The sequence below is a fragment of the Homo sapiens genome, chromosome 6, assembly GCF_000001405.40.
Source record: "Homo sapiens chromosome 6, GRCh38.p14 Primary Assembly".
Lineage (NCBI taxonomy): Eukaryota > Metazoa > Chordata > Mammalia > Primates > Hominidae > Homo > Homo sapiens.
This window is the reverse complement of record NC_000006.12, coordinates 98,141,752-98,213,840: the sequence shown is the minus strand read 5'-3', so window position 1 is coordinate 98,213,840 and position 72,089 is coordinate 98,141,752. Positions and strand designations below refer to the sequence as shown.

At 35.5% G+C, this 72,089-nt stretch overlaps 1 pseudogene; it reads left to right on the top strand.

The window, feature by feature from the left end:
- Positions 34,001-35,181, top strand: EIF4EBP2P3 (eukaryotic translation initiation factor 4E binding protein 2 pseudogene 3; annotated as a pseudogene).

Below are 72,089 nucleotides of genomic sequence, written 5' to 3'. Positions count from 1 at the left end.
CCCACCACCATGCCCAGCTAATTTTTTGTATTTTTAGTAGAGACGGGTTTCACAATGTTGTCCAGGCTTGTCTCGAACTCCTGACCTCAGGTGATCCACCTGCCTTGGCCTCCCAAAGTGCTGAGATTACATCCATGAGCCACCACGCCTGGCCCACTATCTGGCTTTTTATACAATAAGTGTGTTTACCACTTCTCTGAATAACATAAAATATATTTGACATTTCCAAAACTCAGATAATAAAAAGGAAAAAAAGGAAATAAATAGCATATCCTCAAGAATACTTGTGTTCCTATTTTATATTTCACTATGACATAAGTATAGCAAGCTACTCATTGATGTTTGTTGTTTGAATGAGTATAAATGTGTAATCTTAGCGTCAATGCTAGAAACAGAGATGGATTTCTATAAATCCTTGTTGAAGCAATAAAAAATTAAAAAAAAAATTAGAATTAGAAAGGGTGTATCTTGAAATAATCTTAATGATTTATTCTTGTAAATATTTACTTATAAATATTTTTTATTTTTTTATTTTTTACGTATTTATTTATTTTTGAGACAGAGTCTTGCCCTGTCACCCAGGCTGGAGTGCAGTGGCACCATCTCGGCTCACTCCAAGCTCCACCTCCCGGGTTCACGCCATTCTCTCACCTCAGCCTCCGGAGTAGCTGGGATTACAGGCATGCGCCACCACGCGCGGCTAATTTTTTGTAGTTTTAGTAGAGACGGGGTTTCACCGTGTTAGCCAGGATGGTCTCGATCTCCTGACCTCGTGATCCGCCCGCCTCGGCCTCCTAAAGTGCTGGGATTACAGGCGTGAGCCACCGCGCCCGGCCCTATTTTTTCGTTCTTAACATCAGTAATAAACTATGTGGATAGAAGAAAATATCAGGGTAAATTTTCTACATCTAGTTTTTGTAACTTTTTATTATGAAAAACTCACATGTAAACAAAACTAGACAGAGGAGTAAAATGAACCTTCGTGTACCCTTTTCTAGCTTTTAGCAATTTTCAACTCGTGACCAATGTCATTTTGTCTATACTGCAACTTCTGTCTCCTCCTATATTATTTTTAAAAACTCATATTATTTAATCTTTAAATGACAAAGATTGGTGAATATCTTAAATAAGTATATTTAAACATTGTGGACTTTTTATTTAACATAACTATGATGTCATTCTTATACCTAAAATTAACAATAATTCCTTAAGATTTTAATATATAGTGTGTTCCAATTTCAAATTGCCTCATAAGTTACAGTTTTTAAAAACAATTTATTGTTTAAATTAAGATGTAAAGTAAGGTTTACAGGCTTTTACACCCAGTTTGGGGATTCACAAGGTATGTCCTTATTTTGCTTTTTATGTAGATTATTTTTAACATATACTAATTACAGGGATAAAGAGGGGGGTGGGTAATATTAGTAAAGCACAAAAGCCCTCCAGAGGTGAAGACTAGGAAAGGGCAGTGTGGCATAACCAAAGGTCTTTAGCCATCCAGTCCTCTATTCTAAAGACTCATATCTACAAAGCGGCAGTCTAGGTGAATATACTCCTCCTAATGCTGCTACTTCGTAACAGCTTAAAGTCACCCTTCATTAGTGGCATTTGCTGGTGACCAGGCAACAAAGTGCAGTTATCAACAAATACTTTGTGGTATATTGGGTTCTGGTCCCTGGACTCATCCTCTCTCCTAAAATTTAAGTAGAAATTGCACTAAGTCCTTGGCCCTTCCTCAAAACACTCTCTGGAACAGGAACTCATAGACCAAAATAGCTACAAAACTGACCAGCTCAGACACCTCAAAAATAAAACAAGACAACAAAAGATATATAGCATGTGCGGCAGAATTATTAAAACAGGTAGACCGAAACTGTAAAAAAGAAGCATCTTTAATTTTTTTTAGGAATTTCCAGACTGTTTTCCATAGTAGCTGCATCATTTTGCATCACTACTAAACAGTGTACAAGGGTTCCAATTTCTTCATATCCTTGCCAACACGTGTTGTCTTTTTTAAAAATTATAAACATCCTAACAGGTGTGCGCTAATATCTCATTGTAGTTTTGATTTGCATTTCCCTGATGATTAGTGATGCTTAGCATCTTTTCATATACCTGCTGGCCATTTGTGTCTTCTTTGAATAAATGTCTATTCAAGTCCTTAGCCTACTTTCTAATCGGGTTATTCGTTTTCGAGCTATTGAGTTGCACTAATTCCTTATACATTTTGGAAATTAACCGTTTATCAGATACATGGTTTGCAAATGTTTTCCCCAATTCTGTAGGTTGTCTTTTCATTCTATCCATTGTTTCCTTTGTGAAGCTTTTTTTTTTGTTTGATATAGTTCCACTTGTCTGTTTTTGCTTTTGCTACCTGTGGTTTTTAGTGTTATATCCATAAAATCAAAATAAGGTTGACGCCATAAAGCTTTTCTCCTGTTTTCTTCAAGTTTTACAGTTTCAGGTCTTACATCGAAATCTTTAATCTGTTTTGGGTCAATTTTTGTGTATGGTGTGAGACAAGAGCACAGTTTCATTCCTTTGCATATGGACATCCAGTTTTCTCAACCTCATTTGTTGAAGAGCCTATTTTTTCCACATTATGGATTCTTGACAACTTTGTTGAAGATCAGTTGACTGTATATTTTTGTATTTATTTCTGGGCTCTTTATTCTATTCCACTGTTCTATTTATGTATGCTAGTGTCATATGTTTTAAATTATTGTAACTCTTTAATATATTTTGAAATAAGGAAGTGTAATGCTTCCAGATTTGTTCTTCTTTTTCCAGATTATTTTGACTATTTGGAGTATTTAGTGGTTCCATATATGTTTTAGAATTTTTTATGTGTATAAAAATGCCATTGGGATTTTGATAGGGATTTCATTGAATTTGTATACCACATTGTGTGGTATGGACATTTTAACAATATTAAGTCTTCCAACCCATGAACATGAGATATGTTTTCATATGTTGTGCCCTTTTTAATTTCTTTAATCAATGCTTTTTAAATTTTCAGTGTACAAGTTTTTCACTTCCTTAGTTACATTTATTCCTAAGTATTTTATTCTTTTGATGTTACAGTAAATGGGATTGTTTTTCTAATTTCCTTTTCAGATGGTTTGCTATTACCAGCAATGCCACTTCTGGGTATCTGTTCAAAAGAATTGAAAGCAGGATCTCAAGGAGCTACTTGTGTATCCATGTTCCTGGCAGCACTATTCACAATATCTAAGAGGTAGAAACAACCAAAATATCCATTGGCAGATGAGTGGATAAACAATATATAGTATATATGTTCAATGAAATGTTATTCAACCTTAAAAAAAGTAAATCCTGCAATGTGTGACAACATAGATGAACCTTGAGGACATTAAAATAAGTGAAATAAATCAATCACAGAATGACAAATATTGCATGATACCACTTATATATCTTAAATATTCAAATTCACAGAAGCAAATAATAGAATGGTGGTTGCCAGGAGCTGGAAAGAGAGAGAAATGGGGAGCCCTAATCAAGCGATATAAAATTTCAGTTAAAAAAGATGAATAGGTTCTAGAGGTCTGCTATACAATATTGTGCCTACAAATGATAATACTGCATTGTATACTTTTTAAGCTGTTAAGAGGGTAGGTTGCATATTAGGTGTTCTTACAATTTTTTCAAAAAAATTAACTCAATACAAAAAATAATGTAAAAGAAGCATAAAATATATCTAAGAAAATTAGGAAACATGAGTAATATAAGGTAAAACCAAGACATCATAAAAACAAAAAAAAAATTTAATGAACAGGGTAATAGGGATTAAAAAATAAAGAATGTAAAACAAATTTTTGAGTCCTAAGACCAGATTAGAGAACTCCGTCAGAACGTAGGAAGAAGGGGTAAAAATATAGAAACATAAAGGAAAACAGGTAAGAGAATAGGAGTAATCAGAGGATATTTGAAAAATTATCAAAACTATTTATTTCACAATAATACTAGATGGATGATCTTAAATACAATGGGCTCATAGATTGCTACAGGAGTGGTAAGGAAGCAAATACACATATGGACACATTCTATATTGAGAATATCAAAGAAAAATGAATAATTATAAAAGTTTCTACAGAGAAAAAGTAGATTGCCTACACAGGAATAATAATCAGAATGCTGTCAAATTTATTAAAGCAACACTGGATACAAAAAGAACAAGATATCATATTTTTAAAGTATTAATGGAAAATAAACTTTGAACTTAGAATTTTATATACAGCCAAAGGTTCAGAAAAGATTTTCTTTGGTAAAAAATAAGAAAGGCCTCATAGATTTAACATTAACTGAAAGTCTAATATCAAAAACACTAATGTGATATAGGCTTCAAGAAAAAAAAAACTCACGAGGGTACTTCCAAAGATACAGAGAGTAAGGATAATCAAATACCTTGTAACAATGTATTAATAACATGACTTTAAGTTCCAAGTTGGGGAAACTACCATGCTATGGACAGAACGTTTGTGTTCTCCCAAATTCATATACTGAAAGTCTAATCCCCAAGGTGATGATATTTGTAGGTGAGGTCTTTGGGAGGTGATTAGGTCATAAGGGTAGAGCCTTATAAAAAAGAGACACCAGAGAACTTGCTTTTTTCTCTCTTTCTGCACAATGCAATGTGAGGATACAAGAAGACAGCTATCTGAAAACCAGAAAACAGGTCCTCACCAGACACCAGATCTGCTTGTACCTTGATCTTAGACTTCCCAGCCTCCAGAACTTCGAGAATAAATTTTTGGTGTATATGCCACCTAGTCTGTGGTATTGATTGTATTTTAACAGCCTGAACTAAGACATGCCATAAGAGCAAATATAAATATATAACTTTAAAATAGTGAAATAAAACCCACACAGTGAATAATACACACACAAACGAAAGTTTACAAATGAAAATATATTTGAATGTTTGCCCATGAAAGGGAATGGGAATGGGAAATAGGGGTAAAAGGAGTAAATAAATGAATGAAGCAAGATAAAGCTTTGAATGAATCAATGTCAATTATGAACCATAGATAATTGTGATCAATTCTACCCTTTGCACCTGAAGTCCAAACAAAATACACATATGAATAAAAAGAATGGAAAGAATGATGATGCTTTTCTTTTCTTTAAAAATTAAGCCAGGTATTCCCTAAAACTCAGTTTCCAAATGTACTTCCATTGGGTTTTATTTGCAGCATATGAATACCTACAACAGTAAGCCCTCTGAATATAAATAAAATGGTTTGTGATTCTATGAAAGTTTGATGAGTGACTCCTAGGACAACAAAAAACAACACTGACCTGTTCTCTGCCTGAAAAAAAATGACCAAAGTGACTCTCAATGCTTTATGATGATGAATCGTGCTTAAAAACACAGCCAGTTTCTATGAGAGGGAGTTTTATTGCTTGAGCTAATGGGCACTGACATTTTGCTTCTATAAAATATTATATAGGGTTTTCCAAGAACCCGAGAGATTTTGTTTTCCTATTGCAAATCCATGGAAAGCAAACTGCTATAAGTAGATGTGGTGCCTCTGCAGGTGAATGATTTCTGAATATTGGTTTTTTAACTGGAAGGGGAATTCTAATCTTGGTGGTGCTGGGAAAATCATTTTAGATATTTATGTCTAGTGTTCCATTATTGGAAGACTAAGCATGTAAGAGTTATTTATATCCTACTGCTTAAGGTCTTCACCAAGGTCTGATCGCAAAAATTCAAAAAATTGCAACCTCTGGCATAAAGGCGTTAATTTTTTCCCCATTTTCCCATCTGCTAAGTCATTTTAACACTAGTGTTTGAAGTGAAACAAACTTATCTTCTTAGAATGAGTTGGTTTTGTTAAGGAAGGCTGCCACACAAGAATTCTGGTTTGTGAATCAGTGTAATATCCAATGTAAAACATGAACTGAGGGGTACAAACACTTCTTTACTGAGCAATGTCTCTTTTTTAAATCTTTATTATTATTATTATACTTTAAATTCTGGGATACATGTGCAGAACATGCAGGTTTGTCACACAGGTATACATTTGCCATGGCAGTCTGCTGCACCCATCAACCCATCATCTACATTAGACATTTCTCCCAATGCTATCCCTTCCCTAGCCCCCCACCCCCGACAGGCCCTGGTGGGTGATGTTCCCTTCCCTGTGTCCATGTGTTCTCATTGTTCAACTCCCACTTATGAGTGAGAAGTTGCAGGGTTTGGTTTTCTGTTCCTGTGTTAGTTTGCTGAGAATGATGATTTCCAGCTTCATCCATATCCCTGCAAAGGACATGAACTCATCCTTTTTAATGGTTGCATAGTATTCCATGGTGTATATGTGCCACATTTTCTTTATCCAGTGTATCACTGATGGGCATTTGGGTTGGTTCCAAGTCTTTGCTATTGTGAATAGAGCAATGTCTTTTTAAAAGTGTAATATGTGAAATCAGCAAAATGGGTGATTTGGGTGGCTGCCATTTGGATAAAGGCAGCTAGAGGGAAATCCTGGTGGAGATGGTAGAGAATGGAGGTTGCTTTGTGTCCACTTCCCTTCCACAGTTGGTAGGGCAGAGTAATCCAAACCAGACACTTTCAAACAAAAATTGTATTGTCTTTTTACATGCCTACTGCAGGTTCCAGAATCCTGACTCTATCACTCTGTGGCCATTCTGAACCTGTTTTCTCATCTCTAAAAGAAGGATAATAGCACCTACATGAAAAAGTTATTGTCAAAATTTTTTCAAAAGAAGAAAACAATTAGCATATAATAAGCATTATATTAATTACCTTTCCCGTCCCCTGCTTATGTGTTTTGCTTACCAAGACAAAAAGGTATACAAGCTTCCAGTCTAGATTTTCTTTTTCATCTTCTTGTAGAAATTGCAAGGTCTAGAAATAACTCCTTGAATTAATGTCAGAAGCCACTGTTTGCATTTCCTCTATACATAGAAAATGCGTACTTCCAACATGAACTGGTGGTTAGAAACAGTGCCTAAGGAATAATTACAGGTAGAGAAGGTCTGTGATGAAATCTTTACTTAAGTGTTTTGTATATTTGACTGGAGTCAAGCACATCTCTGTTCTGCTTACTTCTTGGACCTCTTTGACACCTTATATCCCACTCTCTTTGTTCTTGGTATAGAAGCTTATCATCTATGCTGTTCCTGTCCCTACCAGCACCTACCATTATCTCCTCAACCTGAGAAGCCCCTGTAACTTCTGTTTTGCAGAAGGCGATATTCCTAGAATTGACTCCTGTTTCTGAGTATACCAGATGTGTGAGCATGACAGGGACCCAGTCTCCTTTTGGACTTTATATTTGTCCACATTTCTTTAGATGACCTCCCAAAAGATGTACTTAAGGAAAAAAGATTTACCCTGGAGAAGAAAGATTTGGAGTTCAAGCTATCTTAGTAACTATTGTAAAAATAGCAAGCTATCAACAGGGGACAGTTATATTTTATTGGCCCAAGAGTTGCATTTTGCTTGCAAAAGCGTGTTGTGATTGTGCTCAATGACTTCATTTTTATAGTTTTAATAGGTCTAATTTATCCACTTGGCTTAATTTTTTAAAAATTAAGAGGCATTTGAAAAAAGTGAAGTTGCATGCTTAATCCATATCCACACAAATTTTGATATACATTAAAGAGCTACATATAAGATGATGAAAGTACAGTATTATTAGAACAAAATATATTAGCATAAGCTTACATTCTTGGGAAAGGGAGGCTTTTGAAGGCAAAACAAAGAATCAAGATGCCATAAATATGTCAATAAACCCAGTTATCCAACATACCAATGGCAATGCAGATATAATAAAAAGACAAGCATCTGAGAAATACTTTAAGGTATATAATAAAAAATTAATTTCCAAAATATAGAAATACCTCCTACAATTAAAACATTATAGAAATATCTAAAATTATGTAAACAGTAAATTCATAAAAAATGAATAAAAGTGATGACAAACATATAAAATTATCTTCACCCTCACTAGTACTCAGGAAAGTGTAAATGAATATCCTGAAATTAAATAGTGGTCAAATAGAATATCAAAACCTAAAAACACTGATAATAGCCAGTGATGAAAAAGATGCACAGAAAATGCATCATCTTATTTACTCTCAGTGGGAATAAAAATATATGCAGGTCTTTCAGGGGCTAATTTGGTAATATCTATTAAAATTTAAAATATATCTATTTATCCCCAAATTCTGTGTTTAGATATCTATTTTAGAGAAGTACTTGTGCACAAAAAGCCATGTACAAGAATATTGATCCATTTTTATAATTAAAAATACATATAAACATTCATCTATAGGCAATGAATTCTTAAATGTCATATGATACAGCATTAGTCTGGAAAACTATGCAACAGGTAAAAAGTTGAAGAGAATATATGTTTGCTCATGTGTCTTTTAAGTCAGAAAAACACAGCACACTCCAAAATATATACACAATGTATTTTAACATACAAAATTAAACACAAAAAATCAAAATTTTACCTTTATAAGTACATAGAAATACATTTATAAGCAGAAAAAATGGACTGAATGACCATATGAAATTGAAGGGAGTAGCAATGAAAATAATGTTTGAGAAAGAAGAATCAAGAACATTACTAATTAGAATTCATTTATGTGTTCTTTTGTAAATAAAAATAAGAAAAATATGTAAAAATGAATACATTAAAAAGAAGACAGGATACATATATCAAAAAAAAAAACCACGTATCAACCTCAAAAAATCCCACTTACAAAAGGTAAATGAGTCTCATAGCTGATTATAACTCTTGGAGTAAAACATCTAGACCTGATTCAAATCAATGGAGTGTGTAAGTGTTTCTCAGAGAAGGACAGGAGTGTGTTGGGATATAGAGGGTTTTCAGTGTGTTTTAAAGTTAAATGAGCATTATACAAAGAATATATAAATAAAAGATCCACATAAGAGGCAGAAAGTTGAAATATGAGAGAGAAATAATTTCTCTGATTTTTGTAACCATTAACATGTGGTTACCTTAAGACTTAATGAGATTTTAATTAAAACATAAGAACTATTTCAAAACATTTTATGTTGGCTTTAAATATCTGCTTCCATTTAATTCAATGTGAGGAATTAGGCTAGGTTTCATGGAGGAATAAAAAGATGAATCAGATGGAAGACATCAAGGAATTTATAATATAACAAAGAAATGACAGACATAGAAATAAGCAATAGACAATGCATGATTTATGATTTAATTGAAGCAAAAAGACTATGGACACAGATGTTCAATAGAAGTTTATCTGCATATTTTGTAGCAATAATGCATTTAAGCAACAAGCCTAGAACATAGGTCTTGGGATGGCAGTAAAACTTCTATCATTATTGGAGAGTAATGGAGGGAAAGATAAATTCTGATGGTAGAAGTAGAAAAAGGTTTTGGAAGTAGGCAAAGTTTGAGCTTGAGGATGATTTTCTACAGCTGAAGATGGGAAAGCAGTCTTTCCCAGCTGAGAGTAACCACCTAAACAAGGACAGTGAGACAAAAATATTTCATGCTTTTACAATTGAAGGGCAAAAGCCTAGTATTAGATTAATAGAAATGAGGAGTGGTAGATTCAGTTGGGAAGGTAGGTTAGGCCAGATCCTGCCGGTGTTTGAACCTACTTTATGTGCAATGGGGAGGGACTGAAGGTCTCAAACAGGGGAATGACTTTTAATGGAGCTGGATATTGCAAATATTAACGGGTCACAGGCAAAACAAAATTTTCTTTCTGACAAACTCACCAAAATATCTTACATACAATACATATTAGCCACATCATAAGTGAAAAATGAAAAAATGTTCTATCCCAAATTGATAGGAAATAGTATTGAAAAGTTAACACTTTGTTATTTAACGTAAATATTTGTTATATTAACATAATGTAAACATGACATGTTAACATATTTAACATAAATATCATGTTATTTATAAAAAACAATACAAATAGCAAGTTATACGGTGGTGTTTCTCAGGGATGAGCGAGCTCCAAAGCAGAAGCTATAAAATCAACCCCTGATAACCCTCTGAGCCTAAGTACCCATCTACAAAAAAATCATGATGGCTACCTCACAATAATGCTGTGAGGTTTAAATAATAAAATAATCTATGCAATGCCCTTAACATAGGGCTTTATGTGAGCTCTCACCACTGTTAGTGCAAGGCTTATCTGAGAGAACAAAATCTGGGAGCTCTCCTTGGTCCTGACTCAAATAGTTTCAAAAATTACCAACAGACTGAATTATGTGGTTAAGTTCAAAATATTTTTTCAAATTAGTTTGAGACACCCATTGATTCTAGGGGATCCTCTTCATCTGTACAAAAAGATTCATGGGACAGGGTTATATGAGAAAGTAGATGAATGACAATTTATTTCTTTTTAGGTAAGCATTTCCATTTTATTCTATCTAGATGTGTCTGGAATGTTGTCAGACGCTTACTGTTCCTGATAGCACCAACCCTCAGTAGCAGTGTCAGCAAGATGGCTGATGGCTTTGTATTTCTTGTGCCTTCTATTGCCTGAAATCTAACATGGAGTCCTAAGTATTTAACACGTGTGCATATGTTTGTGTATTTCTTCAAAGGACAATTTTAAAACATTAACTTGAAATGCTTGAATATAAAAGCTGAAGAAAGCAGTTTGACTACTTCAGTATTATAATACTGATAAAAATTAAACCTGCTTTTTTGGCAGGAAACAAAAATAGAAATTTAATCCTTTTCTAAGAGTACCATCAAATGGGAAGGAAAAGAGCTTTCACAGTTTAAGAATAAAGTGCTTACAAGTAAAGGAAATATTTGTTTTTACTAGATTTTTGAGCTTTACAAATATACATTTAAATAACCACTTTCTCTGGTATCCACTTTTTGAAATACTCATTTAAATAGCTTTTGTCTAAAACTACCTGGTTTTTTAAAGTGTTCTGCTTTCAATGTCAAATATTTGGGATCCATTTGCTACACTAAAAAAATGGTTGGGCAATGTTGTGTCTTTTGAGATACAGTAACATGACAGAAAGTGACAAATGGGGGAATGTGTCACAATGAAGCATGATATATTATAGCAGAGTGATATCCTGATAATCAAAAAATCTATAATATGCATCTTTCTTTTTATTTGCTGCTACAGCAGAGGAGATTATTCTTATAGATTAGGGACTACTGTCACATCTTAGGTAACAAAGTAAATATATTTCACTACATTAATATTTCTGTATAAGAATGTCATGTGCTTTTTCTTTACTTTCTTTATAATAATTTCAGATTACATTAGATGCATTTACAAATAGAATTCTGTTCTTTTGCCTCACCTGTCCAATGGTAACAGAATAGTGTGAGTCTGAATTCCAAGTCATTAATAAGGAAAAATATTAACGGCAACAATGGACATAGTATGACTGAATAAGAAGACTAGATTTAAGTACAATGGCATTTTGATGATCTCCACAGGATCCTTTATAGAAAAACACAAGAATGCATAAAAACTTCCTAGTTTTAAACTGGAAAAAAAAACCAGATCATTTAAAGACATTTTCAAACAAAAATTGTATTGTCTTTTTACACGCCTACTGCAGTTTTAATATATCTCATATGCTATTTATTCTAAATATTAGCAACTAGTACCATCCAAAATATTCAGTAAAGATGGTCTACCATCATCCTTTTAATCTACAACTAATATTCCCTTGGCTTTTTTTTTTTTCCCAGAGGGGTGTGCATACTTCTCTGTTTCTCAGAAAATTGCTGAGGTGTGTTTTGAAGCCAGAGTAAACTACAGCGTTTGTTATCAGGCATTAGTGGTCCTAATATATATTAACGCCAAAATAATATGCATGATGAATAGAAATGTAACATAGGTCCTAATTATAAGTTGAAAAAAAGCATTTTTATACTAAAACTTCTGTTAAGATGTTTTTTGTTCATTCCATTTTAATTGTGATTTATTTTCTTTATTTCCTCCATTCTTTTATTTGTCAGGAGAAAGGGAAACCTTTTGGCCAATTTGCACAGTACCATCTTATAACTACTAGATTGTGGCTTAACATCAAAAGTTTGTTCTATACATAAGAACAGGTTTTATAAGTGATTTAAATAATTATCCTGAAGGAATTAAATACTAAGCATGATTGTATACTATTTCTACAAGATACAGTGATTTAATATGATGTACTATGAAGTTGATTATTTTGTTCTCAGCAATTTATACTTAAATCTATATATACAAAGTTAGTTCATAAAAACAAAATGGTATATGACTCTTATTTTTACAAGCCAAAAATGCAAATAATCTATTTGTGAAGCAGTCACATGATTTATTCCATTTCTTCTTGCTAGTTAAAAACAATAACAAAAGAAGCATTAGCTCTTTTCTGTACAAACAGGTTACATGGATTCGTATTCATAATTAAAAATTTATAGTACTTTCTCTACAGCATAGGATCATCAGTTTAAATTAAAAATGCTCTGGTAATGTGAGCATCATTTTAGGCATGAAACTCAACTTCTTGCATGTAATAAAATAGATTTTTTAAAGTTTCAAATTAAAGGTTCACATTCAGTAAGGAGGATATTTGGTCATAGGAAATATTTTTTTTTTTAGAAGTGAAAAATTTCGTTCTATTCTAATTGAAGAATGTAAAAACATTAAACATATGGAATGGTATTTTTTACAGGAAAGGAAGGCATTTTATATATGCTCTCTTAGAGATGACATTTTTTCTATTAGAGGTCGATTGACCAGGTTTTTCCCTAATAGAAAACCAGAACCATTTCAGAATTATTAAAATCTTAGGAATAGATATACTTAGTAAGTAATGAAATATATATATCCTAGTATCAAATTATAAAAACAGAGTATCAAAATATTCTAACACAATAATTATCTTTCAGGATACTATTCTTATGTAAAATGTATAATTCTGTCTTAGAGAATGTTAATGTTTCTAGTACCCACAAGAAGGTAAAAATGGTCAGGTTTTAACTTTTAACAATAAATACATATATATTTTTAAAATTCAACAAGGCTTTTATTGTTTGGAAGAACAACATTTTATGAAGGTCATAAATATTTCCATTATCTGCACTATGTCTAAATAACTTCACATCAACAACAAATTTAGTCCATTAAAACCATATCTCTTCCCTAGAAAAAAATGTACCTTCTCACATGAAACAAACTGATTCTTCTGTAATGCCCATGGATAAAGAAAAAATATATAGATTTGTTCTAAGTACTTAAAATTCATCTTTAAGTTTGCTGTGTATATCCACTCTAGGTTAACTTAAACTAAAACTTATTAAACCAGTAGCATTCCAATAAAGGAATAGTATAAGCAGTATATAATGGATTATAGCCATGTCTAATTGCATTAAGTAGTATTATTGAGTATGTTAAGGACACGGCTTTGTGAACTGAAGATACCTCTTATTTTTAAAATCATAAACCTTATCACAGTCTCGTATTTCTGATCTTGCTTCATATCTAAATCTGTTACATAACTCAGTGTAAATAAAAGACCAAATACTGCTGACCTGGGGAAAAAAATAACCGGTACCACTATAACCATAAACAGGCCTTAAATAGGTTTATAGCACATCCAGTATTTCCAACAGAATAATATATTTTTAAATTCAAATAAATCAAAATTATAATAATCTCACATTTATTAAAATATTTAGGAATACTTAGAGAAACTACATGGAATTTTTGTTTCTCTTATTTCCATCCTTCATTTTAGTCCTACTATAATAGTAGATAAAAAGTATTTTGCATTTCAGTTTACAAAATTATACACATGTATGTGCTATTTTCTCAAGTTTGAGAGACTCTACCATAGCAGTCCAGACCTTCCTCTGTTATTGTTAGTAATCCTTTGACCTTACCCTTCTTTCCCACACAGAAGGTCTTGTCAGTTGGTTTCTTCACCATAGAATTTATAATCCATGGTGTGCTGGTAAATGTTTAATACCTGGCTCTCCAGAAGAAAAAAAAAAAAAAGCCTTATTCATAGTCTTTGCTGATTTCCATCATCCACATAGTCCTAGCATGGCCAGTTACAGCCACTAATGTAGAGTCATCAAATGAGCACTTGAGAAGAGATTCACAGTAGCAGACCATTACATAGTGTTTCTACCATCACAAATACTATGGTTGAAAATAAACTAAAGAGCATAGTAAAATGCAGTAAGACAGTTTGGAAGTAATAAGTTATATTTATTGCCTTAGATTTTAATATAGTCTCCTAATTATAGGCTTAAATAATTTAATTTTTAATAATGGTCATTTGAAATAACCAAAATTCCTGAAAATTTAGTAATTTACCCTCATTAGCTGATAAGAGCTCAGCAAACAACTGAGTTTACTCTATGAAATATTTCATAAATGGTCATTTAAAAAATTTGTGCTATTTTAAATGTCAAGTGTTAGATGTATAAATTTTTAAAAGCATAAAAATCAGCAGTCGTATAGTAATCCTACTGGTCATGGCTCTGTCAAATTTCAAGTAGCCAGCATTTCTATGTGTCTTATAAGAAAAAGAGAAATGGGTTTTTCTTTTTACAGTTTTTAAGCTAATAGAATTATCTCTTTTAGGTCCGATTCTTTGGCCATGCCATCATCCTTAGTGGATACATTGCTTATTATCTTTGCTAAATGATTTGTATCCTTGAGGATATTCCAGGAAACACTTTCTACTTACATTGGCTCACTCCCTGAGAAAGAAAGGGATTGATGGATAGACAATGGATACAGATCTCCTTTGAGAGTTTCACACTGATATGAGCAAAGGTGGCCCTGGAGGTAGAAGAAAGGCCCCTAATTGGTCTGGGGTGAATGTTTTGAATGAGATGTTAATGTATAAATCAGCCTTTATTTTTCTGGGTTACCATCACTGCTCCTTCTATGTGAAAAAATAAGGCAATGAATTCAGAGCATGTCTCTTCACTTTTCTAATTTAAAAACTACCTTACTGGCATACGACTACATTGCTGTCTCATCTGTTGCCTAAACTGGCCCTGAAGCAGCAGACAGGAAGACAGTAGGTTTGGTCAATGAAACATGAGACAAATGCATTACGGCATTAGAATTCCTAATGAATCAGTAGTTCCCTAATAACAGGACATTAAAGTTCTACCAGACGCTATCTTTCATGGCTCCGTGTAGAAAAAAGTCCTTTAAATCACTGGGAGATGGTGCTCTTTCTAGCTGAGTGTATTACCTATAATCTCCTAAAGATCAAATTTTAGAGAAGAAAAATATAGGGAACCTTTTTTTATGAGAGGTAGAGAATAAATTAAGATTTTGGGGGTCCACTTTTCATCATTAAGTCTTACTATAATTCTAAACTCATTTTGGATACAGAAATTTGATGTCTTTTGAAAAATATTGTTTTATGTAGCAATTTTTAAATTGCAAACTTCTTGCTTGAAATTTAAACTGGTAAAATTTCATTAACATTATTGATATTATGTACACGCATTATAATAACTTGTGGTTAGGACAGAAATCATTGATGATTATTAGGAGTATTTTATTTTAATATTTTTATTATGCCCACTTCTCTTTTTTATTGTAGGAATCTATTTTAGCTAAAATCCGAGATTCTGACCCTCATCTGTGTTAACCATCAGTGCAATTGGAATGAGTAATTTTTCTTCCACCCATCATTCCACATGAGAATGTGAAGTTTTCTCATATCATCTGGATCTAAGATGAATGAAACTTGACACATTTATTTAAAGGAGCTTCTTAACTATATCATTACTACATGAAACAATCTAAAGTTACTTTTGACATTTCACAGTATGTGAAATTCACTGAGAATTAAAGTAAAATAAAATAAGTAACTGAGAAGAGAAAACAGTTATTTGACTTATTTTTTCCTCTTTATATTTGTAACATAGTAGAGATAAAAATCATGAAGCCAGTATTCATCAATGTACCTTTGTTAACCCTTTAATAGCAATCCATATCTTACTGAATGCTGATGTAATTGGTTATAACATTAAGTAGAAATGTTGTAGAGTATTTCTTAATTGATAGCTCTTAATTAAATAATTGATTTAAATAGAAGATATTAATTTGAAATAGTCAGAGATATAGTTTTTCCCAGAATGAGTTTATTCTATTTTAAATGCAAACTCCTGGATGATAAAAGCAAAATAAATTAAAAGCCTACCTATTTTTGAAAATGTTTTCTCTCCTGAAAATAGAAAAACTGATGTTCTCATTGATGAAGAATTAACTGGGCAGTTAATTTCAGGTTGTTTTCATAGCAAATACAATGTTTTCAACCAAACTCTCCAAACTTTTCACCTTAGAATAAAACTACATTTAATAAAATAACCAAAACTATCAAGGCAATAGGTTTTTTAAACCACAACTTACTTCATATTATTACTTCATATTGCTTCATTTTTAATTATATATTTTAAGAACTGAATTTTCAATAGAATGTACCACATTAAAATTTCAAGTTCAAACTCAGTTTCTTACTTGCTTAATTGTTGCACTAATTGTGGATAAATATATGGCTTTTTGTAATTATCACAGATAAAAGCTATTGACAAGGTTACTTCAGAAACTTTGCAACAGATACTGAATGTAGAGCCTGAGTTTATGTTCATTTTATTTAATCCCTACTAGAGTGACATATTCAATCTCTGACCAGTTTGGAAGGCCAATGCTGACTACATAACCTATTATAAGTGTATTTTGCTTGCTTTGCTGATTTTAAAGTAAATGGTAAAATACTGCAGATTTGTCATACAGTATATTGATGAAAAGCACATTATATCTACCATGCTCAATAAGTAACCTATTTAAGGTTTGAAAACGAATGCATTATCAACTCATATATAAATCCCACTACATCTTAAATAAGCAAGGGCTTTTGAAAGATCAAATATAAAGCATCAATTTAACCTTTTCACCAGAATTTTGGTTCATGAATAGTCTGACCTCTGTATGGATCAGTGGAATAATCTTTTAGTTTGAGTAAGCCTCTGTCTCTCAATATAGCTTATTAAGTTATCAACATTTAATGTTACTGAACAATTTCCACCTGGTTTCCATTCTAAGATTTTAAGTATGTATTAATGTGTGTGTTCACAAGGGAGTGACCAGGGAATGCTGTTGTCACTGGAAAAATAAAGGAGTTCAAATAATAAATTCTTGAAACGGTACTGTATGAAGCATGTCCTTAAGTAAATTTAAGACATCAAAGAGTGTAACATAGAGAAAAAACTTAAGAGAGCCAGAAATATGGTGAGGAATACCAAATTATAAATGGGTTCATGTTTTTAAAACCTCCATATTTCAGGCTATGTGACCATGGTCTTATTTGTATATTCCAGAAACCAGTCTGGGTATAATGAAGTGTGAGAATCTGACTTTGGACTTGGGTTTACATTGCTGTTTGTATTAATTATGTAGAAGTCAAGGAGATTCAGTGTAGTTAGGAGAAAGCTATTTATCTTCTGAGGATTTTTGAGAATTTGAATTCTTTGGTGTGAGGTGGGGAGGTGGTTAGCTTATTTCTTTTTTTTTTTTTTTTTTGAGACGGAGTCTCGCTCTGTCGCCCAGGCTGGAGTGCAGTGGCAGGATCTCGGCTCACTGCAAGCTCCGCCTCCCGGGTTCACGCCATTCTCCTGCCTCAGCCTCCCAAGTAGCTGGGACTACAGGCGCCCGCCACTACGCCCGGCTAATTTTTTGTATTTTTAGTAGAGACGGGGTTTCACCGTTTTAGCCGGGATGGTCTCGATCTCCTGACCTCGTGATCCGCCCGCCTCGGCCTCCCAAAGTGCTGGGATTACAGGCGTGAGCCACCGCGCCCGGCCGCTTATTTCTTAATGACTATTAATTGAACTAACACACCAGGATAAATCTATCAGTTATTTTGGAATTTCTAGATAAAAGGCCTGAAAAAAATGGAGAAACAGCAATCTTTGTAATCACAAAGTATTAGAGCCCTTTCCATGAAACTACAGATTAATTTTTCTACAATGGAAAACTGATCATATGTTAGTCTCCTAAAATCCTAAACTGACCATTTATAATTTGGGGTTTCTTATGTTTCTTGCCTTCAGTGATCTTCAAAACTTTGAGAATAAAGTCTATGCTGCTTTTTCTGGAGTAAAGTTTAGGTCTGGGTTCTGTCTCCTGATTCTGATTCCTCATTCTTTCTATTTGTCATGCATATTAAAGGGTTTGAAGATACTTGAATATACTTTGCTCTCTCAACCATCATTGCCTTGCACACACTACCAGAAATACCCTTTCATTTCAAATTTCCCTTCAAACTTCTTTATCTTACCTGCTTTGGAACTTCTTACATGAGTCTTATTTCTACCTCAAGTTTCAGTTCAAATAGGCCTGACCAAGTTATCTTCCCCAATTTTCCTCAAGTTCCTCATTCCCCAGCTGTTTGAGGCATTCCTCCTATGTGCTCTGATAACTCTCCTCACATTTCTATCAAAGCATATAATGATATTGTACAATAGCTATTAATTTATTTGTTTTTACACTGCAATAAAATGCACATCCCAGGGCTATGACTTTTAACACCAAATCCCTTATTATTAGTTCTCAGCCCAGTGTCTGAAAGTAGTAAGTCTTGGAATAGTTTGTTAAATAAATACTTACATTGTCTTGAAATTAGAGGGTAGAACTGAAAACCATCAGCAAATTTGCCATTTTGGAAAGGTAGAATTGGGAAAAAGGCTATCAAAAACAAAAGCAATCACAGCTAAGAAGACCCAAGACTTTGGTCACAATCCTTGTCAGAATAGAATTTGTACTTGAAAACAGGCTTCAGGACTAGATTTATGTCCTTGGCTAAAACCACACTCTCGATTCCATAATGCTGCTACACGTGGTCCTGGAAATTATACCTGCTGCTAGGATTGTATCTGCCCCCAACCCCAGCCCATCCCCAGTCCATGTTTCTCAGGGATCTCCAATTAATTTATCTCTTTGAGTTTTTCCATAAGCTATCAAGAAGGATGCACCCCTTTCATATACAATAATGACTTTTAAAGAACATATACCTTAGATGGCCAATACCTATCCAGTTCCATAGAAAAGACCTCTCTGGTACTGACGTTGATAAGAGATACACAAGCTCTTTTTGAAGTTTTTTTTTTTTTTAATTTTAATTGTGGTTTAAAAAACCATATTACATGAAATTTACCATCTTAATCATTTTCAAGTATAAAGTTCAGTAGTGTTAAGTATATTCATATATTTACAGATCTCCAGAACTTTTTCATCTTGGGTACTAAAATTCTATACTCATTAAATGACTCCCCTTTTCTGTCTGTCCCTAGTCCCTGGATCACCATTACTTTCTATTTCTATGAATTTGACTACTTTAGATACTTCATGTAAGTGGGATCATATCGTATTTTCCCTTTTTGCGATTAACTTATTTAGCTAGCATAATGTCCTTGTGATTCATGCATGTTATGACGTGTCAGAATTTCCTTTCTTTTTAAGGATGATTAATATTCCATTGTATATTTGAATATCACATTTTGTTTATTCATTCATCTGCCAATGGACATTTGGATTATTTCAACTGCTAGGTTACTGTAAATAATACTTCTATGAAAACAAGTGTGCAAAGTATCTCTTTGAGACTTTGATTCTTATTATTTTGGACCTATAATGAGGTTGCTGGATCATATAGTAGTTCTAATTTCAATTTTTTGAGGAACGATTATACTGTTATCCATAGTGGTTGCACCATTTTACATTCCCGCTACCAGTGTACAAGAGTTCTCATTTTTCCACATCCCTGCCAACACTTGTTATTTTCTGTTTTTTGTTTGTTTTTATAGAAGCCATCTTAACAGGTGTGAGATAGTATCTTACTGTGGTTTCAATTTGCACTGAGATAGATATACTCTCCATTATGTTGTTAAGCGATTAAATCCAGCTAGGTTTGCATGAACTGTTAAGTTTTTATAATTTCATTAAGCTAGTTTGAGTTTCTTCACTTGCAATGAAAAGAATCCTGTCTAATGTATTTATCTGTCCTAATGTACCTCCACACTTCCCCACCTAGGTTTTACTGCTAGGTGCGATATGCCAACACAAATCTAACTGATGAAGTGTCTTCAACAGTTAATATAAATCCTTTTTAAAAATGCAAATGTACCTTCTAATGTTGAGAAAATTTTAATCAAACTTCGTACGAACAAGCCTTTATTATGTAGCTTTCTCCCAACATCTAGCTAATGGAAATCCCACTGAAGCCTTTGTAGCTACACTTACATCAGGAAAGAAGAAGAGTAGGAGAAAGAAAAGTGTGAGCACGAGGAGGGTTAGGAGGAGAGAAAGAGGATAAAGAGGAGGAGTAGAAAGAAGAGCGAAGAGGGAAAAATAGGAGAGGAAGGAAGAAATACAGAAAGAAACTTGAAATAGAGAAAGAATAGAAACTTGGTATTCTGGAGCACTTTGTGCCTTGGGGCCTCCTCTACCCTGCATTTTGCATCTAAGCTGAAGAAGTGCACCAAGGGGCCACTCAAGGGCAGTAAATGTTGGGAAATATTGGCTCTCCAAGATGGAGGCTGGGCTAGGAAAGAAGACAAGAGGATGTCAGATTTCCTATTTTATTAGAACAAATCTTTGAGTAGGAAAATAAGAGAATCCTCTTTTCTGAATTTCATGGTCTCCTACCCTAGATCTCAGCTTTCAAGTTTATCATAATGAAACACTGAATATTGATGTAACCACAGTTATGATGTAATTATAACAAAAAGGTGGAGGGATGGAGTTTAATCAGAGAGGTCCATGGTAAAACATTATTAGATAATACTAACCTGAAAACTCAAGAAAAAAATTAAGTGTTAGCAACTTATTTATAAATATGGTGGAACTATAAGAAACAGAGACGAATGTGGTATAGGAAGAAATAATTGCATTTTAAAAAGTAATTACAATGAATAAACTGGAATCTAAGGTTGGCAGGGGGTGCAGGGCTACTGTTTATAATTATAAACTTCATAAAATTTTCACTTAGAACCATATCTATGTATAACTGAGATAAAAATATAAATTAAGAATTTAAAAAAGAAACAACCCTTACAAGTAACTACCAAACAGTTAAGAGTATGCATACACACATACATGTGTGCACCTATGTATTTGTGGTATGTAGTGAGAAGTGTTCGTGTGTGTCTATGTGTTTGCCTTGTGAGTCTTTTTAACAAAATGAAATCCTATTAAACTCCTGCAATGTACTTTACCTTTTGAGAACATACCAGAGATATATTTCACCCTTTTTATGTGACATAATTATATACATGTATGTTCATTTAATTCCCCGTCCCTCTGATGATGGGTTTCATATGCTTTTTAGAAAGTATTTTTGTCCTCATTTGGGGGTGGGTATTTTGCAAATAATAAATATAAATGAATTTAGTATTGATTTGGTATCAGAGATTATTATTATTATTATTTATTATTATTATTATTATTATTATTTTGAGATGGAGTCATGCTCTGTCACACTCTGCACTCCCAGGCTGGAGTGCAGTGGCATGATCTGGGCTCACTGCAAGCCCTGCTTCCTGGGTTCAAGCGATTCTTCTGCCTCAGCTTCCCAAGTAGCTGGAACCACAGGCGCCCACCACCACAGCTGGCTAATTTTTTGTATTTTTAGTAGAGACAGGGTTTCACCATGTTAGCCAGGATGGTCTTGATCTCCTGAACTCGTGATCCGCCTGCCTTGGCCTCCCAAAGTGCTGGGATTACAGGCGTGAGACACGACGCCCGGCTGGTATCAGAGATTATTTTTAGTAACAAGAATAAAAACTAAAGTGAAAGACAGCTATTTAGACAACTATAGCACCATGTAATGAGTTCCGTGGAGGTTTGACAACAGAGTTTATAATAAATATATATTATAGAAGTAGAGGTTCATGTGACTTCCCACCTCCACAAGAAAAAATATTACAATGACAAAAAGATTATAAAACTATACAGAATACTTTGTATCAGTCAAAAAAAAAAAAGAAACGTAAGTTCATTTATTTCCTAAGAGAGTAACAATCATATATTTTTATTGAGATATAAAACAAAATTAAAAGCTTTGAGTAGTTTGTTATATCTCAACTGACCATGATTTAGTAAGGAGGAAAATAGGGAGGGAAGGAAAAAAGGAGAAAGGAAGATGAGAGGAAAAGATGGAAGACTCAATTTAGAATATTAATAAATACACTTTTTTTCCAAATTGGTATTCATTCTTACATGTATAAATCTTAGTAGATGTTAATATGTCTTTTTTGTTCTGTTTTGTTTTGTTTTTTGAGACAGAGTCTCACTCTGTCACCGAGGCTAGGGTACAGTGGCACAATCTCGACTCACTGAAACCTCTGCCTCCCAAGTTCAAGCGAACTCGTGCCTCAGCCTCCTGAGTAGCTGGGATTACAGGCATGTGCCACCAATCCTAGAAAATTTTTGTATTTTTAGTAGAGACAAGGTTTCACCATGTTGACCAGGCTGGTCTCAAACTCCTGACCTCAAGTGATCCACCCACCTCGGCCTCCCAAAGTGCTGAGATTACAGGTGTGATCCACTGTGCCTGGCCAATATGTCTTTAATAAGAATAACATTGGTTGTTTATTAGTTGAATAATTTCAGAAAACAAATTGTGGGTAATAGAGGTGGGTTTCTAGGATTAATTTCATGAGATCATGTAAAAAACAAGGTAACCAACTCTGATGGTATTCTGCTGTTAGTCAATGTTCTTAAAACAATTATATATAAATTGCTAATATATGTTTATGTCATGTTAATGAACACAATCTGAGAGGTCATGCAAACAGAAAAAGTTCTACTAGAACATAGTTTACATTATTAAAAGTTCTTTTGGTTTAAGTAAAATAAGCAGAAAACTCTTATAGCTAAACTTTTCAGTAAAGGTCCGAGCTGAGGCACTCACTAAATTTAATTCTAGAACCAATATAAAGATGTCTGGTATCTTAAAAAGTAAACCAGAAGCATATATTTAATAGAAAAATATGGTGTTGTGAAAGGTCAAATTTCAAATCTATAAACTCAAGGGTATGGTTAAAATCACAGACGAATGAGAGATTTGATCCCAATATTGAAATCAAATTTAGTTTTCCTATTGAGAATGAAAAACAGAGTCACCAAAATTTGATTTTAGATTTGAAAGAGAGTGATACTAACTGATTTTGCTGGGTTTAACCCAGCATCATTTTTAAGAAACGTCACTAAAAGTTGGGCCAAATCTATAGATATATGGGGGGAAAATTTCTCTAATTCAAGAAGCAAATTACAGATGCTGAAAAGGCTAATATTGTAAACAGCTATTGGCAGAAGCTATTCACAGTTTATGGAATAAAGTACTATAAAGACTGGAATTTCTGGGCACCAGAGTGCTGGTTTACTGACTCTTGTAGAATGACTTTAAAATGCTTTCATTCAGACCTCTAGCCAGTGTGTTATAGATACAAAGAAACAGAGAAGCAGAGAGTCACTTAGTGTAATTTAACTTTACTTTTATTTTAGTATACACAAATGTACACATATGCATATGCAAAACGAATATTACTTTCCTTTATTCCACTTTGTAACTTTTGGCCAAGAGTTCACAGGTTTAAGAATTAGGCAAATCTGAGTTTAAGTTTTGGCTCTGCCATCTTATTCTGTATGATGTTGGGCAAAGTACTTTAACATATTTACCCTGTTTCCTCATATGTAAAATGAACATAATAATAATTTCCACATCAGAAAGTTATTATGATCCTTAAGTGAAATAGTATAAAACATATAGTCAGTGCCAGGCAAATACTGAATGACAACTATTGTTAAAGAAAAAAATTATTCTGACACTTGTTAAGACATTAAGGAAGACTTTAGTCCAGGCTATTACAATAGCAATATTGCAATAGGAAAGAGAAATCTGGGCTCAACTCCAAATACAGCAAAGACACCTGGGAATTTATAGCTGGAGAACACAGTCAGGGGTCAGTGAATGAAAAATTACTAAGAAGAGACATCAGGGATAGTGGGGTAATTCTTGCTAAACTGGCCTAACAGGATTCTAGCTAAAGGTAGGCCAAGAAATTATATTTCAAAGGTGGGAGATGGAGAACGTGCTCAGGTATCAAGAACTGGGCATTCTCAATGCACTGACTTAGCAGGATTCTTGCTAATATAGGATGGGCTAGCCAAAGACAGGAGGAAGAAAGAGAGGAACAAAGTCCAAGACCTTTTGAGAAGAGGGCCCAGAGGACCTTGACTAAATTTGGGTTACGGATTAAGTCTTTGTCGCTATATAATATCAAACATCCCACTATCCTTTCAATTATTTGACTTCAACATATTGCTCTTACTAGTCAAAGAAAGTCCAAATACATTTTATGCCTACTTTGTATGTTTTGCATGAGTTTTCTTCAGGCTTTTAGTTGTCTGTATTCAATGTGAGCACTGTTTTGCCAAAGTATGATTTTTATTCATTGACATAAAATCTCCACAAACTTAGACTGCTTGTTTCTTAAGTTTTCTTGCCTTCAGTAACAAGACCTGAGGTAATCTTAGTTTTTTCTATGTTTATGAAATATCTGAATTATTGCTTTTACAGTGTTTAAAAATGCCCAGCATATCCTTACCCTAACAATAAAAAAATTAAAGAAGTCAGATGACATGAAAACATTTTAAGTTCTATAAACATATTTAAAGCATGGTTTTCTTCATGAAGAATCAAAATAAAGTTAGAATTTTTTATAAAATTTAATGTCATATTTGTACATGACGTTTTATTTTACAACAAAAGGGATATGGCTTTATATTATATTTCATGATGTCATAAGCCTATTATGGTGAAGAGAAAGGTATGCTGAATTGGCCATAACTTTTTCATGACATACATTGGTCTTCACAGGAATATATACATTTTTAAAAACTATGAGCATAGAATAGTTGTGTACCTTTGATAATAGTGGTTTTAAGTTATCCATTAAAAACTTTTTCTTGTTAAGGGTCTGCCAATTTTAATAACGCCTTTCTAATTTGTCATGTGTGCATTTTTACTTTAGAAAACATGTACCAAATCTCTATTATTCCTCTATGTCAGTGTTATGGTTTTACATATTGCTAAATCTCAGACAGATAAACAGATTCAAATAAAATTTGGTGATAAAAGAAAACAGCAGCTACTGTATTTTTCTTCTACGTCAGTGTTATGGTTTTACATATTGCTAAATCTCAGGCAGATAAACAGATTCAAATAAAATTTGGTGATAAAAGAAAACAGCAACCACTGTATGTTGAGAATTTCGATGGCAACTTTCAGCCGAATGTGAATTAAAATGGCTAGGTTATAAATCCCCTGAAAATAAGGTTTATAATGGAAATGCTGACAGGCATTTAACGATAGCAGCAGTAGCTGGCACCACTGTAATAAAAGGACTTAAATGAAAAAAAAAAATGTATGCCTCACAAAGACATGCGGATTTCAGGGTAAAGCTATATGCAGACTCAATGTAAGGATGGATGATAATATGCCTGAGCAATTATGATGCATGGGTGTTAGTAACAAAGAATCTTGAAATTCAGCTTCCAATCAAATTGTGAAAGAGTTTAAAGAAAAACCTGAATGCAGCATTCTTCAGTTCTATTACTCTGGCACCATCATCCTCTTATGAATATATTTTATTCATGCTTAGTATGAGAGCAGAGAGGAGCTTAGTCAGAAACTGATTCCTAGAAAACAACATGGGTATTTCAACAGTCAATCCTTTGGAACTCTCATTTTAATGAATCATTAAAGCATTGGTAAGGCATTAGGTACAAGAAAACAAACATTTTTTCAGGGACACCACTAGATTTTTATAGTTCTGTTTCTTTCAGGTTCCTCCCTAGAGAGGATGATAACCCTGAGTAGCTTCTCTACACTATCTGCTTATTGAAAGTGCCCCCTCTGATGATATCCAAGTAATAAATTAGTGACTTAGTTTTCTTTCTTCTTAGCAGTAAGCCACATACTAACTCATTATTTTTAACTTCTATTTTTAAATTTAAACTCTTTTGTTTCAGAATAAATAAATGGAAGTTTAAAGTGCCATATTTTTATGATTGTGGCTATAAAATAAAATAAAAGGGGATTTACGTCTGCTAAAAAGCAGACTTTAAAAAAATCTCTTCATAGGTGCCTATAGATCCAAACTGGTCATTAGTAAATTCTTGTTTCCAGACACCTGTGCCCCAGGTTAGTCCCAAAGAGCTCCACTCTAATTCTTCTGACGAATAACAAGCTCTTTGGTTATTTTGGGAAAGAATCTTCTCCAGGAATAGAATAAAGGTATACTTGTGTGAGTGTCTGTGTACTCTTTCTTCATGCCTATAAATCCCACCCAAACTGTCAAGGTTGACAATCCAAAACGATAATCAAAACCACTTTTTACATTCCTTCTTGTAACTGCCGCAGGCAAGTTTTAAAAGATATGCTAACAAATCCCAAAGAATAGCTGGTATTAAATATTTGATATAACCTGAAATGAATACTGTAGATATAAAATTTAAGTCACATAGCGCTTTAATTTCTTATCTATAGGTAACTGTAGTAGTGTGTGTGCATATATATATGTATGGTTTAATTTTTAATTATTTAATGGAATTAAATAATTTAAATCAATTAATTTTAAAATATGCACACACACTATATATATTATATATATGTATGCTTTTTTTAATTCACAGAAGGTTTATGAAAAAATTTCTAAAAACATTGCTGTTTTATAAACTAGATTATTTCAGTACTCTAGTACCAAAAGCAGCACATCAAAATATTTATCATTAGACATTTTAATATACATTACTGTTTTGTATAAGCCTATTGTATGAACTATACCAAATATAATAAAAAGTGAACAAACTATACATGCACAGTGAATTTTTTATTAAGTAAACACATTAGTTTAACACTACACAGATTAAGGCAAAGAATATTAGCAGTACCCTAGAAATATTCCTCTTTTCCCATCCCAGTTATCACCAACTGCAAAAGTGGCCAGTTATCTTACTTTGTGTTTCTCAAGAATGAACTGTAAGATGAGGGTTTGGGCACAGGTGGTTTATTTGAGAGGAGACCCCAGGGTTCACAAGGGAGGGTGGGAGAAGTGATACAAGAAAGAGAGAGATCAACAAAATGTGTGTCAGGGACTGGGTTAGTGCAGTGGGCAACTGGATCTCAAGGTACATGGTGTACCTTGTAGGAATATCCTACAATTTATCCATTTCTCTGACAATGGACATTTGGATTATTTTCAGGTATTGACTATTTTGAATAAAGCTAATATGAATATTCTTGTATTTTGGTATACCTGTGTATACATTTCTGCTGAGTGCTTACCTAGGAATAGAATAGCTTGTTAAGTGGCAGGTATGTGTTCAACTTTAGTTGATGCTGTCAAACATTTTTCCAAAATTATATGGTACCAAAGAAGTATACTCCCGTCAGTAGTTTATGAAAGTTTCAGTATTCTCCTTTGGCCTGAAGAGCTCTTTTTAGTATTTCCTTTAGTTGATGTCTCCTGAAGACAGTATCTCAATTATTTTTTTTTTCAGAATATGTCCTTATATTGAAATAACTTATTGTCGAAGGATATATGTGTGTGCTTGCATGTGTGTGTGTGTGTGTGTGTGTGTGTGTGTATTTCGAAGCTGGCATATATTCTCTCACAGCTCTAAAGATACCATTTTAATTTCTTCTAGTTTTCATTATTGGTATGAACAATTGGCTGTCAAGCTTATTGTTGTTCCCTTAAAGTTAATGTGTTATGTTGTTTTGTTTTGTTTTTTCCTTAGCTATTTTCAAGATCTTCTCTTGGTTTTGGTTTTCAAAACTTTTTCTATCATGGAGCTAGTTCTATCATGGTAGTTTGTATTTTCCTGATTAGTTTCTGAAAAATTGATGTACTTGTGGCTTGATGTTTCTTGTCAGTTTTGAAAAGCTTGATTAGGATAGCCTCCAATACTGTATTTTTTTCTTTTAGAGTTTGTTCTGATATGTTACTAGTGTTTTACATTATTTATTTTTATATTTATATATTTTTAACTTTTAAGTTCAGGTATGCATGTGTAGGTGTGTTCTATGTTAAATTTGTTTCATAAGAGTTTGTTGTACAGATTGTTTCATCACCCAGATATTAAGCCTAGTACCCATTCGTTATTTTTCTTGATCCTCTCCCTCCTCCCACCATCCATCCTCTGGTAGGCCCCAGTGTCTGTTGGTTCTCTATGTGTCCATGTGTTCTCATCTTTTAGCTCCCACTTATACGTAAGACATGCAGTATTTTGTTTTCTGTTCCTGTGTTAGTTTGCTAAGCATAATGGCCTACAGCTCCACCCTTGCTCCCACAAAATATATGATCTATTTTATGGCTGCATAGTATTCCATGTTGTATATGTACCACATTTTCCTTACTTCATCTGTCATTGATGGGTATTTAGGTTGATTCCATGTATTTGCTATTGTGAATGGGGCTGCAATGAACATGACATGTGCATGTGTCTTTATGATAGAATGCTTTATATTCCTTTGAGTATATACCCAGTAATGGGATTGCTGGGTGGAATGGTGGCTATGTTTTTAGGAACTAGTCTAGTAGCATTATATCACAAACCTCCTAATTACCTGATATAGATATTGTATTCATTACCACTTGGGTGCTTTTGTGCCAACCATTACAAATCCACTTAATTATACTGCCATCCAGACATCATTTTTCCATCTTGTATTCAAGAATATTATACTGATGGTATTTTTCTTCTCTACAAGACTGCTAATTTTCTGAAGAAGGAAGTCAAGTTTGTTTAGCATGGCTTGTTCTCGACATTATCTGTGATGATTCCACAGAATATTACCTTACAAATTCTTAATTAATCAACAACTAATTATTTTTGGGGACAGATCAAAATCATTGATTATTTACAAATTTATTTATATATTGATCACGTTTTGCTTACTTGGATGATTTTTGGAAGCCATCTGAATAGTCCAAATTTTTAATGAACACAGAAGTCTTAATCAATAGCCCTTTTGGGACTCCAGATGATCTCCTCTAAAGAAGATAGGCATCTTTTTATATCTATTCATCTTAAGTTTCAGATTTGAGTTAAAAATTTGCTAGTTCTGCTTTTTCAAAGTTTAGTATCATTCTTTGTAATGAAATAAATAGAAATCTTATAAGAATTGAGTATTTCTGCTTTCTCTCTGTCAGAGTTTATTTATATCACTTCTCCAGGCCATGAATCTTCCTTAGTAGACTTTTAGCTCAAATGTCCTTTTTTGTTGGCCTTAACATTTTATTTGGCTTCAAAAATTTCTTTCAGCATTTTAGTATATCATGATTCTTAAAAAATTCTGACACTTATAAAAATTATATATTTTTTTCTAATTAAAAAGTAACATATGACTGCCACTTTCAGCTTCAACATGCAAAGATCTTGGAAGTCATCACTCATGTCCTTGCAACAACAACAAAAAAGCAGAAAAAGTTGAAACTCAATGTCTTTCATTAGATCCACCAGTGAACTAATATTGCAGGGAAAGCTGTCACTCCAGATCTGGAGAGGTGAATCTAGAGTCACAGGTGAGATCTGCTTACTTGAAGCAGACATTCCTAAAGCCATAATCTGATAGGGATACTTAAATAATAATTTCAACAAAGCCTGGGTGCAGTGGCTCATGCCTGTAATCTCAGCACTTTGGGAGGCCGAGGTGGGCGGATCACTTGAGGTCAGGAGTTCAAGACCAGCCTGGCCAACATGGTGAAACCCTGTCCCTACTAAAAATACAAAAATTAGCCAGGTGTGGTGGTGTGCATCTGTAGTTGCAGCTACTTGGGAGGCTAATGCATGAGAATAGCTTGAACCCGGGAGGCAGAGGTTGCAGTGAGCCAAGATGGTGTTACTGCACTCCAGCCTGGGAGACAGACCTACAGTCTGTCTGAAATAATAATAATAATAATAATAATTTCAACAAAATGATGGATGCTGAGTATGAAAAACTGCTGGATGGGGAAACACACTTCCAAGAACCCTAGCAGTTTCTTATGGTGAAGAAGTTTCTTATGAATCTATCAGGTGGACACAGAATAATCTTTGTGTAACATGCCAGAGAATTCTCCATAACAAGAAAGGGCCCACTCTCCAGGGGCGTAAACATTACTAAAATCTTATTCCAGTTGGTAGGAGATTATTCCTCACCTCCATTTATTCCCTTTTAGCCCTGTCTCTCATATAGATGGAAAAAAGCTATACTACTGGTTGTTTGGGAAGTCACAGACAAGAGAGACAGGCCTACGAAAAGACTGTATATAATCTTATTCAATCATAGATTATATACATCTCTCCCTCCCTGACACCTTACCCTCATATTAATAAAGCTTCAGTATATTAACAGAGGATATAGCTTAAAAACTGCAGGACACAGACTGTCCCTGAAGAGGAGTACTTAAGGAAGCCAAAAATCAAGGTGGGAAACAAAAAGGGACACTAGAGGCATTTGAAGCCTCTGGCACCTACAGCTACAGAAAACATTAAACACACTCAAAGAAGGCATCTACTAAGAAAAAAAATCTGCTATTCACTTATAGACTAAAGGGCTTGCATCCAAAATATGCAAGGAACTCAGATAACTCAACAGTAAGAAATCAACCCATTTTAAAAATGGGCAACATATCTGAACACTTGACTAAAGAAGATATATAGATGGCAAATAGCATATGAAATGATGTTCAATATCCTTTGTCACTAGAGCAAACAGCTGTGAGAAGTACCACTAGATTAAAACAGCTAAATACCACTAGATTAAAACAGCTGTGAGAAATACTACCACATACTTATTAAAATAGTTAAACTTCGACAAATGGACATCACCAATTGCTGATGGGGGTGGGAAGCAACAAGAATTTTTATTCATTGATGGTGGAAATGCAAAATGTTACAGTTAGTCCATTTGGAAAGATAGGTTGGCAGATTCTTACAAAGCTAAAAATAGTTTTACAGTATCATCCAGTAGTCATACTTCTAGGTATTACCCAACTGCTTAAAAAACTTATGTCCATGAAAAAATCCACAAGCAAATATTTATAGCAGCTTCATTCATAATTGCCAGAAGCTGAAAGTAATTGAGATGTCCTACAGTAGGTGAATGGAGAAACAAACTGTAGTACATCCATACAGTGCATACTATTCCATGATAGAGACATGCCATCTAGCCACACAAAAACATGAAAGAATTTTAAATACAAATTGCAAAATGAAATAAACCAGTCTGAAAAGGTTACCTACTGTATGATTCTATCTATATGATATTGCACAAAATGCAAAATTATAGAGAGGCTAACAGGTTGTTAAGAGTTTGGGAAGAGGGAAGGGTTGAATAGGTGAATAATAGTGGGTTGTTTAGGGTTGTAAAACTATTCTGTATAATACAGTAATGGTGGACACATTACACTATATAGGTGTCAGATGCATAGAACTTTATGGCACAAATATTAAAACTTAATGTATGCAAATTTTTAAAAAATCATCTAGGAAGTCTGAGATCCCAGGATGGAACATTTACTGTGATAATAGAGTCAAACTATATTACATATGTATGAAATAATCTTGCTGTGGGAGGCAAAGGAAAGATGATGATCTAAATAACTGAAAACGATTGGATACTTATAAGACTAAAAACAAAAAGAATTGTACATAAGTTCTATATTTTCATAATATTGTTTCCCCTGGAAAAACAAATAAACAATTCCAATATTGCCATATATGTATAATGGAAAATAATACTGGGTTAGAATTGGGAGACATCTCTACAAACTTGTGTACAGTATAATATAGAAACAGAGGTGGTAACATACAGAGATATGTACAGAATTGAATATATACAAAACTAGTATACACACATGTATTTCATCGCTATGTCAGCTGAGAGAGTCTAGAAGCAATGACACTGCAGGAGCAATGAATATACCTAGCACACAGATCTTAGTTTCTAATGCCATTCTTCAAAAAAAGGAACAAAGTTTCCTTGGACAAACAGTTTATTCTAGCTCTAGGGGAGGGAATATAAAAATGAACCCAGAATATATTGTACTGTGCCAGAAGAAAGGACATATTTCACATTTGCCAGGTATTTAATTGCCATTTGATTGTGAGTTCTTACTGACTTTGTTAGATTAATTGTTTCATAACATATATTTCTTATTTTTATTTTTATTTGAGGCTTGGGGGTATATGTGAAGGTTTGTTACATAGATAAACACATGTCATGGGGGGTTGTTGTATGTATTATTACATCACCCAGGTATTAAACTCAGTATCCAACAGTTATCTTTTCTGCTCCTCTCTCTCTTCCCACCCTCGCCCCTCAAGTAGACCCCAATGTCTGTTATTTCCTTCTTTGTGTTTTTAAGTTCTTATCATTTAGCTCCCACTTGTGAGAACATTCAGTATTTGGTTTTCCTGTTTATTCCTGCATTAGTTTGCTAAAGATGATAGCATGCAGCTCCATCTGTGATCCCGCAAAAGCCATGATCTCATTCTTTTTTTATGTACAATGAGATTTGGAGTTTAATTAAAATCAGAATGGGGATACATTAAGCAGACAAACAAAAATACTTTTCTGATTATCAATTTTAGAGACTCAAAGCATTCCCTAAATACTGGAGATCCAGCATATTCCTGAGAGACATCAACCATCACAAAAGATTTTCATTCTTTGAACTATTCATATTTTTGTAGCAGAAAACACAACAAAGTTCTGCAGACATCCTTCCTCTCTTGTTTCTAAACTATATTCACAAACAGGTTCTTTTCGTAGATCAAAAGGAAAACAAACATGTTTCTTTTTTGGCCAATTGGCCTGTTACTCACACCTTGGGATCTGATTTCTTGATAAGAGGGCTCAAGGCACCAAATACAACCAGAAATTCCCAGCCACTACCAGTGGCTACTTTACTTAACTACGAGGAGATGGATGCTTTAGTCTTTCTATGGAGAGTCATTCTTCACAGATTATTATGCAGGGCACTAGTCCCAGGAAAGGTGGGTGAAGAGGAGGGTAAATGCAAAAGCTAAAGGGTCAGGGAAAACAATGAGGCTTTCATGAACAATCCATGGCAAGGCAGAATTAAACAGTTTTACAAACCACTCACTATAAACTCCAAACATGCACACTCAAAACTAGAGGGGTAAGGAAAGAGCTCCTGGAGGGCTGGGGGCGACAAAAGATGGTGACATAGAACAGCAGACTCGCCTATGAACATTTCTCACCTTTCTAACACTGGAAGATGTTTCATTAAAAAGGTGCTGTTCAAAATTGCACTGAAAAATCTCTAAAAATAGGCCTGAAGTCATAAAAATAAAAGGCCACTCCTCAGATAAGAGAACTGACAGATATTCTCGGAAACAAACACTTGAGGTATCTTTGATGTACATTTGAAAAATGGCCTGGCAGAGAAAAAGGAAGAAAAGGAAGGAGAGAGGAAGACAGTGAGGGAGGAAGAGAGGGAGAGAAGAAAAGGAAGGGAAATTCAGAGTACAATAGGAAAGACAAGAGAACAAAGGAGGAACACATTTTTTAAGCCCATACTTATCTATCCCAGCAGCCAAATAAAGCAGATCCACAAAGGAAAAAAAAAAAAAAACTGCAGTTCTTCTCTAGGAACATTCTAAAAATCAACTTCAAACTCAAAACATAAGAAACTGCAATCTGAGAACAAATATCACAATGCTCACTGTATTTAAAAGTGACTACTGAGAGTGGGTACTCAAGTGGGTCAACACTCTACAGAGATCATTCTTAGGCATTATCGGACAAAATACTGTGATCAAACCTTACCCACCAAGTGGAGATTAAATTTCCTCTATTGCTTGGTATGGTGCTGTTCTGGGAACAGACAAAATCACTTCACTGTCTTCAAGTACAACAGGACTTCAGCCAGAGCCGCACCATCCCCAGCCGCACCGTGGCCATCAGCGACGCTGCACAGTTACCTCATGACTACTGCACCACACAGGGTTGCGGGGGAGGGGGGGCACTCTTCTCACCACACGGGGAGGAACTCAAATCTTTTATGATAGAAAGTTTCTGTTGGATTATTGCAATTCTCCCATGGTTCAGACCCCACCCTGCCATCTACCAAATATCCCAGAAGTCACTAGCCCTGGCACCTTAATCGAAGACTCCAGAGTAGAAGTAAACAATTTGAACAACATAAACAATCATGAGAGGAAACACGCAGTTGGGGATGATGCTCAGTTTGAGATGGGCATCTGACTCTCCTGCAAGGATTAGAAGAAAAGCAGCAATGTAGATACTTGTGTGCACCTGATTTGGCCAATAGGATCAACAATGAAAGACAGATGATGCAATACCAGCAGTCCCCATCACAGTCTCTACCTCCCTCTCTTCTTCTGGGTGGCAAATGATGAGAAGATGATCTTCATCTGACCATTTCTTCTCCCTGTCTCCTGTTCCCCTTCCTGGTTAAACAGGATAGATTGAGGGCCCTTGGTGTATTTCTGTAGAGCTAAGCAGCCCTTAGAGGAAAACAAATAAATTGGATTTCCTAGTTGTTTTTTTAATTGAGAGCCACCCCCTCATACCCCTGCAATTTTGTCCCAAATCAAGTATCAACCTACCAACAACTGCCTGGCTGGGAAGTCTGTGGAAGGGATACAGAGGCTTTGTGTGTTTAACATCATTCATGTTCCTTACCCTCTGTCTCTCCTCCCTGTATCCCACCTATGGTTCAGTGCTGCAAGAGTCTGGGCTTCGGGTCTTTAAAACCATCAGGGAGAAATGATAAAAAAGAGAGCTGCTTTCCCTCTTATCTTGAGGTGTTTCTCCCTTGGAACAGAGCACAGTTTGTGCAACTCTGGTAGCAGTACCCTGTGACATTGTTTTGTGCTCCACTTCCCTTCTTGCTTCTGGGAGGAATGCCTTCTGTCTCTGGTATTATAGCTCATCTTCCCATTCTTTTACTTAGTGCATTTGTGCAGATATTTTTAACTCTCTATATCAGAAGAGAGCCCTTGACAACCAGCTTTGCTCCTCTTCTACCATTACTCCCTGCTTGTATCTTGTTGCCAGCAGAGTCCTCTTGTACTTCAAGATCTTGCCCATTTTTATGACTGCATAATATTCCATGGTGTATACGTAGCACATTTTCCTTATTCAGTCTGTCATTAATAGGCATTTAGGTTGATTGCATGTCTTAGCTATTGCAAACAGTGCAGGATTGAACATTTGCATGCACGTGTCTTTATGGTAGAATGCTTTATATTTATCTGGGTATATATTCAGTAATGGGATTGCTGGGTAGAATGGTAGTTCTGCTTTTAGCTCTTTGAGGAATTGCCATACTGCTTTCCACAATGGTTGAACTAATTTACCATTGGGAATGATACACTCCCAGCAACAGTGTATAAGTATTCCCTTTCTCTGAAACCTCATCACAATCTACTATTTTTTTGACTTATTAATAATAGCCATACTGACTGGTGTGAGATGGCAGTTTTCATTTACATTTCTTTGATGACACATAATTTTGAGCTTTTATTCATATGCTTGTTGGTGGCTTGTATATCTTCTTTTGAGAAGTGTCTGTTCGAGTCCTTTAAACACTTTTTAATGGGGTGGTTTGTTTTTCTCTTGTAAATTTGTTTAAGTTCCTTATAGACGCTGGATGTTCAACCTTTGTAAGATGCATACTTTGCAAAAATTTTCTCCCATTCTGTAGGTTATCTGTTTACTCTGATAGTTTCTCTTGCTGCACAGAAGCTCTTTAGTCTTTGACTTTGTTGTGATTGCTTTTGATGTCTTTGTTATGAAATTTTTGCCTGTTCCTAGGTCCAGGATGGTAATGTCTCAGTTGTCTTCTAGGGCTTTTATAGTTGGGTTTTACATTTAAGTCTTTATTCCATCTTGAGTTGCTTTTTATATATGGTATAAGGAAGAGGTCCAGCTTCGATCTTCTGCATATGGCTAGCCAGTCATCTCAGTGCCATCTGTTGAATAGGGAGTCTTTTCCCATTGCTTGTTTTTGTCAGCTTTGCTGAAGATCTGATGGTCGTACATGTGCAGCCTTATTTCTTGTCTCTTCTTTCTGTTCTATTGGTCTATGTGCCTATTTTTGTACCAGTACCATGCTGTTTTGGTTACTGTAGCCTCATAGTATAGTTTGAAATCAGGTACTGTAATTTCTCCAGCTTTGTTCATTTTTCTTATAATTGCCTTGACTATTGAGGCTCCTTTTTGGTTCCATATGACTTTTAAAATAATTTTTTCTAGTTCTGTGAAATGTCATTTGTAGTTTGATAGGAATAGCACTGAATCTGTAGATTGTTTGGGTCACAATTGCCATGATATTGATTCTTCCAATCCATGAACATGGGATGTTTTTCCATTCATTTGTGTCTTCTCTGATTCCTTGAGCAGTGTTTTGTAATTCTCAGTGTAGAGATCTTTCACCTCCTTGGTTAGCTGTTTTCCTAGGAATTTTATTTTATTTTATTGTGTGTGTGTGGCAATTGTGAATGATATTGCCTTTCTCATTTGGATATTAGTTTGGTTGTTGTCGGTGCATAGCAATGCTAGTAATTTTTGTACATTGATTTGGTATCCTGCAACTTTGCTGAAGTCATCAGCTGAAGGAGCTTTTGGACTGTGACTATGGTGTTTTCTAGAACAGAATCCTGTCATCAGCAAACAGAGATAGTTTGACTTTCTCTTTTCCTATTTGGATGCCTTCATTTCTTTCTCTTGCCTGATTGCTCTGGCTAGGACTACCAATACTGTATTGAATAGAAGTGGTGAGAGAGGGCATCTTTGTCTTGTGCTGGTTTTCAAGGAGAATGCTTCCAGCTTTTTCCCAATGTTGGCTGTAGGTTTCTCATAGATGGCTCTTATTATTTTGCAGTATGTTCCTTAAATACCTAGTTTATTGAGAGTATTTAATATGAAGGAATGTTGAATTTTATCAAAACCCTTTTCTCCATCTACTGAGAGAATCATGTGGGTTTTGTCTTTAGTTCTGCTTATGTGATGAATCACATTTATTGATTTGTGTATGTTGAAATATCCTTGCATCCCAGGGATGAAGCCTACTTGATCATGGTGGATTAGCTTTTTAATGTGCTGTTGGATTTGGTTTGCAAGTATTTTGTTGAGGATTTTTGCATCAATGTTCATCAAGGATATTGAACAGAAGTTTTTGTTGTTGTTGTTGTGTCTCTGCCAGGTTTTGGTATCAAGATGATGCTGGCCTCAGAAAAATGAGTTAGGGAGAAGGCCATCCTCCTCAATTTTTTGGAATAGTTTCTGTGGATATGGTACTAGCTCTTTTTTTGTACATCTGTTAATATTTGGCTATGAATCCATTAGGTCTTGGTCTTTTTTCATTGGTAGGTTATTTATTGCTGATTCAATTTTGGAGCTCATTAATGATCTGTTCAGGGAATTAATTTCTTTCTGGTTCAATCTTGGGAGGCTGTATGTGTCCAGCAATCTATCCATCTCTTCTAGGTTTTCTAGTTTGTGTGTGTGTAAGGGTTTTTGTAGTACTTTCTGATGATTGTTTTTATTTCTGTGGAGTCAGTAGTAAGATTCCCTTTGTCATTTCTACTTGTATTTATTTGGATCATCTTTCTTTTCTTCTTAATTAGTCTAACTAGTGGTCTATTTATTTTAGTAATTTTTTGAAAAAAACCAACTCCTAGATTCATTGATCTTTTGAATTTTTTTTTTTTATATTTCAATTTCCTTCAATTCAGCTCTGAGATTTGTTATTTGTCATTTTCTGCTAGCTTTGGGGTTGATTTGTTCTTGCATCTCTAATTCTTTCAGTTGTGAAGTTTGTCTGTTAATTTGAGATCTTTCTAACTTTTTGATGTGGGCATTTAGCGCTAAGAATTTCTGTCTTAACATTGCCTTAGCTGTGTCCCAGAGATTCCAGTATGTTGTATCTTTATTCTCATTATTTTCAAAGACGTTTTTGATTTCTGCCTTAATTTCATTATTTACCCAAAAGTCATTCAGGAGCATGTTGCTTAATTTCCATGTAATTGCATGATTTTGAGCAATTGTCATTGTGATGACTTCGATTTTTATTGTGCTGTGGTCCAACAGTGTGTTTGGTGTGATTTCAGTTCTTTTACATTTGTTGAGGATTGTTGTATGCCTAATTATGTGGTCAATTTTAGAGTATGTGCCATATGGCAATGAGAAGAATGTATAATCTGTTGTTTGGTGGGGACTGGTCGGGGGGTGGAGATGTCTCTAAAGGTCTAGCAGATTCATTCGGTCCAATGCTGAGTTTAAGTCCTAAATATCTTTGTTAATTTTCTGCCTTAATGATATATAGGAGCCAACTAAAAATGATCTCAACAGTCAAAGTTTGAACAATTAGAGCAACAAAATAATTTAACTTTAGATGACAACCCAAAACATCAAGTAAATATCTGAGTCCATTCTGATAAAAAAAAATGATTGAATAAATAAATACATGGAAGAAAATACATGAGTCTTCTGTGCAGAAGAATTTCAAATAATTTATGCAGATACTTCACTCGCAAGGAGGTGAAGCATAACTGCTTACTCCTTAAGAATTTGGGCTGTATATGGTGACTTACTTCCAAAGAGTACAGCATGTAAGGGGGAAAAAAGTAATTTTACAGTGGAGTAACCTGACTCAAACTATTTCAGTCAAGTAATCATTCACAGCAACAGTGATAAGTCTTTTTGGTGGTATGTACCTTGATACGATTTGATGAGAATGTCACTTTACCTCTGTAGTTTTTCTCCCCAAAATCCATAACCTAATTCTAATCATGAAGAAAATTATACAAATGCCAATTGAGGGCTATTCTGCAAAATACCTGACCAGTACTCCTCAAAACTATCCAGGTTACCAACAACAAGAAAAGTCTGAGAAATGGTCACAGACAAGAGGAAGCTAAGAAGATATAAAAACTAAGTGCAATGTAGGATCTTGGATGGTATCCTGGAACATAAAAAGTAAATTAGGTAAAAACTAAAGAAACTTGTATAAAGTATGAAAATTAGTTATTAATAATGTATCATCATTGATTTAGCAGTAGTAACCATACTTGTTAACAATAGAGAACACTGGGTGCTGGAACTCTACATTATCTTCACAATTTTTTCTATAAATCTAAAACTGTCCTAAGGTAAAAGTTTATTTTTATAAAATTTATTCTTAATGCAGAAAAGTTCTAAAGCACAAACTATCATTTTTTTTTTTTTTTACCCCTGCATCCTTCCCCTGCTACATCTGCTGCCTGATTTACACACCCTTTGAAATCATATCTCATTAGGTAACTCTCCATGGCACACACTGCTTTCTTTAGATGATTTCACAGCTTTTCTTCTGTATGGGGTAACCATATTATTCACCTGTAATTTTATTAAATAAGTTTTAAGAGTCTTTTTTTAATGAACTTTTGGAAATGTGCTTTCCATGTCTGTCTAGTAATGTCTTTTTTTCTGGTTATGCTATAAGGTGGTTCAGTGTGCAAGTTTTGTGAAATACACTAAAAGTTGACAATACTTTCATGTACTTAAAACTTCTGCACTGTGCTAATTATATTTATTATGTGTGAGTTATACTAAGAGGAGTAAAATGTGATACGCTCTAAGATTAAAATGATAAGATTATATAGCCACTTCTGTCACTTCTACTTAATAATGTTCTTTTGGTCAGAGTTAAGTGTCATATCTTTTTAGCAAGAGTTAAGAACAGTTGGTTCCATCTTGCTGGTAGTGTATATGTAATAAATTAAATATCTCTGCAAGTCAAACAGCTTCCAGGCATTCTACTTTTTACATAAGGAGATCTTTAGCCCGTATTATGATTGGCAGGATCTCCTAGTAATATTATATTTTGTTTACTTCAGTTGTAAAATCTACCACAGAAAAACTCCATCAATGTCTTTGACTAGCATAAGGAGAAGCAGTTTTACCACTGCATAATATTCTTGATTGCAAAGTATATACAGTTAAGGTGGTGTAATTTTCCTGATCTTATACTTAGTATGAGGCCTGATGACTTATATTAAAAACAAAGAAAGGAAAGGAAAAGGCAGAGTAAGTCATTCCATGAAGTGCATAGAATAGAGTAGGACAAATAATGGCAGGTGAGATTGAAATGCTGAAGAAATTTGAGGAAATGTGTCAAGATTCAATATCAAAAAGCATGGCAAGTTTAGTTGTGACTGAAAATAGTGAACTGAGTGATTTCTGAGAAGAGATAGCAAGATTCTTATCAAGTGTCTGAAACATTATAATGTAAAATCCAAGTCTGAAGTTATGCATTGGCTACAAATACATGTGTCAAAGTCCTCAAAATGACAAAGCTACAGTTTAGGGTCTTTATTAGTCAGGATTCTCTAGAGGGACAGAGCTAATAGGAGATATATATATATGAGTTTATTAAGTATTAACTGACATGATCACAAGGTCCGACAATAGGCTGTCTGCAACCTGAGGAGCAAGGAAAGCCAGTCTGAGTCCCAAAACTGAAGAACTTGGAATCTAATGTTTGAGTGCAGGAAGCATCCAGCACAGGAGAAAGATGTAGGCTGGGAGGCTAGGCCAGTCTAGTCTTTTCACGTTTTTCTGCCTGCTTTATATTCTAGCCATGCTGGCAGCTAATTAGATGGTGCCCACCCAGATTACGGGTGGGTCTGCCTTTCCCAGCCCACTGACTCAAATGTTAATCTCCTTCAGCAACACCCTCACAGACACACCCAGGATCAATATTTTGCATCCTTCAATCCAATCAAATTGACACTCAGTATTAACCATCACAAGTCTATCACTTGTCAACTTGAACCCATACACATCTCATAAGATCATACATAATCTTCAAATAAAGACAATAATAAGGTCATAATTATGCCTAACATAATACAGTTATCCTTCATACAACTGGAAATGCACCAGTCCCCAACCCAAATACTATTATATAAAGTTAACAACACTTAAATGCTGACATGAAGCCAATAAATCTATGTCACATGATAAAGGAAAAAGAAAATAGAATGAAGATATTTTCTTAGTACAAGTATATACATGCACAGACATATTTTTAACAAAAGAAGGAGGAAATATGGCAATTACAGTCCTCCTTTCTTCAACTGGTCACATGGTCATAGCTGGTATTGATGACTACCTTCTTCTATTACCCATTCTGTATTCCCTTTGCCTTCAACAAGCACCTCAGCAGGTCGTGCTTTTTTTCCTAGTGGAGTGACACAAACCTTCCTTCCTGAAAGGTCTGGGCCATTTGTAGTCTTGCTTGGATTGGGCTGTGGTAGTTTCTCATTGATCTTAATCACAGGGCATGGTAATACTAAGAGACACCCTAATGGGTCTCCTGTATTTCATGCATACTCTTACTTACCTCTGTTGTGGGGTAGTAGACTGATTTCAACTTGATAGTCTGGATCAATCACCCCAGCCAACACTGTAACTCCCTTCTTAGCCTGTTGACTTAAAGGTAGGAGGATTCCACTTTGGGAGGCTGAGGTGGGCAGATCACGAGGTCAAGAGATCGAGACCATCCTGGCTAACACAGTGAAACCCCATCTCTACTAAAAATACAAAAATTTAGCCAGGCGTGGTGGCGGGCACCTGTAGTCCCAGCTACTTGGGAGGCTGAGGCAGGAGAATGGCATGAACCCAGGAGGCAGAGCTTGCAGTGAGTTGAGATTGCACCACTGCACTCCAGCCTGGGCGACAGAGTGAGATTACATCTCAAAGCAAACAAACGAACAAACAACAACAATAACAACAAACAAATAAAGGTAGGAGGATCCCAAAGTGTCCAGGTGGCAATCTTAACTTCTAGTTTAATGGAATAATTGTTGTGTCTCCTGGTGGCAGCATTCCTCCCTCTGGAACTGAGACCTCTATGCCAGAAGAACGTAATGTCATGAGAACAGGAAGCAAAAATTTTGCTAGCGGATCACTAGGGGTGATGGTGAGTGGTGCCGCTGCCACTTCCACACTTTGATTCCTGGACCCCTGAATCATGGCTATGGAAGAAACAGTACCATATATTGACACTGATTCAGAGCATACACAGCATTCTGGAAACTTTGCCCCAGGCCTGCAAAGTATTGTCACCTAGTCGGCATTGTAATTGTGACTTCAAAAGGCCATTCCACCATTCTATTAATCCAGCTGCTTCTGGATGGGGAACATGGTAAAACCAGTGATCTATGAGCATGAGCCCACTGTAACACTTATTTAGCCGTAAAGTTAGTGCCTTGGTCAGAGGCAATGCTGTGTGGAATACCATGATGGTGGATAAGGCATTCCGTGAGTCCCCGGATGGTAGGGTTGGAAGAAGCATTGTGTGCAGGACAGGCAAACCCGTATCTGCCCTTTACATCATGGAAGAAGTCCAATATAATCAACCTATCACAAGGTAGCTGGCTGAGCACCCTGAGGAATGGTGCCATATAGAAGGCTCAGTGTTGGTCTCTGCTTCTGGCAAATTGGGTACTCAGTAGTGGCCTTAGCCAGGTGAGCCTTAGTGAGTGGAAGTCCATGTTGCTGAGACCATGCATGACCTCCATCCCTGCCACCATGGCCACTTTATTCATGGGCCAATTGGGCAATGACAGGGGTAGCTGGGGAAAGAGGCTGAGTGGTGTCCACAGAATGGGTCATTCTATCCACTTGATTATTAAAATCCTCCTCTGCTGAGGTCACACATTGGTGAGTACTCACATGGGATAAAAATATCTTCACAGTTTTTGAGCACTCAGAGAAGTCCATCCACATACCTCTTCCCCAGATTTCTTTGTCACCAATTTTCCAATCATGCTTCTTACACGTTCCTGACCATCCAGCCAAACCACTGGCTACAGCCCATGAATCAGTATATAATTGCACATCTGGCCATTTCTCCTTCCATGAAAAGTGCACAGCCAGGTGCCCTGTTCAAAGTTTTGCCCACTGGGAAGATTTCCCTTCACCACTGTCCTTCAGGGATGTCCTAGAAAGGGGCTGTAGTGCTACAGCTGTCCACTTTTGGGTGATGCCTGCATGTCATGCAGAACCATCTGCGAACGAGGCCTTAGTCTTTTCTTCCTCTGTCAGCTGATCATAGGGAACTCCCCAGGAGGCTATCAGTGCAGGCTGGGAAAGAGAAGGCAGGGTGGCAGGAGTGGAGATCATGGGCATTTGAGCCACTTCCTCATGTAACTTACTTCTGCTTTCAGGATCTGCTCAAGCCCAATCACATATATACCACTTCCATTTGATGATGGAATGATGCTGTGCACAATCCACTTTATGGCTAGATAAGTTAGCAAACACCCAGTTCATGATAGGCAGTTCAGATCTCATGGTGGCTTGATGACCCACAGTCAAACGTTCAGTTTCCACCAAAGCCCAGTAATAGGCCAACAGCTATCTCTCAAAAGGAGAGTAGTTATCTGCAGAAGATGGCAGGGCTTTGCTCCAAAATCCTAGAGGCCTCCACTGTGATTCACCTATGGGGGCCTGCCAGAGGCTCCAAACAGCATATCCATTAGCCAACGACACCTGAAGCACCATTGGATCTGCTGGGTCATGTGGCCCAAATGGCAGAGCAGCTGCACAGCAGCCTGGACCTGTTGCAGAGCCTTCTCCTATCCTGGACCCCACTCAAAGCTGGCAGTGTTTTGGGTCACTCAATAAACGGGCACGAGTAACACACTGAAGTGAGGAATGTGTTGCCTCCAAAATCAAAATAGCCCCACTAGGCATTGTGCCCCTCTCTTGGTTGTAGGAGGGGAAAAATACAGCAAATTATCCTTTACCTTAGAAGGAATATCTTGACATGCCCCACACCATTGGACCCCTAGACATTTTACTGAGGTAGAAGGTCCCTAAATTTTAGTAGGATTTATTTCCCATCCTCTGGCATGCAAACATCTCCCCAATAAATCCAGTGTGTTTGCTACTTCTTGCTCACTGGATCCAATAAGCATAATGTCATCAACGTAATGGAACAGTGTGGTATCTTGCAGAAGCAAAAAACAATCAAGTTCTTTCCGAATAAGATCATGACACAAAGCCAGAGAGTAGATATACTCCTGAGATAGGACAGTAAAGGCATATTGATGGCCTTGTCAGCTGAAGACAAATTGCTTCTGGTGGGCCTTATGGACAGGAATGGAGAAAAAGCCACTTGCCAAGTCAATGGCTGCATACCAGGTACCAGGAGATGTGTTAATTTGCTTAAGTAATGAAAACACATCTGGTACAGCAGTTGCAATTCGAGTCATCACTTGGTTAAGCTTACAATAATCCACTGTCATTCCCGAAGATCCATCTGTCTTCTGCACAGGCCAAATAGGAAAGTTGAGCAAGGATGTGGTGGGAATCACCACCCCTGCATCTTTCAATCGTGGCACTAATCTCTGCAATCCCTCCAGGGATGCAATATTGTTTTTGATTTACTATTTTTCTAGATAGAGGCAGCTCTAATGGTTTCCATTTGGCCTTTCTTACCATAATAGCCCTCACTCTACCAGTCAGGGAACCAATATGGGGGTTCTGCCAGCTGTTAAGTATGTCTATGTCAATTATGCATTCTGGCACTGGGGAAATGACCACAGGATGAGTCCGGGGACCCAGTGGACCCACTGAAAGCTGGACCTGAGCTAAAACTCCATTAATTGCCTGACCTCCATAAGTCCCTAGGTTAACTGGAGGACCACAATGACATTTTGGGTCGCAGGAACCAATGTCAGTTCAGAGCCAGTATCCAAAATATCTGATCACTTCCCTTTACCCAATAAAGTTACCCTGGTGAAAGGCCAGAGGTCTCCTTGGGAAAGGATGAGAGAAAGATTCACTGCATAAATTGTTGGTAGTGTAATGGGGTCTTTCCTCAAGGGTACCCAGCCACCCCTTCATTTAAGGGGATCTGGGTCTATAAGCTGGCTCAAGTCTGGAAATTGATTACAGGGCCATGATTCTTTGTTTTGATAATTCAAATTAGTCTTTCATCCACTCGACCTGGAAGTTTTCAGTTTATATAAATTAAGTAGGAATGCAGTAGGCTTACTACCAATTTCATTTCTAGAAACACTGTGATTCATTAGCCAATGCCAGAGCTCTACATGAGTCAGACTATTCTGATTGCCCCTTTGCCTCTGCTGTCCATTATGGTAGCTACGCCCACCTTGCCTTTGATGGTTGATTGCTACCACTTGGCCCTTGCCACCTCAGAATCCAATTATTCCCATTGTATTTAAATTTTGTAGTTGAGTGACTGTGGTTCCCACTGTTAGATCTGGCATACAGAGAAGAGAAATTACAGGGCTATTCAAAGATGCAGGTGCTGCAACTATTTCACTCTCACAAATCTATTTCATAAGGCATTGGTCAAGGGTATATCTTCTGGACCCTCCCAGCTAGGATGAGTAGGTCTAAAGTGACTAATCCACTCCACCATCCCATTCTCCCTAAGCCTTTTGATCCCTTCCTCTACATTAAACCAGGGGATATCAGGCATTTCCACCTCACTCACAGTGGGCCATCTTTTAATCCATATTTCCACTAACCAAGCAAATAAACTATTACAACCTTTTTTAACTCCCCAAGCTGCAACATTAAATACAGAGTCCCTACTTATTGGGCCCAAATCAATAAATTCAGCCTCATCCAACTTTATGTTCCTTCCACACCCTTAATATCCATTTCCATGCCTGTTCTCCAGATTTCCGTTTATATAAATTAGAAAACTCAAGCAGTTATTTTTGAGTGTAGGGCACCTCCTCATGGGTCACACTCTCAACCTCACATCTAGGGGCCAACGAGGACTTTAGTCTAGTTATAGCTCTAGAAGCAAATGGGGTGTTGGGGGTGGGTCCTGAGGAGAGTCAACATTATCTTGTCTGGCAACTGCCTCAGGGGAGGCCATCACTCTTGCCTCACGCAGTTCAGGGTTAATCTCCTCAAAGAAAGGTTGAAAGGCTGATAGCAGCATAGTTCATGGAGGGGATGTTGCCACTACTGGGGATGGGGAAGCTGTCTTTTCTGGCAAAAAAGGTTCATCAGAGTTTACAAACTCAGTGTCGCATGCTTCAGCAGAGTTCCCCCACACATCCCCATTCCAAGTTGCAGGGTCCCATTCTTTTCCAATCAATGCCCTCACTCTAACAGTAGACACCTGCCAAAGCTGTGCATGCACCTTGCATTGCAGGTCAGCCACTCACATGATAAGAGCTTGTGTCTGTTTGTCCACAATTTCAGCTCTTTCTCTACAGGAGATAAGACTCACTCAGGGCAATCTTAGCAGATTTAGGCTCAGTACCTGCTTCTGAAGCCAGGAGTTAGAATCCCTGAGTTCATCATTTTCTTTCATCACTTTGTTCGGTGAACTTAGGAGCAACCAACCAGCTTCGTTATGTTCCTTGGTTCTCCACATATGGTCAAAGGCATTATGTATAGAGTCACTAAACTCCTTGCCTCTTACGAGTGGTGAATGAGGAGTGTCAAGTGCATTTACATTTCATAACTCTCTAAACAGTTCATGCCAAGGACTATCAGTGTTCTCCATACCATTAGAAGTAGAGTCCTTAGCATTTTGATGTCTAATCATATTAAGAAGCCAACTCCAGAAACCCCAAAACCAAAGAAAGAACTCAATTTTTACTATTCAGTTCCTCTAGAACCACTCCTGGTACCAAAATCTGTATTAGTCAGGATTCTCTAGAGGGACAGAAGTAATAGGGACACAATACATATATATGGGAGTTTATTAAGTATTAACTCACAGGATCACAAGGTCCCACAATAGGCCGTCTGCAACCCGAGGAACAAGGAAAACCAGCCTGAGTCCCAAAACTGAAGAACTTAGAGTCTAATGTTCAGGGGCAGGAAGCATCCAGCACAGGAGAAAGATGTAGGCTGGGAGGCTAGGCCAGTCTAGTCTTTTCATGTTCTTTTGCCTGCTTTATATTCTAGCCACACTGGCAGCTGATTAGATGGTGCCTACCCAGATTAAGGGTGGGTCTGCCTTTTTCAGCCCCCTGACTCAAATGTTAATCTCCTTTGGCACACCCACAGACACACCCAGGATCAATACTTCATATCCTTCAATTCAATCAAGTTGACACTCAGTATTAACGATCACAGGGTCACATCTGCAAGCCCCAAAAGTAATACCAATAGTGAGATCAAAAAACAGACAAATAAACTACACCAACAAAACTAAACCCAAAGGAAATACTATCTTGAAACTATGGGCTCATGTAGACACATGACTGGAGTTAGATAAAATAAGTTGTTAGTACCTTAGGTTTGACTATTGGATGTCCTATTGGATGACAACTAGAAGAATAGAGGCACTGGGGCTCATTTCCAGATGGGATGTGATTGTGACCTTTCCTCCCAGTTTGTTAAAGAATTGTTTGACATTTCCAAAGCTAATGAGGAGGGCATGCACATTGAGTTGAACATTTAATATTTAGATGGGTATGTCCAGCTGGTTAATCCTTGTTATCTCTGCTGATCTGCTGATCACATAGTTGTCAGCTAATGCTTTTAGAACATAATATTGTTTTTAAGCAAAACTAACCAATGATAGCATGGCTCATTTGTAGCAGTTATTTCTGGCTTCCACCCTGGTCTCCAAATTCATTTGATAGTCACTCACTCTATCATATCCAAGACCTGATACTCTGCCCATAATATATTGTCTGTATTCTTTGAATATACTATGTTAAGTGATCTTTATCTGCCTTTTTGGGTGCTGATTCTGATATCTGGTATTCCCTCACCACCATGTCCGTTCAAAATTTCAATCTATTCTTCAAGATTCAGCATTAGTATTATTGCCTAATAGCAGCTTGTCCTGATTACACATATCTTGTTTTACTCTACCTACATGACATTTATTTGTTAATCTCCAACTATATTATAAGCTCCTCTACTAGGCAAAGATCTTTTTATCAACTGGGATGAAGATATCCTTTGGTTTGTAGTAAGCCTTTATTAGATATTTATTGATTTAAATTTAAGTACGCTTGGTGGCCTTCAAAGACATTCTTCTGTTGTTATCTTTTGTGACATTCCTTGATACATAGTAGGTAAGTAAATAAGTAAGTAAATGCTTACTGAACTTAATTGACATGTGTGAGATGGCCCAAAGAGATCATGTATGCCTCTCATTGCATAAGCATGACTGTCTCTCCATTCATCCATTCTTCCATCTAGTTTTATAGAATAATAGTATGTAGAAGTTAAGCGCATGAGTTCTGGAGACAGGTTTCTGCCTCCACTTTTTATGCATAAGTACTCTGTGATTTAGTTTTTTCATTTGCAAAATGAAGTTACTAATAGTATCTACTTTTTATTTAGTAAGTTATAAATGTTGGCCATCATTACACAAAAGTTGGCTTGAAAAGCATCCCTTCTTCAAATTTGAGCATAGAAATCAAACACTATATTCCTAATATAAACTTTATGGTACTTGGCAAGTACTTAGCACATGTATACTGGAGCAAAAGTGCTCAATTAATAGTCGTTATCCTCTTCTTTACTACTATTACTTTACAACAACTAACAAGAGATTCTGTGCAATTACATTAAAAGCTCTGTTATAGACATATTACCAAATGGAAACATAGCATCTGTTTTCCAACAAATATGTACATCCATTGTTTGCTCCCAAGCACTACATATTTGATTGGATGAAAGACAGTGGAAGTAAGGCTATTTGACTAAATGAGGACATATTCCAAATACACATTTTTCACTAAATCATTTTGATTAATTCTTATACATTGCTTTCAAAACCTACCCTCTTCTGAGCATTAATAGTGATATACTTTCGCATCCTAACTCTCTATCAAATAGATTGGATAAAGCAGTAACTTCCTATTGACAAGAAATGAGTTGGTGGATAGTGCAGTGTACTAGCAACCATAAGGAATGGGGAAAAGATGGGGAAAATGTTGGTTCTGTCTTAAAAAGAGTCTAGTTCTTAAGTTTCACCATACACAGGTAAAATAATGAAGTTAGCATAAATATGAAAATATGAAATAAGGTAATATATTAATAATATAAATTATGTTTACAGGTATATCATTAATACATCTTTAAAATATGGGCATAAATTGCTAATATCTAGTATCTATTTCCTGTGGAAAATACTCACCATTTTTCCTTTCAAATAAAATATAATTTAAATAAAAAGTAAAACAAAACTCAACACAGTAGTTATATCCTGTATAATTGAGGATAGCTTAAAAATGTGGGCAGCTTAGTTCTTGAATTAATTAAGCTAAGAAGGTCAACCTGATCATCAGAAACATTATTTGTGAGAGATGAGGATTTAAGTATCATTACTTTCTTACAGAAACAGTAGAAAATTGGAATCTAAAAAGGAAAGCCTATCAAAAGCATATCATTAGCATTTAACGGAGTTAGGTATAGAAATCAGAGTGCAAATATATATCCTGATAACACATACAATCAATAAAAATATTTAATCTATTTTTATGACTTTTCACACTCAGGTATGATAGGGAGCAGAGCTAATTATCTATATATCTGTATCATATATTTTGTATACTACCCTTGATAGCTATTTGTGAGTAGTGCCTGTGACACAGATAATTTTAATTTTTCAATAATTAGAAATAATTTCTGGATGGGCACAGTGGCTCACACCTGTAATTCCAGTACTTTCAGAGGCTGAGATGGGCGGATCACCTGAGGTCAGGAGTTCGAGACCAGCAGGGCCACCATGGCGAAATCCCATCCCTACTAAAAATGCAAAAAATTAGCTGAGCATGGTGGCAGGTACCTGTAATCCTAGCTACTCAGGGGGCTGAGGCAGGAGAATCATTTGAACCTGGGTTGCAGAGGCTGCAGTGAGCTGAGTTTGCACCATTGCACTCCAGCCTGGGCAACAAGAGTGAAACTCTGTCACACACACACACACACACACACACACACACACAAACGTGGCATGTGCCTGTACTCTCAGCTACTCTGGGAGGCTGAGATGGGAGGATCACTTGAGCCCAGGAGGTTGAGGCTGTGGTAAGTGTGATCAAGCCACTGCACTCCAGACTGGGCAACAGAGTGAGAACTCGTCTCAAATAAAAAGATTAGTTTCATGTATATAATGACTACTTATTGATACTATGGAAAAATAAGATAATGGAATAACAAATGATTGTTTTAGAATATCACTAATTCACTTAACAGAGTAATGATCTAGGTTTTCCTTTAAAAGATATAAATGTGTTTAAGCCCACTAACTTCTATTTTGGAAGTCATTACTAATATTGTTCATGAATAGTCTCTCCTGACTCATATAACATGTCATATTAAACTTCAATGGAATAAGCACAACATTGTTTTTATTTCATGAATGATTATACTTAATAAAAATACATTATTTAGTTTAAATCAATTGAATGAGAGAAGTTATGGTCTAGGAACAAGAATTATGAAATAATAAGAATAGTTCATTTTAATATTCTCTTGAATCTAAAGTTGTTCAACCCATGTGTTCTACTCTGACCTCATGATTTTTGAAGCATTGTTGAAGCACAACACATTTTATTACTAATTAGCATATTGTATTTGGATAGAAGCAATAGAATAGCAAAGTTATAAATTAACAAAGTAAAGGGATAAGTTAAAAAGTAGTAGAATAGAATAATCTGAATTTGAAAATCATATAAAAATAGGAAATCTAACAGGTGTTAAATTGCAGTTTCTAAACTTTCAATATAAAATTGAACCAGTATCCATGAGACATTTGATTACAGACAAATACAGGGGAAGCAAAATCCAAGTTTTGGAAGAATTTCCTTTTTAATACAATTTTTTGAGTAAAATAAAAATGTAATTTAGAAAATAATGTGCATATATTGTGCAGCGTTAAAAAATGTCAATTTTGAAATTACATACAATTATTAGTTCACTTGTGGGTAGTCACTGAGATCCCTTTCTGAATAGTGTTTGCAAAAGGCAAGGTTATACTTTAACAAGATATTAAAAGTATTTGTGAATTTTTAAAGGAAGGACTATGTATTACTTTACTTCCAAGTTTTTAATATTGCTCCAGACATACAGAAAATCATAAGAGGCACAAGATAAAACATTAATAATGCTAACTTTGACCATTTAGCATATGCTGAATCCATTTTTGTCCACTATAAAGTTACTGTTTTCTTAATGGAAATAACTATGTAATTTATGTGGACATAATTTGAGTATAATTTGTAGTGAGATACATTATGCCTACATTCTGTTCCTTATCAAAATTTATACCCACTGATTCTAGCGCAAGTTGATGATTTCCAACTCTACCATGTCTCTCCACTCGTTAGTTGGAGTTCCACTGTAAGGAATAACTCTTCTTATTTATCTATTTATTTACTTATTTATTTATGCATCATATGGACTCATGTATCTTTATTTTGTTCAACCAAAATTTATAATATATTAGTATCACTATTTATTTACTATCACTGTTATCATATTCAGATTATTTCATATTTGATGAAGCATGAGCCCCTTCAAGTTAGCTCCTGTGTCCTTCTGACAAGTCCCCAATGTTCTTTTAGCAGTTAATTGGTGTTGCAAGAAGATGTTGTGTACTCATCTTGTATTTTTTCCACCAAAGCATTAAGAGTCAACCATTTTTCCAAGTATCCTGGTTTATTTCACTGGAAAACAGTATTTAGAAAACAAAATCTATGCATTGACAGAGCTAGGAAATTCACGTAAGTGTGAATGTGTTTATGGCACATATACAGATATATATGTAATATAAAATATATAATGTGGGTATATATGAATATATGTGTATCATCTATCTTAAATATATATGAAATTAGTTTATATTAATACTTTCAATTAAAATATAATGCCACAGGGTACATTCTAGTCTTCCTTCTTTCTCTATTTGTAAATTGGTTCCTCAACAGAAAAGCCTGCCTTCCATTATGCTGAATATATTTACTTATTTACTAATACTCAGAACACATAGAAGGAAACTTCAGAATTGTTAATCCATACCACTGTGAAAAGCAAGTTTACTATTCACAAGGGTTTAATATTTATTTTAATTCATAGGAAAAATTTGTATACAGTAAAATTAACAATCATAAGTATAAAATTCTATGAATTTCAAAAGTAGATGTATTCATAGAACTCATATTCTTATCAAAATTTGAATATTTATGTCACATAGAATAGTGAAGTAATACAGTATGTATTATTTGGTGTTTGACTTCTTTTACTCAGTATAATGTTGCTAAAATTTGTCCATGTAGTCTGATGGTATTAGGAGTTTGTTCCATTTTATTGCTGATCAGTATTCTTTTGTGTAATGTACAACTCATTAATTCATTCTCCTTTTAATGGACATTTGGGTTGTTTACAGCATTTGGCTTTTATGAATAAAAATGCCAAAATCATTCTTTGGAAAGTCTTTTGTAGACATCTGTTTCGAGTTCTCTTGGAAAATACCTAAGAGTGAAGTTACTGGGTCATATGGTAGGTGTAAGTTTAACTTTGTAAGAAACTGCTATAATTTTCCCCTAACTGGCTGTACCATTTGTGCTTTTAGCAGCAATGTGTGAGTATTCCATTTGCTTCAAATCCTCAGTGACATTTGGTATTTTCATTTTAAAAATTTCAGTAATTTGAGTGGCTGTATAGTAGCATTTCATAATAGCTGTAATTTGTATTTCCCCAAAGTATTAGTTGTTTTTATACATTTTATTTTCATATAGTAATTGTTTACTGTGCCCTAGGAATTTTTTCCCTTCCACACTTTGCCAAGATAATCTCTTTTGTTTGCCTTAAGAACCATTATGACTTTAACTTTAGAATTTAGGTTATGATATCTCTCAAATTAATTTTTACGTTTGGTGTTGGGTGAAGTTTGAGCTTCATGTTTTTCCGTATGGATATTCAGTTGATCTAGATTCATTTGTTGAAAAAAAACTTTATCCAATGATTTGCTTTGATGCCTTTGTGGAAATTCAATTGTGCTATATAAGTGTGGGTCTATTTTGGAAGTCTCTAGTTTATTCTATTGATGCAATTATCTACCATTAAAGAAAAGTCAAGCTGTCTTAATTACGGTAGATTTATAGTACATTTTGAAATTGGATTGTGTGTAAGTCCTCCACCTTTTCTTTTCCCAAGAATTTTTGGCTATGCTAGGTATTTTGCATTTCCAAATACATTTTGAATCAGCTTTTATATTTCTACAAGGAAAACCTGTTGTTGCTTGCATTGAGATGGCGCTCAATCTATATATCAATTGAAGAAGAGTGCAGAATAAACACTTAATTTTGAACCCTCTAATCCACAAACATGTTGTATCTCTCCATTGATTAAGACTTTTGTTAATTTCTCTGAGCAATATTTTGAAGTTTTCAGTGTAGAGGCTGAACAGTACTTTGTTAGATTTGTTACTAGGGGTTTCATGTTTCAAAACATGATTTTATACAGGATTGATTTTTGAATTCATTTTCTAGTTGTATGCTGTTAATATATTAATCCTGTACTCTGAAATTCTGCTAAATACACCTACTGGTTCTAGCAGTTGTTTAAAAATTCCTTGTGATTTTCTACGTAAACAATTATGTTATCTGCAAGTAGAGACAGATTTAATTTTTTCTTTCCAAACTTTATGTGTATTTTTTTTCTTGCCTTTTTGGCATGATGTGAAATAGTAGTGGTAAAAGCAGACATCTTTACCTTATTACTAATTTTTATAGCAAATCACTCAATATCATATTATGCATGATATTAGCTATAGATGTTTTAGGTATGCTTTTTATAATATTGAGAAAATACATTCTCTTTATCTATTCAGAGGATTCCAAGTTATTTCTGTTTCAGTCTGTTTATATAGTAAATTACAATAATTGATTTTCAAATGTTAAAATATCTTTCCATGACTTTAAGAAACCCCATTTTCTCAGTATGATCCTTTTTATATGTTACTGGCTTCATTTTGCTAACATTTTGTTAGGAATTTTTACGTCTTTATTTGTGAGGAATATTAGTCTTTGATTTTTTGGTAAGTTTTTGGTCATGTTTTGGGTAATTCTGGCCTCATAAAATAAGTTTGGAGGTGTTCTATATCTATTTTCAAAAAAATGTGTAAGCTTTGTATTTCTAAATTTCTTTGCAGAATTTAAATTAAGTAGTAGAAACATCCAGGCCTTGAGTTGTTTTATGAAAAAGGTTTATTTTATATATTTTTAAAATAATATATTCTACTTTTTGCTAAGTAAGTGGGCTATTCAGATTTTCTATTTCATCTTGTTAGTTTTTGAAAATTGTGTTTTCTCAGGAACGCATGCATTTCATTCCAGGTGTCAAGTATATTCAATAAAGCCATTCATAATATTCCCATATTATGCTATTACTGTCTGTAAAATCTGTAGTAAAATCCTGTTTTTTACATTACATTAGTAATTTGGGTTTTTCTATAATTTTTTATCAGTCTTTTATCAATATTTCATCAATTTTATGTCTTTTTAAAGAACCAATTTTGGTTTTGGTAACTTTATTTCTGCTTGTTATTATTTTCTTCATTCTATATATTTTGGATCTAATTTGTTCACCTTTCTTTAAAATGACGATAAAAACTTAGGTCATTTATTTTAAACACTTAATCTCTTCACATAAAAGCCATTAACTTTATTTTTAAGCATTGCTTTAGGTACTTCCCCAACAGTTGATATAACATATTTGATACAATATATCAACATGACAGTTGATGTATTGTATTTGATATACCATATTTTATTATCATTCATGTTGAAATATAATTTCCTTTGTTGTTTATCTTTCACCTATGGAATATTAAGAAGTGGGTTCTTTCGTATCCAAGTATTTGTGGATTTCTACATATTTCTTATTATTGATTTTTGTATTTAAATTTGTTATGATCAGGTAGTATACTCTGTACCAGCATAGAGTCTAACTAGGTAAACTGTTCATAAGCACTTAAAACTATGTATATTCTGTAGCTGTTGTGTGAGTATTTTGTAAAACCAATTAGGTCAGGAAGGTAGATAGTACTTTTCAGATTTTCTCTATGACATTTTTTTTTTTTTTGAGACAGAGTCTCGCTCTGTTGCCCAGGCTGGAGAACAGTGGCACAATCTTGGCTCACTGCAAGCTCTGCCTCCCGGGTTCACACCATTCTCCTGCCTCAGCCTCCTGGGTAACTGGGACCACAGGGGCCCGCCACCACGCCTGGCTAATTTTTTGTATTTTCAGTAGAGATGGGGTTTCACCATGTTAGCCAGGATGGTCTCAATCTCCTGACCTCGTGATCTGCCCACCTCGGCCTCCAAAAGTGCTGGGATTACAGGCATGAGCCACCGGTCGGTCTAGTTGTTTTTTTGTTGTTTTTCGATTACTGAGGGAGGGGTATTAAAATTTTCAGCTGTGTCTTTTGATTTGCCTTTCTCCCTTTAGTTCTGCCAGATTTTCTTTTACGTATTTTGCAGCTCTGTTCTTAAGCACATCACTTATGATTGCTATGTGTTCTTGATGAATTGGCCCTTTTAATCTAACCTCCATACCTTTGTAGTAAGCCTTATTTTAAAGTATATTTTCTCTGATATTAGTATTTAACGTTCCAAATTTCTTATGTTTACAGTTTGTGTGATACACCTGTTGTTCTATTGTTGTTCTTTGCTTTCAGCCTATCTGTGCCTTATACTTTTAAATTCACTTCTTTAACCAATAATATAGAGTTGAGTCATGCTTTTTCATAGTCTTATAATTTCTGCCTTTTAATTTAATATTATTTAACTTATGCCTATCATTTTGTTATGCATTTTTCATTTTCCCAATTATATATTTTTAATTCTTTATCCTTTTCCTTCTTTGTTTTGCTTCTTGTTTTAAATACTTTGTATTATATTTCCTCTATTGATTTTGTGGCTATAACACTTAGCACTATCTTTTTTAAGTTATTACTATAGGGATTATAATATGTATAAGTCAAAATATATTTAGGGTAAATATTCAACCACTTTATACAAAATATATGAGCCTTCGAACAATAGGGTTTACTTTATTCTTGTTTTCTTTGTATTATTTTTCTTATATATCTCTACATACATTATTAAGTTCACAATAAAATATTCCATTTCATTTTAAACATAATTCTGTGGAGGGGCCAAGATGGCCGAATAGGAATAAGGTGGGTGATTTCTGCATTTCCAACTGAGGTACCCAGTTCATCTCACTGGGACTGGCCAGGCAGTGGGCACAACCCACAGAGAGTGAACAGAAGCAGAGTAGGGTATCGCTTCATGCAGGAAGTGTATGGAGCAGGGCACCTTTCTCCCCCAGCCAAGGAAAGTGGTGAGGGACTGTTCTACCCACCAGGAATACTACACTTTTCCTAGGGATTTTTCCAATGCGCGGATCAGGATATTCCCTATTGAGCCTACACCACCAGGGTCACAGGTTTCAAGCACAAAACTGGGCAGCTTGAAACCTGCCAGTCTGGGAAGACACTGAGCTGCAGGAGTTTTTTCATACTTCAGCAGGGCCTGGAACTCCAGGGAGATAGGAGAACTGTTTACTCCCCTGGAAAGGGGGCTGAAGCCAGGGAGTCAAGCAGTCTCGCTCAGTGGGTTCCATTCTCACAGAGCCCAGCAAGCCAAGAACAACCGGCTTGAAATTTCCACTGCCAGCACAGCAGTCTGGAGTCTGCCTGGGATGACTGAGGTTGTGGTGGGGGTGGGGGGCATGACCACCATTACTGTGGCTTTAGTAGGCGGTTTTCCTATGACAGTGCTAATAAGACTGGGAGGTTTGGACTGGGCAGAATTCACCACAGTGCAGAAAAGCAGTTGTGGCCAGACTGGTTCTCTAGACCCCTACTCTCCAGGAAGGGCAGCAACTCCAGTCAGGGGCTTACAGACAGCAGTCTCATCTCCCTGGGACAGAACACCTGTGGGGAGGGGCAGCTGTGGTCTCAGGTTCAGTGGACTTAATCTTTCCTGCCTGCCTGCCGGGTCTGAAGAGAGTGGCTGATCCTGACAAGGGGGATTCTCCCAGCACAGCACACCAGCTCTGCTAAGGGACAGATTGCCTCCTCAAGCAGGTCCCTGACCCCATGCCTCCTGACTGGGAGAGACCTCCCAACAGGGGTTGACAGACACCTCATACAGGAAAGATCCGGCTGGCATCATGACGCTGTCCCTCTGGGACAAAGCTTCCAGAGGAAGGAGCAGGCAGCAATCTTTGCTGTTCTGCAGCCTCCACTGGTGTTATCCAGGTGAACAGAGTCTGGAGTGGACCCCCAGAAAACTGCAGCAGACCTGCAGAAGAGGAGCCTTACTGTTGGAAGAAAAACTAACAAACAGAAAGCAACAACAAAAACAACATGAACAAAAAAAAGACCCCGCCGACAAAAACCCCATCCAAAGTTCATTAGCCTCAAAGACCAAAAGTAGATAAGTCCAAGAAGATGGGGGAAAACCAACGCAAAAACACTGAAAATTCCAAACCCAAAATGCCTCTTCTCCTTCAAATAATCGCAACACCTCTCCAGCAAGGGCACAGAACTGAACGGAGGATGAGATGGACAAATTGACAGAAGTAGGCTTCAGGAGGTGGGTAATAACAATCTCCTCTGAGCTAAAGGAGCATGTTCTAACCCAATGCAAATAAGCTAAGAACCTTGAGAAAAAGTTACTGGAGCTGCTAACTACAATAACCAGTTTAGAGAGGAACATAAATGACCTGGTGGAGCTGAAAAACACAGCACGAGAACTTTGTGAAGCATATAGAAGTAATGATAGCCAAATCGATCAAGCAGAAAAAAGTATATCAGAGATTGAAGACCATCTTGCTGAAATAAGGCATGCAGACAAGATTAGAGAAAACAGAATGAAGAGAAGCAAACAAAACCTCTGGGAAATATGGGACTATGTAAAAAGACTGAACCTACGATTGATTGGAATGCCTGAAAGAGATGTTCTACATTGTTAAAGAAAAGAATTTTCAACCCAGAGTTTCATATCCAGCCAAACTAAGCTGAATAAGCGAAGGAGAAATAAAATCTCTTCCAGACAACAAATGCTGAGGGATTTCATCACCACCAGGCCTGCCTTGCAAGAGCTCCTGAAGGAAGCACTAAATATGGAAAGGAAAAACTGCTACCAGCCACTGCAAAAACACACCACAATATAAAGACCAATGACACTATGAAGAAATTGCATCAATTATTGTGCAAAATAACCAGCTAGCATCATGATGACATGATCAAATTCACACATAACGATATTAACCTTAAATGTAAATGGGCAAAATGCCCAATTAAAAGACACAGACTGGCAAATTAGATAAAGAGTCAAGACCCTTCGGTGTGCTGTATTCAGGAGAACCATCTCACATGCAAAGACACACATGGGATTAAAATAAAGGGATGGAGGAAAATTTACCAAGCAAATGGAAAGCAGAAAAAAGCAGGAGTTGCAATCCTAGTCTCTGACAAAAGAAACTTTAAAGCATCAAAGATAAAAAAGACAAAGAAAGGCATTACATAATGGTAAAGGTATCAATGCAACAAGAAGAGCTAACTATTCTAAATATACATGCACCCAATATAGGAGCACCCGGATTCATAAAACAAGTTCTTGGAGACCTACAAAGAGACGTAGAGTCCCACACAACACCCCACTGTCAATATTAAACAGATCAACAAGACAGAAAATTAACAAAGATATTCAGGACTTGAACTCAGCTCTGGATCAAGTGGACCTAATAGACACCTACAGAACTCTCCAGCCCAAATCAGTAGAATATACATTCTTCTCAGTGCCACATGGCACTATACTAAAATTGACCACATAATTGGAAGTAAAACACTCCTCAGCAAATGCAAAAGAACAGAAATCATAACAGTCACTCAGACCACAGTGCAATCAAATTAGAACTCAGGGTTAAGAAACTCAGTAAAAACCACACAACTACATGGAAATTGAACAACCTGCCCCTGAATGACTCCTAGATAAATAATGAAATTAAGGCAGAAATCAAGAAGTTCTTTGAAACCAATGAGAACAAAGGACAACACACCAGAATCTCTGGGACACAGCTAAAGCAGTGTTAAGAGGGAAATTTACAGCACTAAATGCCCACAAAAGAAAATTAGAAAGATCTCAAATTGACACCTTAATATCACATTAAAAGAAGTAGAGATGCAAGAGCAAACAAATCCAAAAGCTAGCAGAAGACGAGAAATAGCTAAGATCAGAGCAGAACTAAGGGAGATAGAGACATGAAAAACCCTCCAAAAAATCCATGAATCCAGGAGCTGGTTTTATGAAAAACTAACAAAATTGGCCACTAGCTAGACTAATAAAGAAGAAAAGAAAGAAGAATCAAATAGACACAATAAAAAATGATAAGGGGGATATCACCATTGACCCCACAGAAATACAAACTACCAGCAGTCAATACTGTAAACAACTCTACACAAATAATCTAGAAAATCTAGAAGAAATGGATAAATTCCTGGACACACACACCCTCTGAAGACTAAACTAGAAAGAAATCAAATCCCTGAATAGACCAATATCAAGTTCTGAAATTGAAGCAGTAATTAACCTACCAACCAAATAAAGCCTAGGACCAGAAAGATTCACAGCTGAATTCTACCAGAGGTACAAGGAGGAGCTGATGCCATTCCTTATGAAATTATTCCAAAAATTTGAAAAGGAGGGATTATGCCCTCCCTTCTGATTTCATAGGACCAGAATCATTCTGATACCAAAACCTGGCAGAGACACAACAAAAAAAGAAAACTTCAGGCCAATATCCCTGATGAACATTGATGTAAAAATCCTCAATAAAATACTGGCAAACTGAAACCAGCAGCACATCAAAAAGCTTATTTACACAATCAAGTCGGATCGATCTGTAAAATGCAAGGTTGGTCCAACATAGGCAAATCAATAAACGTAGTCTCTCACATAAACCGAACGAATGACAAAAACCAAAAGATTATCTCAATAGATGCGGAAAAGGCCTTCAATAAAATTAAACATTGCTTTATGTTAAAAGCTCTCAATGAAGTAGGTGCTGATGGAACATATCTCAAAATAATAAGAGCTATTTATGACAAACCCACAGCCAATATCATAGTGAATGGGCAAATGCTATAAACATTTCCTTTGAAAACTGGCACAAGACAAGAATGACCTCTCTCAGCACTCCTGTTCAACATAATATTGGAAGTTCGGGCCAGGGCAATCCAGGCAAGAGAAAGAAATAAAGCATATTCGAATAGGAAGACAGGAAGTCAAATTGTCTCTCTTTGCAGATGGCATGATTGTATATTTAGAAAACCCCATCATCTCAGCTTAAAAACTCCTTAAGCTGATAAGCAACTTCAGCAAAGTCTCAGGATACAATGTGCAAAAAATCACAAGCATTCCTATATACCAACAATAGACAAGCAGAGAGCCAAATCATGAACTCCCCTTCACAATTGCTACAAAGAGAATAAAATACCTAGGAATACACCCAACAAGGGACATGAAGGACCTCTTCAAGGAAAACTACAAACCACTGCTCAGGGAAATAAGAAAGGACACAAACCAATGGACAGAATCCAAATCCATGAGGTCCAAATCCTTATGGACAGAAAGAATCAATATCATAAAAATTGCCATACTGCCGAAAGTAATTCATAGATCCTATGCTCTTCCCATCAAACTACCATTGAAATTCTTCACAGAATTAGAAAAGAAAAACTACTTTAAATTTTATATGTAACCAAAAAACAGCCTGTATAGCCAAGACAATCCTAAGCAAAAAGAACAAAGCTGGAGGCATCACGCTACTCAATTTCAAACTATACTACAAAGCTATAATAACAGAATCAGCATGCTAATGGTACCAAAACAGACATATAGACCAATGGAAAAGAACAGAGACCTCAGAAATAACACCACACATCTACAACCGTCTGCTCTTCAACAAACCTGAAAAAAACAAGCAATGGGGAAAGGATTTTCTATTTAATAAATGGTGCTGGGAAAACTGGTTAGCCATATGCATAAAACTCAAACTGGACCCCTTCCTTACACTTTATACAAAAATTATCTCAAGATGGATTAAAGACTTAAATGCAAAACCCCAAACCATAAAAACCCTAGAAGAAAAAATAGGTAATGCAATTTAGGGCATAGGCATGGGCAAAGATTTCATGACTAAAACGCCAAAAGCAATGGCAACAAAAGCCAAAACTGACACATGGGATCCAGTTGAACTAAAGAGCTTCTGCTCAGCAAAAGAAACTATCATCAGAGTGAACAGGCAAACTACAGAATGGGAGAAAGTTTTGCAATCTACCCATCTGACAAAGGTCTTATGTTCAGGATCTACAAGGAACTTAAACAAATTTACACGAAAAGCCAAACAACTCCATCAAAAAGTGGGTAAAGTATATGAGCAGACACTTCTCAAAAGAAGACGCTTATGCAGACAACAAACATATGAAAAAAAGCTCAACACCAATCATCATTAGAGAAATGCAAATCAAAACCACCACAATGAGATACCATCTCATGCCAGTCAGAATGGAGATTATTAAGAAGTCAAAAAAACAATAGATGCTGGTGAGGCTGTGGAGCAATAGGAACACTTGTATACTGTTGCTGGGAATGTAAATTATTTCAACCATTGTGGAAGACACTGTGGCGATTCCTCAAGGATCTAGAACCAGAAATACCATCAGGAATCCCATTACTGGGTATATACCCAAAAGAATATAAATAATTCTACTATAAAGACACATGCATATGTATATTTACTGCAGCACTATTTACAATAGCAAAGACATGGAACCAACCCAAATGCCAAACAATGATAGACTGAATAAAGAAAATGTGGCACATATACACCATGGAAAACTATGCAGCCATAAAAAGGAATGAGATCATGTCCTTTGTAGGACATGGATGAAGCTGGAAGCCATCATCCTCAGCAAACTAACACAGGAACAGAAAACCAAACACCGTGTATTCTCACTCTTAAGTAGGAGTTGAACAATGAGAACACATGGACACAGGGAAGGAAACAACACATAGCAGGGAGGGCCTGTTGGGGGGCGGGGTGGGAGGCTGGAGGAGGGAGAGCATTAAGACAAATAGCTAATGCATGCAGGGCTGAAAACCTAGATGACAGGTTGATAGGTGCAGCAAACCACCATGGCACATGAATATCTATGTAACAAACCAGCACATTCTGCACATGTTTCTTGGAACTTACAGTAAAATTAAAAAATAATAATAATTTTGCTTTTAAAACAAAATTTTACTTTTAAAATTTAAAAGGGAATATATAATTTTTGTTATTTGTGCTTTGTGTACTTTTTTGGGATTTACCAACTCTTTAGAGTTTCCATCTTTTGTCAATTTGCTTCAGCTTGAGGAACCTTTCTTTAGCATTTCTTATTAAAAAAGACCTGTTGACAATGTTTTTTCTTAGTTTTTGTTTATATAAAAAATGTATTTATTTTGCCTTTGCTTTTGAACATTTTCACTGCATATAGAATTTTGGGTTGACAGTTATGTGTTGAACAATGTTCCCTCCTCTTTTTCCCTTTAATTTTCTTTGATGAGAAGCCTGATACCTTTTGCATAGCTATTTCCTTTATGTTGTGTGTTATTTTCTCTGAATATTTCCAAGATCTTCAATTTACCTTTCATTCTAATCAGTTTTAATATTACTTATTTATTATTCTGTTTAAAGTTGATGAAGCTTTTGGATCTCTAAGCTGTTGTTTGCCAAATTGGAAAACATGGTACCATTATTTCTTCAAACATTTTTCTGTTTTTTTTTCTAGGACTCTAATTCCCCTTATATTAGATTATTTGTTATTGCCCCAGGTCATTAAGACTTTGGGTTTTTTTTTTCTATTTTTGTTTACCCAAACTGTTCCTCAGATTGCATAATTTCTATTGTCCTCTTAAATTTACCAACTCTTTTTTCTGCTACTCTAAAGTTACTGTTAAGTCCTTTCAGTAGACTCAATTTCATGTCAAAAACTTCAATTTAGTTTTCTTTAATAGCTTCCACTTCTCTGACAAAATTTCCTATCCATTTATTCATTATGACTACATTTTCTTTTAAAGATGTGACTTATGGCTTTGATGTGACTTTATAACAGTTACTTTTACACATTTTTGTTCTTGTTGTTGTTGTTTGCCTGTGTTTGCTAATTTCAATGTCTGGGTTTGTCAAAGTCCTTTCTATTACGTGCTGTTTTCTTGGTCGGAGGAAACATTTTTTGGTTTTTTGTTTTTTTTTTTTTCAGTACTAGTAATACTTTATTGTTTGCTGGACATTGTGGATTCTACATAGCTGAAGGTCTGTATTTTGTATTCTTTCTTTAATGAGTACTGTGTTTTTTTCTGACATTCACTTATTTTGTAGAAAGGTGTGCCTCCTGTTACTGTGAAATCTCCAGGCTCCATTCAGTTCACAGGTTTCCAGCAGGTGTTCTGTGCCAGGTGTTGTAAAATTTCACTCTAGCCATGTTCTGCATTGTATTCTGGCAGATAGTTGATGGAGTACTTACGCAGGTTTGGGGAAATGTATTCCTGCACAGCTCACTTTTCTTTAATAGCCTACCTAACAAATATCAGCAGTCCAAGTATCATCAAACTCCAGTGTTTGCCTCCAAAGTTCAGTGAAAGCACTATGCTTCTGAGTTTAGTTTTGACCCTATCTTTCCACACATATGCCCAGACAGTGCCTACATTGTGCTCAGTCACAAAGCTAGATCAACAGTGGATCTCATCACTTGCAGTTCCCATTTGTCAGGGATCATGGTCCTATACTGTATGCTATCCAATGTCTGAAAATTGTATTATTATATATTTAGCTTTATTTTTATTAAAAGCATAGGGCTAACTTCAGTACTAGTTACGCTGTTATGGCCAGTAATGAAAAGCCATGTATTATTCCCTCTCATCAAATATATTTTGTCTAGTAATTCATATAAATTTTTGCAAAACATCAAGGTTTAATGATAAAAATGCAAAAATATTAAATAAAAAGCATAAAATAGAAGGAAAATATGTTAGTAACCAGAGTCACAGTTCTGCAACAACTTGGAAATTTTACTAATGGTGGCATGGATCACTGTGTTTCTAAGCTGGGCTCTCTAAATGAGCACTTTTAAACATAATAGGAATTCAATCTTTTGTGGATATTTTAAAAATAATTTTCTTTTAGTATATTTTTATATTTAGTTTGATCCATTCCATTATTTAGTACATTAATAGTGTTATGTATAGTGTGAACTGGTTGTACTTATATTTTAGATTTTTTGGCATATTTCAATGTCTCATCAAATGCCAATCAAATGTGCCAGCACTATTTATGAATTACTCCTTTTCCCTAAGTTTGAAGTAATAATTAATTTAATACATCTTTGTTAGGTACTTGTTATGCTCAAAGTATTGTTCAAGTATATTAGTGAACAAAGACCAAAAACCCTATTTTGTAGATCTTTACGTGGTAATGGATGGAAACAGACCATAAACAAGGAACTTAAATAATTTATTAAATGATGAAAAAGAAGACATAGATGAGTCCCAACATTAAATAGCATCGTTAGAATAACACTCATCGGAAGATGACTTTTAGGTTCATGTCTGAATTTACTCTTCCAGGAATCATCTATTCACATAACTGATCCCTTTTTAAAATTATTATAGGTATGCATTTTATATTTGATATCTAGTCACACAAATCCCCCTTTATAATTGTGTCATATTTTGAACATTTTGGATATAACCGTTCTTTTTCTCTTCTATTCAATTTTTAGAATCAAATAAAGTTCTGAAAATCTCTTTGGATAATAATTGGATTTGCATTATGCATAAGCTAATTTGAGAAAAATTTACATCTTTATTCAGTTTTCCACTATGAGAATATAGAAAGTATATCCATTTTTGTAAGTATTTATATATTTATTGGTAAGACTTTTTTTGCTTTCCTCTTCGACACACATTTCCACTTAAGTTTATTTACAGGTATAGTTTTGGCTGCTGTTTAAAATGTGATCCTTTAATTTTCAGTTTGGATACAGAAATGTATTAGGTGACCATTTCAATTTATCTTTTCTAATACATTTATTAGTTAATGTTTTTGGCTTTGCAAAATCATAGAAATAGAGACAACACTTTATTTTCCTTTCTTTTCATTCTCTCTTTTTCTGTTTTATGAGCTAGTTGTTGTTCATCTATTTTCTTATTTTATTATATAAACTAACTTGGAGCACAATGTCAAAGAAATAGTGTTGACTTTTGGAATCCCTATCTTTTCTTAATTGAGAGGACTTTTTAAAATTTTTGCAATCTATCTATATGACAAAGGGCTAATATCCAGAATCTACAAAGAACTTAAACAAATTTACAAGAAAAAAACAACCCCATCAAAAAGTGGGTGAAGGATATGAACAGACGCTTCTCAAGAGAAGACATTTATGCAGCCAGCAAACATATGAAAAAATGCTCATCAGCACTGGTCATTAGAGAAATGCAAATCAAAACCACAATGAGATACTATCTCTCACCAGTTAGAATGGCAATCATTAAAAAGTCAGGAAACAACAGATGCTGGAGAGGATGTGGAGAAATAGGAACACTTTTACACTGTTGGTGGAAGTGTAAATTAGTTCAACCATTGTGGAAGACAGTGTGGCAATTCCTCAAGCATCTAGAACTAGAAATACCATTTAACTCAGCAATCCCATTACTGGGATATACCCAAAAGAATATAAACCATTCTACTATAAAGACACATGCACATGTATGTTTATTGCAGCACTGTTCACAATAGCAAAGACTTGGAACCAACCCAAATGCCCATCAATGATAGACTGGATAAAGAAAACGTGGCACATAAACACCACGGAATACTATGCAGCCATAAGAAAGGATGAGTTCATGTCCTTCGCAGGGACATGGATGAAGCTGGAAACCGTCATTCTCAGCAAACTAACATAGGAACAGAAAACCAAACACCTCATGTTCTCATTCATAAGTAGGAGTTGAACAATGAGAACACATGGACATTGGGAGGGGAACATCACACACTGGGGCCTGTCAGGGGGTGGGGTGCAGTGGGAGGGATAGCATTGGGAGAAACACCTAATGTAGATCATGAGTTGATGGGTGCAGCAAAGCAACATGGCACATGCATACATACCTATGTAACAAACCTGCACATTCTGCACATGTACCCCCGAAGTTAAAGTATAGTAATAAAAAAAAAAGTACATGATGTTATGGGATACATACAGATAATGAAATGGTTACTATAGTGAAGCAAGTTAATACATATGTCTCTTTTTTTTAAGAGCAGCTAAAATCTACTCATTTAGCAGGAATCCCAAATACAGTAGAATTGTATGACCTGTAGTTCTCATATTGTATAATAGATCTCTAGATTTCTTCATCCTACATATCTGCTACTCTACTTTGTATCCTCTGACCCACATCTCCCCATTTCCTCCTCTCTCCCCCCACGCCTGGTAACCACTATTTTATTGTCTATCTCTGTATATCTAACTTTTTTAATACACTCCACATATAAGTGAGATTATGCATTTTTTTCTATGTCTGGCTTATTTTACCTAGTTTAATGTCCTCCAGCTTCATCTGTGTTATGGCAAAATGGCACAATTTCTTTCATTTTAAAGGCTAAATATTATTCCACTATGATATTATTTCACATCATACTTTCTTTGTCCATTCATCTGTCAATAGACACTTAGTTTGTTTTGATATCTTGGCTATTGTAAATAAAGTCTAAATGAACATGGGAGTGCATATATCTTTATGAGACGGTGATTTCATTTCCTTGGGTATGTGCCCAGCAGCAGGATTGCTAAGTCATTTGATAGTTCTATTTGTAATTTCTTTGGAAACCTGTATGTTCTTCTTAATGTCTGCACCAATCTACAATCCTAACAACAGTGTAGAAGGGTCCTCTTCTCTCTGAAATAATTTTAATAATTCTTTATTAATAATAATATAGGCATGTAGCTTAAAGTAGATATAAAGATATAATAAAATGTATATCCTTATTTTCCCTTATTATGTATATGTGTGTATCCTTTTATTTCTTATTTACTATAATTTTTTGTTATTTTAGTCAGAAATTAATTTTAAATGGATATTAAATTATGTCAAAAAGCTTTCAACATAAACCAAGATTATCACATTTTATTAATTTGAAAAATACATTTTGGAAAGGAACCTAATTGGAAGTGATGCATTATGTTTTAATATATGGGTTTGTGGTTATTGGCTCATATTTGATTTATGATTAATTATTTCCTTAAAATATACAGACCTATTTTCATGTAACTTTCATAAATTTTTCTTGTCAGTATGACAACTTCCTTCCATGCTTTACTACACTATTAACAATAAAATACGGTGATTCATGTATTTCAAAAATTGAAGCTGGGCATAATGTTGTGTCCCTGTAGACCTAGCTACTTGGGAGGCTGGAGTGGGAGGATTGCTTGAGCCCAGGGGTTCAAGTTTAGCATGGACAACATAGCAAGAATCTACTTCTAATAAAAACATTAAAAGAGCTTTGTATATTGTTTTAGAGGTAATTATTTGAAAACTTTTCAGTTCTCTTCAGGGATTTTTGTATTTTTTAAAACCCAAATATGATCATTAACATTTTAAAAAAATTAATCTATTATAACAAGTTTTAAATTGATTTAAAAATAATTTTTAATCTCATATTTTTAATTTTACTTTCTTAGAGCAAATTTTGAATTTGGTCCTTCTAAAAGCTTTCTGATTCTATACCACTACAAGAAAAGAAGTTTTTTAATTTCCCCACTTTACATTTTTGGAATTTTCTAACTTTTGGTATCTTTTAATCTGTTGCATTTTAAATTTATGTTTATTTTTCACTTGCTTTCTAGTGCTCAAGGTTTAAATTTCTTTCCATATTTTATTTGCTAAAATATTCAGTTATGAATTTGCTTTTGAGAAAACTTTGGCAATATTTTATATGTTTTGATGAATAGTATTTCTATTTCTGTTCCTTTTGAAAAACTCAAATTCCATTATTTTCTTCTTTCAGAATTTTACAATGAGTACTTTAAAATATATATAAGTGGTTTAATTAATTTTTATATATGTGCTTTCAGTCAGAGAATGTGAACTGTATTCTACTTTGCAGAATTTGAGGTCCTATGTATGGCTCAAATCAGTTTTGTTAGAATTTCATCGTGTGAGATATATATTATATTTTGTGGATTAAAATCACCTTGTATTACATTAGTATCAACCTTTATATCATTAAAATCTTTTAAAATCTTTCCTTTTCTTTTACTTGATCTCTGAAGTACATACAGCTTTACAGTTTTAATATAATATGTAATACAAGATAATTTTAATCTGAAGAGACTTAATATATATTCTTAAACAAGAAGTGGAAAATTAACAACTCTGTTTACACTATAAATAAAATCTCAAATTCTACAAAGCAGAACACGTATAATTAAACTTTTAAAAATATTTTTATTTATTGCATTTTTATTCCTAATTTACCTTGTCTGATATTAATATTGTGATTTCTGCTTTTCTTTTTGCATTTGTGCAACATTTTAAATTCTTTTATTTCAACCTAGATACTTTTTATTGTTTTAAATGATTCCTTCATTGCCTCATGAAAATAGATTTTTTTTCTTTTTTGACTCAGTTTAAAAATCTTCCTGTAACAATAATGTAACTCTTATATTGTTACAGTTGATATATTTGGTCTTGAGACTGTATTCTTTTTCATATCTTTTTATTCTTCCTTGTTTCCTTTTCTGAATATTTTTTATATAAACTGTGTTTGCTTCTAATCTAGTGGTTTATGGGTATAAATTCTTCTTTTTATTCTTCTAATTCTTACATTTAAGCACATGTTAAATTTGCTGCTTCCACCTCTAACCCAGAACAGGAAAAAAATTAAATTAATAAGTAGAGATTTACATTTTCAAACAACAAAAACAGAAACTTCGTATTGGCCTAATAGTGAAAATTTTTTCATAAAAATAAATAAACAATAACAACAGCAAAAAAAACCCAAGCAGCTGAGAAGTCACAAGGTTAACTGTGGTCAATATCATTAGCTAAAGCCATTTTAATAAGCTGTTGCCCCTACTTGAATATGCTCTACAGTACACTTGTAACAGTCAGAATAAGAACACTTCCCTTCATCCACCAATAGTGCTCGTGTTCTAATTCCTGAAACCTGTGAATATGATAAATTACATGTTGACATGGTTTGGGCTCTGTGTTTTCACCCAAATCTCATCTCAAATTGTAATTCCCAAGTGTCAATAGAGGGACCTTGTAGGAGGTGATTGGACCGTGGGGGCAGTTTTCCCCACGCTGTACTTGTGATGGTGAGGGAATTCTCATGAGATCTCATGGTTCTAAGGATCACTGCTTCCCCAGTGTGCTCTCTCTCTCCTGCCACCATGTAAGACGTGCCTTGCTTTCCCTTCGCTTTCAACCATAATTGTAAGTTTCCTGAGGCCTCTCCAGCCATAGTGAACTGTGAGTCAATTAATCCTCTTCTGTTTATGAGTTACCCAGTCTCAGGTAGTATCTTTATAGCAGTGTGAAAATGGGCTGATACAAATAATTGCTTTCAGCAGAGTGTGGTACTGTTATAAAGATAATCTGAAAATGTGGAAGTGACTCTGGAGCTGAGTAGAAGGCTGAGGTTGCAACATTTTGGAGGGCTCAGAAGAACATAGGAAGATGAGGGAAAGTTTGGAACTTCCTAGAGACTTGTCAAGTGATTTTGACCAAAATGCTGATAATTATATGGACAATGAAGTCCAGGCTGAGGAGGCTTCAGATGGAGATGGGGAACTTATTGGGAACTGGAATAAACGTTACTCATGCCATGCTATGGCAAAGAGATTGGCGGCATTTTGTCCCTTTCCTAGAGATCTGTGGAACTTTGAACTTTAGAGAGATGATTTAGGGTGTCTGGCAGAAGAAATTTCTAAGCAGCAAAGCGTTTAAGAGGTAACTTAGCTTATTCTGAAAGTGTTCAGTTATATTCATTCACAAAGAGATGGTTTGAAATTTGATTTTATATTTAAAAGGGAAGCAAAGCATAAAAGTTTGGAAAACTTGCAGCCTGACCATGTGTAGAAAAGAAAACCTCGTTTTCTGAGGAGAAATTAAAAACAGCTGAAGAAATTTGCATGAGTAAGAAGGAGCTGAATGGTAAAAGCCAAGACAATGGGGAAAATGTCTCCAGGTCATGTCAGAGATATTCCCAGCAGGCCCTTCCATCACAGGGCTGTAGGCCTAGGAGGGAAAAATTGCTTTGTGGGCCAGGCCCAGAGCCCTGCTGCTCTGTACAGTTTTGGGACTTTGTGCCCTGTGTCCCAGCTGCTACAGCTTCAGCCATGGCTAAAAGGGGCCAAGGTACAGTTTGGGCTGTTGCTTCAGAAGGTGTAAGCCCCAAGCCCTTGGTGGCTTCCACTTGGTGTTGGGCCTGTTAATCCATAGAAGAGAAGACTTGAGCTTTGGGAGGCTTTGCCTATATTTCAGAGGATGTACGGAAACACTTTGGTGTCCAGGCAGAAGTCTGCTGCAGGGGTGGAGCCCTCGTGAAGAACCTCTGCTACGGCAGTGCAGAATGGAAATGTGAGGTTGGAGCCCCTGCACAGAGTCCCCAGTGGGACTCTGCCTAGTGGAGCTGTAAGAAGATGGCCACATCCTCCAGACACCAGAAAGGTAGATCCACCAATAGCTTGCACCGTGTGCCTGGAAAAGCCACAGGCACTCAACACCAGCCCGTGAAAGCAGTCAAAGGGGCCGGGGTCAGGCTCATACACTGCAGAGCCACAGGGGTGGAGCCACCCAAGTCCATGAGAACCCACTTCTTGCATCACCATGCCCTAGATGTGAGACATAGAGTCAAAGGAGGTCATTTTGGAGCTTTAAGATTTAATGACTGCCTGGCCAGATTTCAGACCTGCATGGGGGCCTGTGGCCCATTTGTCTTGACCAATTTATTGGATTTGGAATGGAAACGTTATCCAATGCCTGTATCACCACTGTATCTGAGAAGTAACTAACTTTATTTTTATTTCACAGATTCATAAGTGGAAGGGACTTGCCTTGTCTTAGATGAGACTTTGGACTTGGACTTTTGAGTTAATGCTGTAATGAGTTAAGACTTTGGGAGACTGTTGGGAAGGTATGATTGGTTTTAAATGTGAAAAGAACATGATATTTGAGAGGGTCCAGGGTTGGAATAATATGCTATGGCTCTCTGTCCTCACCCAAATGTCATCTTAAATTGTAATTTCCACATGTTGAGGGAGGGACCCAGTTCAAGGTGATTGAATAATAGGAGTGGTTTCCTACATGTTGTTTTCATGATGGTGAGGGGATTCTCATAAGACCTGATAGTTTTAAGGGGGGCAATTTCTCCACACGCTCTCTCTCCTGCCACCAGGTAAGACATACCTTGCTTCCCGTTTGCCTTCCACTATGATTGCAAGTTTCCTGAGGGCTCCCCAGCCTTGTAGAACTGTGAATCAATTAAACTTCTTTTGTTTATAAATTACCCAGTCTCAGGTAGTATCTTTATAGAAGTGTCAAAATGGACGAATACACATGGCAAGGGGGAAGAAAATGAGAATTAAGGTAGCCAAACAGCTGACCTTAAAATGGGAAAATTATCCTGCATTATCTAGATGGAACCAATATAATCACAGAGATTCTTAAAATTGGAAGGGAAAGTCAGAAGAGAGAAATGAAAAGATGGCAGCCAGAAAGACTCAGTCTGGTGATACTGTTTGAAGATGAAGAAAAGGGGCTAAGAAACTTCCTCTAAAAGCTGGATACTGCAAGAAAACTAATTCTCTTCTAAAGCCTTCAAAACAAGACATCCCTGACAATACCTTGAT